Source organism: Tenrec ecaudatus, chromosome 3 (assembly GCF_050624435.1).
Source record: "Tenrec ecaudatus isolate mTenEca1 chromosome 3, mTenEca1.hap1, whole genome shotgun sequence".
NCBI lineage: Eukaryota > Metazoa > Chordata > Mammalia > Afrosoricida > Tenrecidae > Tenrec > Tenrec ecaudatus.
Window position 1 is genome coordinate 49,957,175 of NC_134532.1, and position 72,089 is coordinate 50,029,263.

The 72,089-nt window shown below is 42.5% G+C and overlaps 1 protein-coding gene across 1 annotated transcript; it reads right to left on the reverse strand.

The window, feature by feature from the left end:
• Positions 1-3,269: 3,269 nt before the first annotated feature.
• Positions 3,270-24,120, reverse strand: LOC142443396 (ninein-like protein). The gene is made up of 4 exons (XM_075544789.1): positions 24,057-24,120; positions 16,110-16,268; positions 12,254-12,367; positions 3,270-3,510 (listed from the first exon to the last, which is right to left on the reverse strand). The coding sequence occupies exons 1-4, from the start codon at positions 24,075-24,077 to the stop codon at positions 3,319-3,321; spliced, it is 486 nt and encodes a 161-aa protein (XP_075400904.1). The 5' UTR covers positions 24,078-24,120; the 3' UTR covers positions 3,270-3,318.
• Positions 24,121-72,089: the final 47,969 nt, after the last annotated feature.

A 72,089-nucleotide genomic window follows, 5' to 3' on the forward strand; every position in this document is an offset into this window, starting at 1 on the left:
GATGATGGAAATAAATGTACACATGTGCTTGACACAATGGGTGTAGATATGGATTGTGGTAAAATGATTAAAAAAGAGAGAAAGGAATATAGTCATTGTACAAAAAATAAGAAAAGAATATAAGCCAGGTGACATTCCACCATTTCCAGATCTAGCTCTTTCTTTTTTATTAAATCAGTTTTTGGGGGGCTCGTACAACTTAAAAAATAGTTTTATTGGGGGCTTGTATAACTCTTATCACAATCCACAAATATATCAATTTTCAAGCACATTTGTACATTTTTTCTCATCATTTTCCCTTTTGTGTTCAACTTTGAGTGACTTTCTAGTATCATTCCTTCACATTTCTCACGTTGGAGGACTGGCTTTAAGTTTTCTTGTATGGGAGTCTAATAGCTATGAACGCTCAGCTTTTATCTTGGAATACTTAACTTTTTTTTGAAGGACAATTTTTACAGTCCTTAATTTTTGAAGGACCGCTTTACAACTTGTACAGTGTGAGCATTTTTCATAAAACAAGTATGGATAGATATAATCATATTTATCATATGAGCAAGGGGAACACTGCGGAGCATGTTTGGGAACATGGCAGGGCTGAAAGAGACAGGTTTTGTGCTACATTTTATTCATTCCTAAACAGTGTTATATGAAAAAAGAAACTTTTAATTAAAAATATCTTTTGAAAGAAGGGCTTGGCTCCCCTCCTTGACCCCAGTGAAAAAGCCTATCACTCATACCTGGCCTGCCCTCAAAAGATCAGGTGATATTTTTACATCATTTACCACAATTCATATGCATTCTGATTCAACCCATTAATTGCAGCAATACCGTCAATGTACCATTTGAGTTCAGTTCCCGATCTGCAGGGGAAGAGTGCAAATCTTGGAGGTCCTGCCTATCTCTGTTCGATCAGTAAACCTGGCATCCTTTAGGCTTATGTTCTTAACTCCTCCCCCACTCTAGACAGAACCTTCTATTGTGATCCTTTTCATAACACTTGGTCATGGTAGCTGGGTGCCGAACAATGTTTTCAATTTCTAGGTTGTGAAGACTGACGTTTTCCTGGTCCTTCAGTCTGGGCACTTAATTCGGAGACCTGGGTTTGCTGACCTGGGTTTGACCAGAGCCTGAGCTGAATGTCTTTGGGTTGAGGCTCATAGCAGAGTTGTATGCCACTTCGGGTGTTTATTAGCATACCTGAAACTCTGTAATGTGTCCTGTTAAACACCTACCCTGAGCATTTCTCTTGGCACTATAACTTATTGAGTTATTAAATTCTTTCATCACGCATTTTGTCTGTGAGTTTCTGTGTAGCCGTTGCAATGGATACATGCAAAAGTAAAAGAGTGGACACTAATCAAGACTATATAATGCATATATAATAAATGTACAAAGAGACCAGGAGACTTACTTACCATCTTTGGGATAGTGCGTGCCTTTAGGACGAGTAAAAGGTTGCAATCAATAGAATACGACCTTCACCTCTATCTAAAATATTTTATATCTTTTAAAAAGAAAAATTTCAAAATATTATATTAAATGTATCTAGTTGATGGGTATATGGGTTTTCTCCTAAAACTGTATTTTCTAATTATTTGAGATATTTTATAATTGAAGAACAAAGGACAAAATTGAAATATAGATACTTTTTAATTGAAAAACTGCAAATACAGTGACTCATTTCACATTACAGTAGTACATTCAGATAAACAAATGACCATCAATTTTGGTATAAAACTATATTTTTATCTTTTTTTAACATATAGTTCAATTCCCAGTGCAAAAACACTCCAATGAAAAAAAGATTCATGTACAATAAATACAAGCCTACAGGTGTAACCACAGTACCAATATTTACATGTGGTAAAGTGGTTCCAAACGAACAAGAGTCCTCTCCTTTATTGTCTAGAGGACACTCTGCTTACAGAGGGAAGCCCTTCTGGAAAGTCTGCACTCAGCAGCCATTGGGAAGTGTAACAGAGGACAGAGCTGAGTAACCAGACAGTAAAGCTCTTAGGTTCAGGGTAATGGTTTCATGGGACATACCATTATTTGGCTTATTAACATGTTTGGTGCTTCTGTTCTACCTCCTCCTTCAGTTGTCAGGCACAGTTGGTGTCGATTCATGTGGAACAACAGAATCCAATAGAGTAGGATTCTGGAATGCATGGCTAATTAGCTGCCTCCATAAACAATGCCCTCCTTTGTCACGAGTCCAAATGAACTGCATGGTGCCTGGCTACCACTGCTGAGCATTTTGATCAAAGAGTTCAGAGAAGGATCCTGAACAAAATGGGGCAAAAATACAGACAAGAATAGAAAATTCTCATAATTCCCAACTTTCTGGAGCCATGGAGGGTGGCTGAACTCCTAAAACTATTGCCTTAAACCAGAAATGTACCATAATGTCTTCTTGAAACCAAGTAATAGTTTGGCTTAACTAGTAAAAAAAAAGTCTGCTTTGAGCTTGATGATCTTTTAACAACTATGTATGTGGAATAAAATGGAAAACAACTTGAAGTATTTGCCTGGGACTTTAAACAAAAAACAAAGCCAACCACACTGCCATGAAATCAATTCTGATTCACAATGACCTTACAGGACCGAGTAGACCTGCCCCTGTGCGTTTCTGAGACCGCAACTCTTCATGGGAGCAGACAGCCATGTCTTTCTCCCAAGTCTGTTGGATTTAAAGTGCTGCTTTTGTGGCTAGCAGCCCAGCGCTGTCATCACCATGCCACCTGGACTCCCCGGGAACTCTAAGGGGAGTGAATTTATGCTAACAGATGAGCAACAACTCAAAAAAGCTGAAAATGGCTACAGACCGGAGGAATATAATCCGTATCAGCAAACTGTATACATTAAAAACTGCTGAAGTGATGTATGTTTTGTTGTGTGTCTGCTTAAGAAAACATAAATGAAATTTAAAAGGAAAAATATGATAAAGCTGTCTAGAGCCCTACTTTACATTTTAATCTTTGAAGCCAAAGTCACTACGAATTGTAATTGACTCGATGGCAATGAGAGCTTAAGTCGAAAATGCAGTATTGGAACTGCATTATCTTAACCCACTTTCTCTGTCAGGCCTGACCAAGTGTTTCCATCATGTTTTCCCAGTGGTAAAATTGGGAGTTTTATAAAAATGTGCTCTTGTCCAACACGTGTATGTTCCCAGGATCTGGCACAGAGCAGATGCTGCTGGAACGAGCCAGACACCACAGTCGCCCTGTTTCTGAGGACCCTGGCCAATAAGGCATCACAGTGGCTCAGGTTTTAAGATTTTCTTTTCAGAATGAATTCCAAGAAAGCAAGCAGTCTTTACACACAGAGGGATGCCGGAGAAATCTTACTGATTAATTTGTTGAGAGCTCTGAGTTTTTCTTCCAAGATGAGGCTGTTTTTCTCAGCTCCTCTTTGTTTCTCTTCAGTAACCTGGAGGGCTTTTAGCAGGTGTGCGTTCTCCACATAAAGCTCCTTGAGCAGCAAATTGGACTTCACGCTGTTTTCAAACTGGAGAGGGAAGAGAGCCACCCATTACTGTGAGTGCAGGGAAGGGGTACATGTTCCCGACCCTGTTCATTCCACGGTCGTTGAAATGATAACTTTAGGTTCTTAAGGATATAACAAAAATATTGCGTGTATGACACTTCTTGTTACCCTGAAGTGAGACCTCCAACTGAGGGTGTGATGAATTATGTACTGGAGAAAATTTAAGGGAAATTGTGGGAATCAGTTTAACCGGAAGACCCAAGAGTCACAAATCAACAGTTCTCAGAAAGGCTATTGTACGATACAATAATGAATTGCAAAGAATGACAACAATTTTTGGTTCTTTACTGCCCCTTGCCCTAGGAATCACTGTGGCCCTGACCCCCACTGCTGTTTCCTGGGTCTGAGCTTTCTGCCAAACCCATACGGTTTCACAGATGTGAATGACAGGAAACACTAGCAATGACCTCATTCAAAATACAAGGGCACAAGAATCCCAGCATGGGGTTCAGTCAACACCAAATTTCACTTGTAGAACATAGTAAGCGCCCACATGCCAGGTCTTGCTCTAGCACTAGCGAAGCAGTGGTGAACGTAGTCTCTGGGCTGTGCACCACATATGCTAATGAGAACCAAACTTAGTATGCCATATGGGGGAAGTGCTGAGAAAACCAAGCAAGGAGCAAGAGGGGGGCAGCTAGTTGGTTGAGGGAACTGTAACGACTAATGTAAACCTCAATTTGACTAGACTATGATTCTCATCAGTCTGACAGGTGCTTTTTCATAATGGAATCAACTTTCATTTTTGTGATCTGATATGAACAGCCAATCAGTTGAAAGGGAAATTGCCTCGGGAGTGTGGCCAGCTTCCTTTATCGAAGTGGAAGTTGTGGCAAAGTTTGCTCTCTTTCTTGACCTGCACTCTAGTTGCCTGATCTGCAGTTCCTGTGTTATAAACCTGAAGAAGTCTCCATCCTAACCAGCAGGTCGTGGATTCACCAGTCCTACAACCCCACAAGTCATCAGAAATCCTTAGCTTCCACTGGACACATACGGTAGGTTTGGGACTTGCCAACCTCTACAACTGCATAAACCCCTACCATGCAGCAAATCTCTTTATATGTATGTATGTGTGCATCTCACTGATGCACCCCTCTCGAGAACTCAGACTTAGCTATTTGGCACCAAGAGTGATTCTAGAAGAACAAAACTCAAAGAATAAGTGGTAGTTACATCATTTCATGTCAACTTGAAGATATATGAAAGTGTAAGGGTAGAGTTTAGGCTGTCAATCAGGTCACACCCTGATGGTGACTCTCTGTGGGCGAGACTTTCTCATAAGCAGGGTCCTGGGCACCTCCCCCACTCTCTGTGCCTTCACTTTCCTGGCTGCTGCAAGCACTACGATACGGTCAGTTGGATCCACATAACTACACCCACTGGCCTGTGATTGTCCTGCATTCTGCATCATTGCATGTGACTTAATGAGTCTGAAGAGCAACTTATAGACTGAAGAGCTGGACTGGGATGGAATGTTTTATTGATCCATAATTACTTCTTGAGATAAAACTTTTTCTTATACATATATGAGTGTCTCTGGATTTGTTTCTCTAGTCAACCCGGCCCAACACAGAATGCTTTCTTTCTTTTTTAGTTATATACTTTCCTTGGGAACTCTTACATCTCTTATCACAATCCACACAATCATCCATTGTGTCAAGCACATTTGTACATCTGTTGCCATCATCATTCTCAAACATTTGCTTTCTACTTGAGCCCTTGGCATCAGTTCCTTGTTTCCCCCCTCTCCCCAGTCCCCCTCTCTTATGAACCTTTGATAATTTATAAATTGTTATTTTGTCATGTCTTACACTGTCCGACATCTTCCTTCACCCACTTTTCTGTTGTCAGTCCCCCAGGGAGGGGGTTTTATGTAAATCCTTGTGACTGGTTCCCCCTTTCTATTCTACATTCCCTTGACACTCCCGGTATCACCACTCGTCCTGAGGAGTTCATCCATCCTGGATTCCCTGTGTTTCCATTTCCTATCTGTATCAGTCTACATCCTCTGGCCAGATTTGTAAGGTAGCATTGGGATCATGATGGCGGGGGAGGGAGAGGAAGCATTTAAGAACTAGAGGAAAGTTGTATGTTTCATCATTGCTACACTGCACCCTGACTGGCTTGTCTCCTCCCCATGATCCTTCTGTGAGGGGATCTCCAGTTGCCTAAAGATGGGCTTTGTGTCCCTACTCTGCACTTCCCCTCATTCACCATGATAGGATTTTTTGTTCTTTGATGCCTGATATCTGATCCCTTCGACACCTCATGATCACACAGGTTGTTGTGCTTTTTCTATGTGGGTTTTGTTGCTTCTGAGCTAGATGGCCAATTGTTTACCTTCAAGCCTTTAAGACCCCAGATGCTATATCTTTTGATAGCTGGGCACCATCAGCTTTCTTCACCACATTTGCTTATGTACCCATTTGTCTTCAGCGATCATGTCAGGAAGGTGAGCTTCATGGAATACCAGCTTAATAGAACAAAGTGTTCTGACATTGAGGGAGTACTTGAGTGGAGGCCCAATGTCCATCTGCTACCTTAATACTAAATCTATAACTATATGCACATAGATCTATTTCCCCATCATCATATATAAATATATTTACATATGTACACACCTGTACTTAGACCTCTATAAATGCCCTTTGCCTTGTAGTTCTTTCCTCTATTTCCATTTACTTTTCTCTTGTCCCACTATCATGCTCAGCCTTCATTTGAGTTTCAGTAATTCCTCTCAGTTACATTGTCCTTGATCAAGCCCTACTAGGCCTCTTACACCATCCTCGTCACTGATTTTGGAGCACTTGTTGTTCTCTTGTCCCTGGGTTTGTTAACTCCACTACAGCATGCTTTCTGAACTTATTCTCAAGTCTGGCTGGATTTAAAAGTACTAATTGCTCGACTTCCAATAGTAAAGAGGCTTAGTAATCCATGGCATGAGGTGGCAATGAAGACAAGCATAATATCCCCACCATTAGATCAAACATCTGTGAGAGACAATGCTGTGAGTGACTACTATTTCATTATTATCTTTCAACATTTTTGTTACACCCACAAGCATAGTGAAGCTGGCAGGTTCAGCTTTCAGATACACAACGCGGAAAGAGAAAATGATGAGTCCACAGCTTCAAAGTCCTGGCTCAAGCAGTACATAAAGGACCTGAAAGTTGCTATTTGGGTCTTGAGATAAAGTCTTATTTCTTGTAGCAGTGTTGAGATTGCTGAAAACCCATCCAGAGTCTTATCCTCACTACCACTGAGTTGGCTGCAATGCACAGTGACTGCATAAGCCAAAATCGAATGTCCTCGAGGGCTCTGGGGGCTATAAATATTTATCGGAGCACAAACTTCATCTTTTACCTGGGGCGTGGCTGGTGCTTTTAAAATCGCTGACCTTTAGCTAACAGTGCAGTTTGTAACCCACACACCACCATCATTCCTGAGTCCTAGCTGAAGAATAGCTAATTACACCATCAACTGAATCCCTTATGTTGAAAGGTTTGACGGGGAAGATGTGAGATATTGAAAATTGAGATGGGAAAATGTGGACAATAAAAGGATCAAGCTAGGGACATGGAGCCCTTATTGTTGAATTACCTTTTTTTATTTTCAGAAGGACCAGCCTCCTGCCCCCATCTGAAGGGATTAACCCACCTTCTTTGCCTGAATCACCTTCGATAGTAAAATCAGCCCTCTTATCCTCATCTGACCATAGTCCCACAGCTGTGTCCCAGGAATCTTTGTATGAGGCAAATGCTTTGCAAGATGCACTTTTTGCTTTTAGAACAATAACTAGTGTGAAGTCCACTGTCCCGTGACACGACTTCTTTGAGGCATAAAGTGTGGCCCAGGAGGAGGGATGGCATACTCCAGACAGAGACTGCTTGCTTTTCCTACTGAACACAAGGAGAAACAAAGGCCTCGGGATTAGGTGTGGGAACTGTGTCAGTCTGAGTGTAGTGCTATGAGCCTGCCAAGTGGCAAGTCTTCATTCGATGTTTCAGCTCACGGCGTCAGAAAAGTACCTAGTAGTTACATTGTTGCGGGACGACAATGAGGACTATGAAGTGGCCTATACTGAATGAAGTTGAATTGCTTTTATATACTGGAAAAGGGATCTAAAAGCTGAAGTAAATTGGAATGTTAGAGTAGATTTATCAAGATGGACATACCACACATGCAGGGGATGCTTAGAGGGCTCTATCAATTCCAAGATGAGCAAGTGTATAGGCCCACAACTCCTATGAATCCTCTGAGGTAGAAATCCACTACACTGTCAGAATATAGATAGTTAATATTTCTCAAAGGATCCCTATGGCACTAAACTGACACTCATTCTAGGCGGCCCAAAATGTCAGCTCATGCCTATCCAACAGTGGGTACAGTGGTCTCTGAAATAATCCTGTAATAATCTCTCCAGGTCCAGAATATGCAATTGGCAGAATTTTGGATCCCTGACACATGGAGAAAGGGTTATTACAGTAAGAAAGGCCAAGTGGAAGCCATTAGAACTTTCCTCAAAGAAATATTAGACCAAAAGCAGTATTACATTGCTGGAGAACCTGCAGAGATTAATGTCACCATAAAGACTTGAAGAATGGAGGGGGATGATTTCCACCACAATCTCATTCAACTTACCTATCTGTCTTGTGCAAAAAAAAAAAAAAAGGATCTTAAGAGAGTGACAGTGAATTGATATAAACTTAACCAGTGGTGGCTCTGATTGTAACTGCTAATCCAGATGTGGTTTCACTGCTTGAGCACATTAGTACATTTCCTGGAAGACAGCACATAGCTATTGCTTTAATCAATGTCTTTTTCTTGATACCTGTCAGAAGCAGTGTACCTTTAGCTATCAAGGTCAAGAATACAAGGGGGCTTCAAAAAGTTCTTGAATGAGATCAGGTCCCTTAAGGGTAGCATTGGTGAAGAAATTAGATGGTGCCCCACTAATCAGACAGAACAGCATCTGGGATCTTATAGGCTTGTTTCCAAACAAGCAGCCATCTAAGTGAGATGTCAACTAATCCACATGGAAGAAGCACACCAACATCTGTTATCCATGGATTGTAAATTATATAATCCAAATCGGAAGAAGGGAATAGTATCAAAGCTTAGCAGGCGAGATTCTGGTTTTCAGAAGGGAATGGGTGAGAGCGGAAGGCCAAAATACATTTGCAGGAGCTACTCAGCGAATAAGTCTCCAGTGATTTTCCGATGAAACTGAGGAATGGGAAGAACCTGGTTACCAGATGAGAGTACTGAAGATGACTATAGGAAATTAAAATGATAACTCTGACTTGAATAGCTAAAATCTCGAACAGTTAAAACTATGGGGGTTTATTTCTGTTGTATTTTGTCATCGTGGTTAGCCGTCTCGATTCTTTGTTATGTTTTTGCTTAACGCCTGGCCTGCAGTTCTAGTTCATAAACCTGCAGACATCTGTTCCTCTGCTACCCCATGAACCAGCAGAGGTCTCCAAGTTGCCACTGGACCCACGGATATGGGACGTGCTAACCCCCCTTGTGTGTGAGTCACGAAGTACAATTTTCTCTATATATTTACATACATGTTTTACTGGTTTTGCTTGTCTACAGAAACCCCGAGGCTGTTCCTGTAAGATGACATGTGAACGGAGTTCTGAGTAAAATGAGAGTCCAGAGACTATCCCAGTTTTTCCCGAAGGGGGCGGTACTGCCCGTTGGGTAGCAGTGAAACAGTCCAGTGACGATGTCTGGGCCTCAAAGCATCCAGGGGCGCTACACAAGCAGACACCCAAACCGTATCCTGAATTAGGGGCAATAGTACAAAAGATTTTAATGGTCAGGTGGACAATGAGTGATTTTTTTTTCCTGCACAAAGGGGTGGTAGGCCAAGTAAGTTTAGGAATCTAGGGGCTATGTGAACACCAGGTAGCAAGAAGAGAGATTACAAAGACCTTGCAGCTGGTCAGGGCCTCGGGTGACTAGGTAGCAGCAGGCAGCCACCATAGCTGAAGGTGTGTGCTCCTGAGGAAACATAGACAGGAAGTCAGGGCAGGAGTGGACACTAAATCTAAGAGAGCCTTAAAGGACACCGTGACAAGGTTGACTTTTACTTTGAAGAAGATGGGAAGGTGTGAGGCGCGGCGAGCTGAGATCTCAGAGGTATTGCAGCGCCTGTGCTAAGAAGAAATCTAGGCCGGTATGCAAGGCAGAACCAGGAAGGCCAGAGAGAGGGCATAAAGTGAGGGGGTGTGGACCAGAGTGAGATCAGTGGGGTACGAGTGCTTGGAGTCTATATCCATTCTGAAAGCTGAGCTGCGAATTAGGTGTAGACCCAGGCAGGGGGGACGAACAGTGGCTGAGCCATGAGAGGAGCATGGAAGGGAGAGAAGCAGGGTTGTGAGCACAGAGTCTTTGAAGGGCATTTAAAGAGCAGAGAGGAGGGCTGAGGGCTAGGCCAGAGGGCCAGGCTTCTTTACAATGGGCTTACATACTTATGGCAAGGAGGGCTCCCAGTGAGTGGGGGAATAAAAAAGAGCAAGGCAGGATGGAAAGAAGAGGAGAAAGGGGACTTAAGAGGAGTAGGGGACGGACAGGAGGAAGTAAAGGAACAGTAGAACAGTGACAGGCATGGTGCCTGGCACTCGGTAGAGCAAAACCTTTTACAGGGCCGAGTCTATTTTCCCACAACCACGAACAGGGAAGTGTAAGTGTGTGGGTGCCTATTTATGGCTGTCTGGTGATCAGGAAATGTTACCGGTATTTAGCACCTGTCAGGAAGGATTCTCAAGTACAACACATGTGATATTCCACCAGTGAGCAACATGCTTCCCCCAATGCTAATCTGTTTTCTACTTGAGGTATACGATGGGGTACCCCCAAAACCTGGAATTTTGTTTCAAAGCTTTGTATTTAAATTTTTTTACAAAACAACCTTATCACCTTCAAAGTACTCTCCATTACACCTAATACATTTGTCAATTCTGCGCTTCCATTCTTGGAAACATTGTTTTTTTTTTTTTCAAATTCAGCTGTTTGGACGGCTGACAGCACCTCTCTCATTTTTTTGCTTCATCTCTTCTATATCATCAACTAGCTGTCCTTTCATGTTCCTCTGCATTGGTGGAAACACAAAGAAGTTGCATGGAGTGAAGTCAGGTAAGGTGCATGGGACAAGAGAGGCATGCTGTTTCTTGTCAAAAATTGGCACACTGAGATGGCATGTGAGCAGTTGCATTGTCATGATGGTAAAACCAGTCCCCCATCTGCCACAAATCAGGTCTTTTTTGTTGCACATTGTTACACAATATTTTCAAAACCTCTACATAGAAAGTTTGATTAACAGTCTGACCTAGTGGAAGGAACTCTAAATGCACTATATTATGGACATCAAAAAAATCAAATGAGCATAATCTTGATCTTTAATTTCACTTGACGAGTTTTTCTTGGGCAAGGTGATGATGGTGTCTTCCCCTGGCTTGATTGAGGTTTGCTTGTCACCAGTAATGACCTTGAGAAAAGTCTGGATCACTTCAGAGTTGTTCTTTCCAAGAATGACTTGTTTCCAATTGACACTCCTTCTTGGTGGCCTGTCACAAATCTTCTGTTAAACTTCACTGAACTAAGCTCCAAGATAGTCCAGATAACTTCCCCATCTTTTTAATGGTCCATCATTGGTCTTCAAGCAAAAGTGGATGAATTTTTTGGACATTTTTGTCTGTTTGGAAAGTTGATGGACATCCAGAATAAGGTTTGTTATCGATCGACATTTTGCCTTTTTGGAAATAAGAAAACTACTGGTACACTTGAGTTTTTTTCAGAGTGCTATCCTTGTAAGTTGTATTCAACATCACAACAGTTTCTGTGACATTTTTCTGGAGCAGAAAGCAAACTTTCACAGCCACACGCAGTTCTCTTAAATGAGCCATCACAAAAAAACAAGGTGTGAGCAAAACTGCTTTTATGAAAAAATTCACTGTGACCAGAGAACCTTCCCAGGTGACGCCGCTGGGTGCACTAACTCAGAACAAGTTGCTCGATGCTCAGCTAGTAGGAACAATGCATCCTATGAAAGCTCCACAGAGTGGAGTTTTCCTGTTTTTCTTTTTTACCCACTCATATATGTTAGGTCATGATTAAGGGGCTGCTCAGATACCTTATCTGTGCAGTATAGTCTCCCCTAACACCCTGACTCTACAGTCCAGGAAAATGTGTTTTCTTCAAAGCCCTTGGCCAACTACAATCTTATTATTAGCTCTCATCCGCTCTAGAATTTAAGTTCCATGAGGGCTTATTTATCTCAGGTCTACCTAGAAAAATGCTTTCCTACACAGTAGGTGCTCAGTAGGCAATGTGCTGAATGATGGATGCATGAATAAATCCATAACCTTCCTGAGGTTATGTGGCCATCTCAAAAAAGAAACCTTATAATGATACCCAAAAGAAAATAAGTACAATAAACAAGCTAGTTATATATATATATATATAATAGAATCTTTTATTGACTGCTATTAATTATGAATCCTGTGGAAAATTACTTTTATGTTCAAGTATAAGGTGTTGACAGAGGCTCAGTCTGAGGGGTAACTAATGAACATGGCCTCTCGGAGTCTGTGACCAGACAGTCTCTTACTACACCAGCTGTGTGAATACCCAGGAGGTAGAAGTGTGCAGATATAAGATGTTTGTGAGGAAATGACAAGAACTTATCACTCACCTGGTCCTTCTGCTCATCTACTTTTTCTTGTAGAAGCATTTCCATATTCTTTAAGATCATTTCCACTTTATCCACTTGCTTTTCTGTGGTATTAAGTTGTTTTTCATGTATTTCCTGACAAAAGGAGGTTACCAATCAAAAAATTATGTTTTAAAAGAACTAACTTCAAGACATTTAAAATGGTATTTGGGCGAAATGTACACACCTACAAGTTACTAGCTACGAGCCTCTGTCTGAACATGGGATGCTAACAAGCTCTGTCAGGAGTATAGGTGTGGCGCAGGGCGTAGTGTTTTGCATAGGAATCTGACAGTGGCAGTTTCTTACATAGGCTTACAAAAAAACAAAAACAATGCCATCAAGCCAATTTGACTCACAGCGTCCCTCTATAGAGTTTCTGACAGGATTTCTTTATGGGAATAGATAGGCTTATCTTTTTCCCTCGGATCATCTGGTGGATTTGAACTGTCAATCTCGCTGTCAGCAGTCCAATACTTATCTGGTAATGTAACCACTATTCCAAAGGCCTGTCATATGTTTTAGCAGTTGTGTTCCTAGGTATTTACTCAAATGAGTTGAAAATCTGTATCCACATAAAAGCCTGCATACAAATATTTATCATAATTTTATTCATTATTGCCCCAAACTGGAAGTAATCAAGAGGTCCTTCAACAGCTCAATGGCTAAACAAATGAGCATATCTGTATCATGGAAATATTATCTAGCAAAAAAAATAAATGAGCCATCAAGCCATGAACAAAATATGGAGGAAACTTAAGTACTTATTAAGTACAAGAAACCAGTCTGAAAAAGCTACATAATGCATGATTCCAATTATAAAGCAAAATTAAAGAGACAGAAACAAGGTCAGCGACTAGCAGGAGTTCAAGGAACAATAGAGGAACAAACAGGTGGAGCAGAGAATTTTAAGGGCAGTGAAATTATTCTGCATGAAACTTTAATCTTGGGTACAGGGCATGCCTACGGGCAACCCTAAGCGTCATCCTGAATGGGAACAAGAGACAGCAGTTAATAACGAAAACTGATGCTGTGGAGTTAGTTCTAACTCACGGCAACACATGTATTTGTCAGAGTCGAAGTGCTCCATGGGGCTTTCTTGGTCATGATCTGACTCTGTAATTCTAACATCCCAGAAAACCTGATCTGATCTGTAACCACATGGAGTTTCTTTCTATCTCGTTATTTATTTTTCAGTATGAAAACCGTTTGCAGTAGTGGTCTCATACAATATCTGTCTCTTGTGATTGACTAATTTCACTCAGCATCATGTTCTCCCGAATAATCCATATTATTGTTTTGCATCACATCTTTTAAAACAGTTGTATTAGCACTTCACCCACGTCATACAATTCAATCAGATCAAGAAAAGTTGTCCAATTGTTACAATATTTAATTCAAAACCTTTTTCTTCTCCCTTGTACTCATTGTAATTCATGTACTTATTTTTTTCTAACTGTGGCACAAATATACAGAAATATTTTCCAATTGCACAACTTCTAGTTGTATAATTCAGAGCGAGAAGAGGCTCAATAATATTCTTCATGTTGTACAACTATCATTGTTATCCTTTTTCAAACTATCGACCACAGTGACAGAAACTCAATGCTCCCAAAGCAACAGATCTTTCCCCTTCACCCATGGTAACTGTTGGTCAAGTTTGGTTTTTTTTTTTTTACAGTGTTTTAAAAAATCATTTTATTAGGGGCTCATACAACTTTAAAAAAATGTATTATTATTTTTTAAACAATTTATTAGGGGCTCATACAACTCTTATCACAATCCATACATATACATACATCAATTGTATAAAGCACATCCATACATTCTTTGCCCTAATCACTCTCAAAGCATTTGCTCTCCACTTAACCCCTCTGCATCAGGTCCTCCCAAGAGCAACCTCACTGGACACCCCTCCCCCCACAATGTCAGCCCTCCCTCTTCTCCCCTCAACAGGCATGCACCTATGTTCCCCCAAATTTGACCATTGCCTTTCTTCTTTCCTGTGCTGCCCCTCGCATCAGTAAGCCCCATTCCTCTGACAGGGCTGATTCCCTCTCTGGGAGACCTCACCCCAAATCCACATGGCTACCTCTCAGGGACCAGCATCAACCCCACCCCATCCATCTGATTCCAGCTCTCATGAGGTGACCTTCGGCCAAGTGACCTACATGATACTTACTTTGAGCAGATGATGTGTGGCTCTTTAGCGGCCTGCCTGGTCCCCAGCCAGACGACTGGATGGCCTGCACACTTGAACTTGTGCCCGTTCTGCTGCATGTTCCTATTATCGTGGACTCACACAGTGTTTATCCTTCTGTGCTTGACTAGCTTCACTCAGCATAATATCTTCCAGATGCCTCTACAACTTGAGGTGTTTCATTGCTGTTTTTAGGGATGTATTCCATTGTATGTATGTACCGGAGTTTTTATCCACTCTTGTACTGATGGTAATGTAGGCTGTTTCCAGCTTCTTCCTGCCCACCCACCAGCTTTTTGCTACTATGAACTCTGCTGTGATGACCATAGGGGAGGGAAACATCTGTCCGTGATCTGCTTCTTATTTCTTTGGGGTACATACCAGCAATGGTATTGCTGGATCATATGGTAGTTCAGTTGCCATCTGTTTTAGGTATCGCCATACTGCCTTCCAGAGTGCCTGTACATATTTACCAGTCCACCAGCAGGGGATAAGAGTTCCTATCTCACCACACACTCTCCAACATTTGTTGTTCTGTTTCTTTTGAAAAATCATTTTATTGGGGACTTGTACAACTTATTGTAATCCTTCCATTGTGTCAAGCACATTTGTTCATTTGTTGCCATCATCATTTTCAAAATATTTTCTTTCTACTTGAGCCCTTGGCATCAGCTCCTCATTCCTCCCCCTACCTCCGCCCTATCCTCCCTTTCACATTCTGTTTTTTTTTAATTGGGCTAGTTATGGGCATTAGGTGGGATCTTATGGTCATTTTGACTCGCATTTCCTGGGTGGCTAGTGACAGGGAGCATGTATCAGTATACCAGTATCAGACTGTTTTGACAACTGTGGCTGTATAAGTAGGTTTTGGGGTCAAGTAATGTGAGATCACCTGCTTTGTTCTTTTTCTTGGGGAGTTCTTTGCTTATCCTGGGTTTCTTCCCTTTTTATATGGAGTTAATAATCAGTGTTTCCATTTCTTTGAAGAATGATGTTAGAATTTGGATCGGCAATGCATTTTATTTGTAGATTGTTTTAGATAGTATCAACATTCTCACAATACTGAGTCTTCTGATCCACAAACACGGAATATGCTTCCATTTGTGTAGATCCCGGTTGGCTTCTTATAGTAATGTTCTATAGTTTTCTTCGTACAAGTCTTGGTTTTTGGTTAAGTTTATTCCCAGGTATTTCAGCTTTTGCAAAGGCTGCTGATTCCTTGGTATCTTTTTCTGTACCCCCATCCCTGGTATAGAAGAAGTCAATTGTTACTCTTGTATACTGCTACTCTACTAAACTCCTCTATGACTTCCAGCTAGTCTCTTGTGGACCCTTTAGGATTCTCAATATATAAAATCATATTATTTGCAAACAGTGAAGTTTCACTTCTTATAATGAGATTCTTGAGGCTCTTGCTATCTATATTTTCAACTTGTCTTTTCAGAAAGGTTGTAGGAATTTACTCTCTTTTTAAGATTTAATTCCTTTATGCTACTCTTCTAAATAAAGCAGATTTATAAAAAACTATGATATTCCATGTTCTTTTCCCCCAGGCTTCCTGGCTATGTGTGGGGCAGTGTATGTCTCCATATCTTTAAGTTGTTGCTCTCATATTCCCACTCTGCACTGCCCACTCACCTGCTCTTTCACCTGGTGACCAGCCCGATCCATCTTCAGTGTCAGCAACTGAACGGGTACTTGATTTTTCTCATTTTGAGCCTTGTGGACAAAGGCCTCCTCACCCAGGTGAAGGATCCTATGGTTGAGCTGAGATAACTGATCCTTGTATTTCTGACTCTAGAGCAAAAAAGGGTAAAACAATGATTGAAAACAAAAACGAAGCCCCAGCAGATCCTTGCAGTGGTTAATGAGGGGTAATTTTGTCTCACTGTGGGACGTGGCAACATCTGGAGTCATTTTTCATTGTCATAATTGGGGTAGGTAGGGGTGGCTACTGACATGGAGAAATGCTACTAAATATCCTACAGTGTATAGGACAGCCCCTATACAGACTTATCCAGTCTCACACAGCAATGATGCTGAAGTTGAGAACTCTGCTTTATTCCTGAGAAGAAGTGAGAATACATCTAGACCATTAAGAACATTCAAACCACTGTTCTGAAGGCCTCCCACTTTTATCTAAGTTATTTAAAACATCGTGTTAAGGGGGGGGGGAGGAAGAAACTTAAAGCATATGAATCTCTTCAAAAGGACCTCTGACCTGTCCCTGATATCCAAATCTATCTGGCAGTAAGTTGTTGATATTCTCATTACCACTGGGCCAGGAAATTAGAGTGTCTGACAGATGTCCTCTTGGTGTATACACAAATGGCCGTGTGTTCCAACAGTTGCTAGAAAATTTCTCAGTTTTTCACCATAGAGATTTCAGTTACTGTCAACCACTGGTCAGGAGCATCTTTCAATAGATTACAATTTAAAAGAATCAAATTACATTTTTGTTGGATTGCCTTTCTTTTTTTCTCACAACAATTAGTTTTCAGGGAGAGATCAACCACAGTTCCAAGGTATTCCCACGTTGGTGTGAATACCTATGGTTCAGCAATGAGCAGAATCATATCATTTTTATCTTGTAGGTTTAATACGCACACACAAGGGTAAGTATAAAAGCATTGTATAATAGAAACTTGTTAAAAATGATTATGGAAACATATGTATGAATGTGCTTGACACAATGAATGTATGTATGGAATGTGATAAGTTGTATGAGCCCCCAATAAAATGATTAAAAAAAGAAACCTTAATTAAACAAAACTATCAAAATATGAAGCTACTGTTTCATGTCATATCTTTATCTATGCCTATATGCTTCTGAAGTGTTTTCATCTTTCTATTCATTTCCCAAAGAATTCTCACTCTTCAATTTATGTCATGTCAAATGGGAGTTTTGTCATGTTCAAGGGATGCAAATCATGTTCGTTTTAAATGTCCTCTGAGCTTGGGAACACAGAGCAGTGTGGAAGGCAGATAAGGCTGCGTCAGGTGGATGGGTCGTTCCCAATGAGGAGCTCGTCAGACAGTCCTTGCTACCCTCCAGGAGGAGCTGGTATGGCGCCGTAACAGAACACACGCCGTGGTACATTTTCCTGTCCTTCCTCCTTCCCAGCGCAGCTTTCCATTCTCTTCAGATGTCTTCCTGAGAAGTCTCTGTGATCATCCTTGAGAAAATATAAAGAGGATTCCTTTGAAACCCAGAAAGAGAGTTTCCAAAGCCTTCTGAGGTGACTTGCCTTGAATTCATCTTTGAGGTCTTCCTGACCTTCATTAAAACGCTAAAAAGTATTGTGTTATGTGGAGCAGCAGCATTCCTGTAAACTTGTGGGAAAACTTAATTAATTTGGGAATATTCACTTGAGTTTTGTTAAAAATGTGATAGCCCTGATGTAAATGAAAATTGATTTTTTTAAAATTTCTGTTTTTCCCAGATCATTTTATTAGGGCATAATCCAGACATCATACCAATAGCTCTATCAGATCGAGCAGCGTTGTGCAATTACTGCATATAATCAATTTCTTCCTTTTCATACTACGTGATATCAGCTCCCCATTACCTCTTTCCTCCCCATCAATACACCCCAAGAACTCTTACTCCAGTTATTACCTCTACAGATTCACCCAATCTGGGTTTGATAAACCCCCAAACACAGAAAGATACATAACAGAGAATCAAGAAAGGTACCAAAATAACAAAATACAGCAGAGATAAGACCTAATCTAGAAAACAACAGCAAAACCCAGAAAATATTAAAAACTAGATAAAAGTCAAAGTGTATCTAAAGGGAGCTCAAATAACAAGATTTTAACCATTCAAGCCCTATTTATCATTTTAATTTACTATAATCGTCTTTCCAATACCAGCTGCCTGATAACCAGGTTATTCCTATCTCTCAGTGATAGTCAGAGGGGGGCCACTGGAGGCTTATTCCCTGTGGAGAACCTGAACATGTATTTTGGGCTCCCACTGTCAGCCATAGCTTTGTGAACACCAGAATTTCACAAATTTCAGCTCTGACAGCACTCCCTTCTTCAGATCTGGTTTATATAATTGATAATCCTTGGATCATCGATGATCGTGTGCTTCTTCCAGGTGAGTTTACTGACATCTCACTTAGATGGGTGCTTATTTGAAACAAGCTCCAATTATTTCCAACAGGGTTTTGTGGAGACCTTGGGTTTTTCTCTCTCTATAAAATCATACCATCTGCAAATAACTAGAGCTTAATTTCTCTTTGCCCAATTGCACTCCCTTAATCTCTTGTTGCCTTTTGATTCTGGCTAGGATCTAGCACAATGCTGAATAAAAGTGGGGATAATGGGCATCTTTGGTTCCCATTTTCAATTGCAATGATTTCAGCTTTTCTCCATCCAGTATGATACTGGCTGTTGGATATTAAGATATGGACTTTAGTATATTGAAGAATTTCCTTATATTTAATTATTGTTTTTATTAGGAATGGGTGTTGGATATTGTCAAATGCTTTTTCTACATCCATCAATATGATCATCTGGTTCTTCTATATTTTGTTTATATGGTGGTATGAATCCCATTTGGGCATGAAGTATTATTATTATTTTGATATGTTGTTGAATTCTACTGGCCAGGATTTTGTTGAGAATCTATGTTCATGAGAGATATTGGCTTGTAGTTTTCTATTTGTGTGAGGTCTTCCTTTCATTGTCATTGGTTTAGTAAATTTTTCTCCATCTTTTGACTCTCAGTCTGTTTTTGTCTGTGAGTTTGAGGTGTGTTTCTTGAAGGCAGCAGATTGATGGATCTTGTTTCCTAATCCAGTCTGCTACTCTGTCTTTTGACTGGGGTATTTAGCCCATTGATTTTCATTGGTATTAATTCCAAATGCAGGTGAGTTACTATCATATTGTATTATCTGTGTTTTGGAGGGAGGAATCTATTCATGTCCTTGTTTCCCATCTAGATCTACTGTTTTGGGTGTTGTTTTAGTGTGTTGACTTCTGGATAGTAGCACGGACTGTGGCGATCTCATAATGTTTTTGTGTTGTTGATTTTCTGACCATAGAGATATGGTTAGTGTTTTCGGCAATGCTGGTTTTGTTTTTATGAATTCTCTAACTATTTCCTTGTTTGGGAATACCTTTATCTCTTCTTTATATGTGATATATCGCTTTGCTGGATACAGGATTTTGGTTGGCAGGTTTTTACTTTGAAAGTTTGATCTATGTTGCTCCATTTTCTTATTTCCTGCATATTTTCTGCTGAGAGCTCTGAGCTTATTCCAATCTGATTACCTCTGAAGGTGACTTTTTCCCTCTCTAGTTGCTCTCAAGATTCTCTCCTTTTCCTTGAAGTTGAATATTTTGACTATCGTATGTCCTGATGCCCTCCTATACATGTCCCCTACCCCCACCCCCGGGTCTAACCTCCTTGGAGTTCTCTCTGTCTCCTGAATGGTTATTATCTCCTCCTTTATAGTACTGGGGAAAATTTCCTCCACAAATTCTCTTACTAATTTATATGTAGATTTGTTTGTTTCTTCCTGTTCCAGTATTCCAAACAAGACATTCATTACTTCTGTTCATGGTTTCTCACATCATCCTCAGGTTTACTTCAGATTATTTTACTTTTTTGTTTGTTTCTCTCATTTGCTGAAGTCTGCATGGTTGTCTTCAAGTTCATAGATTCAATTTTCATTTTCTTCCATTCTATTGTTCAGTTCTTTTTTGGGGGTAATTATTTTATTGGGGGCTCATACTACTTTTATCACAATCCATTCATACATCCATTGTGTCAGCACATTTGTACATTTGTTGCCCTCATCATTCTCAAAACATTGCTTTCTACTTGAGTCCTTGGTATGAGCTCATTTTTTACCCTCCCTCCCTGCCCCCCTTTCTCATGAACACTTAATAATTTATAAATTATTATTAGTCATGTCTTACACTGTTCAACGTCTCTCTTCACCCACTTTTCAGTTGTACATCCCCCAGGGAGGCGGTTATATGTAGATCATTGTAATTGGTTCTCTCTTTCTACCCCCACCTTCCCTCCACCCTCCCAGTATTGCCATTCCCACCACTGGTCCTGAAGGGTTCATCTATCCTGGATTCCCTGTGTTTTCAGTTCCTATCTGTACCAGTGTACATCCTCCGGTCTAGCCAGATTTGTAAGATAGAATTGGGATCATGATAGTGGTGGGGAGGAAACATTTAAGAAATAGAGGAAAGTTGTATGTTCATCATTGCTACACTGCACACTGACTGGCCCATCTCCTCCCCGTGACCCTTCTGTAAGGGGGTGTCCAGTTGCCTACAGATGGGCTTTGGGTCCCCAATCTGCACTCCCCTCATTCACAATGATATTATTTTTTGTTCTTTGATGCCTGATACCTGATCCCTTTGACACTTCATGATCACACAGGCTGGTGTGCTTCTTCCATGTGGGCTTTGGTTGGCCTAGAAGGCCACTTGTTTACCTTCAAACCTTTAAGACTCTAGATGCTATATCTTTTGATAGCCGACACCATTGACTTTCTTCACCACATTTGCCTTCAGTGATTGTGTCTGGAAGGTGAGCATCATGGAATGCCAGTTTAATAGAACAAGTGTTCTTACATTGAGAGAGTACTTGAGTAGGGGCCAAATGTCCATCTGCTACTTTAATACTAAACCTAGAAATATATGCATAGTTCTATTTCTCCATCATCATATATAAATATATTTACATATGTACATGCCTATATTTAGAGCTCTATAAATGCTATGTGCCTTGCAGTTCTTTCCTCTATTTCCTTTTACTTTGCTCTTGTTCATGTTCAGCCTTCATTAGGGTTTCAGTAATTCCTCTCGGTTACATTACCCATGATCAAGCCCTACCAGGCCTCTTACACGCTCCTCACCACTGATTTTGGATCACTTGTTGTTCTCTTGTCCCTTGGTTTGTTAACCACTTCTTTTCCCCAACCTTCCCCTCTCTCATGTCCCCCTGGAACTGTCAGTCCCATTGTTTTCTCCTCCAGATTGTTTATCCCACCTATTTTATCTAGATAGACCTGCAGAGATAATAATATACACAAAAACAAGACAGAACAAAACAAAGCAACAAAAGAAAACAAAACAACACCACCAAAAAACAAATGACAAAAAAAAGAAAAGCCTGTCAATAGTTCAAGGTCTGTTTGTTGACATTTGCGAGTGTTTGCTGATTGAGCCTGATGGGGTGCCATGCTCTGAACCCAAAGTCTATTTTTGATAATGCCTCGGGACTTCCTTGCTCTGCTCCCCTTGCTGTTCTGTTGCATGCCCTTCATGTTTTGCCTCAGTGTGGTGGGGTCAGATCAGTCTAATTCCCACACTGTGTCTCCAGTGTTGTCCCCTATAGGGCTATGGGTCAGTGGGGGATGTCCTGTCTCATAGTGGGACCAGCCATATGGTCCTCTCTGTGCATTGGCTGTTCTTAGTGGGGATATTGTCCTTAAGGCTTGGTGGGCCAGGATGTGCTCCAGTCTCTCTTCCTCCCCCTTCATTTGCTTCGATTTGCTCTGATCAGACATGTCCCTCTCTCGGAGCTGTAGCTTCAATGCTATCCTCTGAAGTACTTTCTTCTGGGGGCAAGGGCTGCTGTCCATGTAGTTGGGATTGGGGCCAACCCCTCAGACCTCTCTACTGGTTCCTTGCTTCATGCCAGTATGTTGCATTCACATCTTGGAGCATGGGGTAGAAGTCTGGTCCTTCTTTCCCGGCGACGATATGAACAAGACCCTCCCCTTGGATGGGTTAGTTCCCTGTTCCCCAGCTACCCATTTATTTCATTTCCTTCCCCCCCCCCAACCTTTTTAATTGTCTACCATATGTATCCCTGGATTTGGTCTGGCCCCTGCCATACTACCTGGACCTCACCCCAGGAATGTTTGTATACAGTAGCTTTTTCCTTATGTCCCTTTTGCATTTTTTTTTAAGTTTACCTCAGCGGACTCATGTTGTATTTGTGTTTTGTGCTTGGCTTACTTTGTTTAGCATCATTTTCTCCAGTTTTTCCCATGTGGCAAGGTGCTTCATGCATTCATCACTGCTTTTTAGTGATGTGTAGTACTCCAGTGTATGTCTGTACCATAGTTTTTATTTAAATCATTTTATTAGAGGCTCATACAACTCTTAGCACAATCCATACATACATCAATTATGTAAAGCACATCTGTACCATAGGTTTTTAATCCATTCATCTGTTGATGGAAATTTGGGTTGTTTCCAACTCCTTGCAATTGTAAACTGTGCTGCGATGAACACCGGTATTGCTCAGTTCTCACACAATGTTTTTTTAATTCTGTTATCTCATTGTTTTGTTTCTCGGTTTCTTTGGGGTGTGAGGTTTTTAGTATCACACTTTCTTCCTTTTTTCAGAATTGATCCCCAAATCTCTTGTATGGTCACAAACATCATTCACCTGTATTCTCTTTCTGGTAATTTAAAGTCTTCACTTTCTGTGTATTCCAATGAAGTTGCGTAATCTTCAGTTGTTGACTTTTGTTTATCTTCATTTTTTGTGGTTACTACTGCTGACTGTTGTTTGCATGGCTTAGTGATCCAACTGTAGATGGTATGTAAGGTTCTGGATTGTGTGTGAGTAGGTGGAGGAGGGAGGGACAGGACTTGCTCTTTGGGTTAGTGGAGAAAGTTCACATAGGGGCTGGAAATTGTATTCTGTTGAGATGAGGAAGAAATGATAGAGCTGACTGGGTAGAAGGAATAGGAGATAGGAATACATGAGTAGGATTTAGGTGACAGAAATAATCATAAGTGGTGTTCTGGTTATAGTGGTTTTCTGATAAATTAAAAAAGGGGATTTTAAGGGGTCTGCTAGTACTTGTTAGTTTATGTGAAAGTGTGTCTCACTGTTAAGATTCTGGCTGAGACTGGCTGAATTCCCAAGGAGGTTCTAACTGGTGGCAGTTTCTAACATTTTATATTTTCTTTTGGCTGAGGTTTTTCTCTGTTTTGCTTTGTCATTGTTTGTGCTTTGTGTGGTTTTCTGTGTATGAAATCCAGGCTATGTAAATCTCTAGAGACAGTAACTGGAGTGATAGTTGGCTAGGGGCATGGCAGGGAGGATGCGGGAAGTGGGAAGCTAACAATGAGTGGAAGAAGGAAGAGTTCTGACATTGATGGTGCTGATGACTGCACAACTCTTACTCTTGTACTTCTGCCAAAGAAGCCTCATCTCAATCTAATTATTATCAATGACTAGACAAACCCAAACTTCAAGACACGGAACAAAACAATTGCATGTAATATTCAAAAGTGCCATGGTCTCCAAAATAAAGAATAGACCGAGAGAAAGAGACAAGAAGACATGATATAAATGCCACATGTGATTCTAAGAATTATCAGGATGGCTGGCAGCACCAAAATGGGGTGTCCCTGACGGCAGTAATGTATCCACACGAACTTTCTGATTTTTGACAAGGGAGGTAGTTACTGCATTCTGAAATCGTTGAGGAACAAAGTCCTCTATAGTATTCAAAAATAGTTTTTAAAGAAAGAAAGAAAGAGAGAAAGAAAAGTTCATTAGCTTCACATCAGGTGGTAATACTAAACCTGACTGTTGATCATTTCCATTTCAAGGCAGGCCTGATATTTCTCTTTCTTTAAAATATCAATTTCTTTCCTGTTGAAAAAGCAAAATTAACAATATCATTGCCAATTAATGAGTTTTCTTCTTCTAGTAACAGTCCACCATGGCTTGGACAAAAAGGCCCACCTCTACCTCCCCTCATATTCTACGGCCCAGATCCCTCTACACTACTGCTACTGCTATGATTGATAATAGTGGTGATGGTTCAATCTTGATCCCAAGCTCCTAAAGCCAGAAGAATTTAGGAAAGTTTACCCTTAGGACTTCAAACCGATTCATTCCAGTTCCAACCCCTGTTGATAATTTGAATTTTTGACCTAAATATACTGAATCACAATCAATATTTTAGCAAAGTTCTCAGGCGATTCTTTAATTTTAAAAAAAGTTCTATTGATACATAATTCACATATATACAATTCAATAGTTCAATCATATCAAGATTGTATAATCATCACCACAATCAGTTTTGGAACATTTTCTTCATTCTTGTACTCGTCGTTATTAGCTTCCCATTTCCTTCTAACCAACTGTGTGAAACTCCCAAAGAACCATTAATCCAGTTAGGGTCTGTATAGATGCACCTATTCTGGACTTCATCTATAGGAAAACATACTTTAAAAACAACAGAAACAACTAACAATAACAAAGTAAAACAGACAAGAACCTTTAGAAAAGAAAGCAGAAAGTATTAAAAACTGGAACAAATTAAAAATGGAACTTAAGAGAGATCAAAAGACAAGGTGCCAAATTTTAAACTAACTGCATCTCCAATAATCCCCTTTCCAATGCATTTTACATGAGAACAAGGCTGGTCCCATCCTTGGTCTAGGGTCAGATGGGATTCATCAGGTGACTCTTTTTGAGGCGGAAATGAAAATTTTCAGCAGGGAGGGTGAAACCAAAGCCAGGTGTCACCTTGGTTTGTGCTGGTAACTGCCAAGGTCAATGGTATAGCCTCCCACACCCCTTAACGATTCAGTCTTAGAAACCCTCTACAGACTCAATGAGAGTGGGTTAAGTTTTCGCTTGCAAGATTTTGCCAGATTGTACAAAAGGAGCATTCTCCGTGGCAATCCTTAGTCAAGCAAATTACTACGGATTTAGCAAAGTATGGAACTAGCCACCCAGCAACACAAACACAAACCATCTTACCCTCACTGCGATCTGCTGGGAATGGAGTCTGGTAGTAAACTTAGGAGAAAATGGTTTCAAGGGAAGACCTCCTGGATTTCAGAACTGTAATGATGCAAATCCCCGCTGGTCCCTTCCCCTGCCATCCATATTCTGACCATCATGGCTACTCCATCAACTATGCTCCATGTTCACAGCAGGTCAGAGTTGACTTTATCTTGAACTTCTTATTTGGAAGAAAAATCAAAAGGCAGACTGCCCTTGGATATGGCTACAGCAGTGAAAACTCACTGACCAGTGTTAGCACTCCACTCCCTGTCCCTTGTTCCTGCCTCAGTGTCCTAGGGCCCAGACCTACCCCTAATGCCGATATCTACATACAAATATAAACCGTGGTGAAAAGTCCACCTGAAATTATTACTGAGTCATGAACATAGATATTGTATTTGTCTAGGAAGGCCCTAGGATCATTTCACTGTACTAAACTATGTCCACCTATCCTCACCATCAGGTGTGATGCGGAGTACTTTCGTACAGGTAATAAGGTGGTATGCCACGATGGCAGAGGTAAGAAGGATGGGTGTAGCAGCTGCTCACTGTGGGGTGGGCAATGCTGCCACATACATACGTGTTCTACCTTTTACGTCTGAGACCAGGCATTCAGGTATGAGAGGGGCTGCCTGCATGTGGAGGTAGGCCAGGGCCCTTTACATATGTGTCATGTCATGGTCAGAGACCAATTAGGTTCATCCACTCTTGGCTTTCTGGAAAGTGAGGTTGATTTGAGAATACGCCCCACTTTCTATCTCAGTAACTTCTACACTCACTTTACTGAGAGGAAACCACTCATTCTGCTATGTGAAAACTGGGTCACAAGCTCAAAGGTCCTAAGTTGAACCTGGACAAGCCTTTACCTCTGTACATCATTTGTTCTTTCTGCAACTTTAAGTTCTTGCTGAATCCTTCCCAATTCATTTGTCAACGATGTGTTTTCTTCAGAAAGCCTCTGTAGCTCGGCTCTGCAAGCACAATTGACAATCAGAAGTAAGTTGGGAACCATGTGCCCATGGTTGGTATCAATGCGTAATACTGAATGTGAGACCTTGGGGCATTCCAAAAGCTATTCCCTGCTATTGAATCCCGGCAGGGATCTAAGAAACAAGAATGACCAGAGCTTAAAATATATGCACACATTTTCCTCTTTAGTGAGACTGTCACCTGCTATACTCCAAGGTCATCACTGGAAGGAAAAACTGAGGAAGAAACACATATTGATTTATGGAGCGGCCTGATGCACAGTGAATACCTCAGCAGAGAAAGGCAGGTGTCACTATCTACTCCATGACCAAGGCTACCCTGGGCCACATTATTTCCTGACAAACAATTCTTAAAGAATCTCTGCCAAGACAACACAAGTGATTTATGGCAGGCAAGTATTTTTACCAACAAAAAAATCCCTAATGAGCTTTGAACCCATACTTTCTGTCCTGAACACATGTCGATATTTATCCCCCCAACTACGTCTTTGTCTGGCATCTTGTTAGATTCTAATTTTCCCAATCTAAGTAATCAAGGTACTATATAACCTTGCCATGCTTATCTTATGCATTATGTTCTAGTATCAAGCACAAGTATGTCTCATCTGACTTCATTTGATCTCATGGGGCACTAAGGGAAAAATAGAGAAAAAGAAGTCATGGGAACTTTAAAAGCAGCAAAGGGTTTAGAGTAGGGCTGTCAAATAAATGGGACATGAAATTTGAAATGGTCACTCTGGCTCTAGTATGGGAAACAGACTGATTCTAGGTGTGTACACTGTGTTAGGTGGAGGTGGAATTCTACTTTTGGCTGCTTGGAGCGCAGATACACTGAAGATTGCTCATCCTATCTGCTGAACAATTAAGAGACTATGTGAAGCCAAGTATGTAACTGCCCTCACAGAAGTAATGGAGAACACACTCAGAGCAGAAGACAATGGATGACTAGGGGCTCCGAAAACGTAGACAATTGTGTGTGTCAAGAGATTCCACCAAGAGTCAAAAGAGAAGCCAAAGGCTGTGGAATTTCATATTGGACAATGACATACTGGACAAGAGACTCATCTCTAAAATTTACAGAAAATTGAGTATCTCAACAGAAAGAGATAGGCAATCTAATTTAAAAAATGGTCAAAGGATGTGAACAGATCCTTCACCAAAGAAGACATTCAGGGGGGCAAAAATATATGAAGAAATGCTCTTAATCATTAGCCATTAGAGAAATACACATCAAAATGAGATACGACCTCACCCCCAAATTAACTGGAAGGTTAAAAAAACAACAACAGATAACAACAAATGATGGTGAGGGTGTGGAAAGACTGGCACTTTCATACACTGCCGGAGGAACTGGGAAATGGTGCAGCCACTGTGGCAGGCAGTATGGTGCACCCTGAGAAACTTGGGAAGAGAAATACCATGACACATCAATCCCTCTACTTGGTATGTGTCTTCGAGAAATAAAAACTATGACACAAATAAATAGATACAGACCCATGTTCATCATAGCATTATTCACAATAGCAAAAAACAGGAACAATCTAAATGCCCTGCAGTGGAAGAATGGATGAACAAACTTGGGTGCAATAAACACACAATGAAATGCTATGCAACGTCGAAGAATAACGATGCACCTGCAAAGCCCTCACAGAGGGATGGACACGGAGGACAGTACGCCGAGTGGAATTAGTCAAAAACGAAAAGGACAGATATCGTATGAGACCACCACTATAAAAATCAACAGTAAGTTTTCTTATGGAACTAAAAACATTCTTTGATGGTTGCAGAGGATGGAAAGGAGGGGAGGGAGGTGCGGCTAGAACACAGGCAAGTGATAGCCTGGGCAGAGGGGAATGCAACACACAGGAGAAACGATGGAGGCAGGCAGGCGAGTACACCGGTAGTTTGCAAGAGTGAGAAACTACAGACGCAAACACTGTTAGATTCAAAGTCCTACAACAGTGGGGGATTGGGGAATCTACAAGTGAGTACTTGGACATACACACAGGCTGAACAGATAGGAGACTTTTACAAACATATATATATGTTTAAAAGAGAGTATTTGTATATTTACTTTTACTGCAAATATATCCATGAATGTGGTGGGGCGAACAGAGGACAAAATTATGACAACTTCTTAAATATAAGCAGATACTCTGAAGGAATAAGGTACTGGGCTTTGGGGGAGTGGTATCACAATAGTTGCAGGGGACAAAATGATCCATTAGCATATCATAGTTCACAAAGACAGTGCTCTACATTCTAATCTGGTAAGTAGCAGCGGTCTTAAAGGTCTCTGAGCAGCCGTCTAGGGTGCAAGGACTGATCTCTCCCTGTCCAGAGCAGAGCAGCGGGGTGGCAGTTAAACAGACACAGGGAAAACACTTAGTCGAAGGGACAGTGAGAACACCGGTCTCCACAATCCTGGGCCCAGAAGAACGGGGTGATACCTGGCGCCACCACCACCAGCTCTGCATAAAATCACACTAGAGAGTCCTGGAAAGAGAAGAAGAACCTGTCAATCAAAATCCTAAAAGAAACCAGGCTTACTGGTCAGACAGCGTCTGGTAGGGCCCCTAAGACCGTGCTCCTTTGGGTCTGGACTTCAACTCACTACTGTGTTAGAAAAGTCAACCGTTAAAATGAGATGGGGAGCATTCACCCAAAGACAGAAGGCTAGGAAAGGAGGAGAAAAGGACATAGAAAACAGGGAAGTCGTGGACTAAGGGAGGGCATATTAAGGGGACTGGAATGAATGAATGGCATCAAAATATGTATGAATTGCAGAGTGTTAAAGTATGACCTGCTCTGTAAACCTTAATTCACAATAAAAACTTCATTAAAAAAAGAGTTGTAGTTGAGTTTTGCACAAGACACATTGTTTCTTATGTCAATAAAAAGGTAAACATTATTATATCTTAAAATCTAAAAAATTCCATTCCATACAAACATATTGCATTGACCCAGAACTTTCATAGCAGTAGAAAAATGCAGGCAAGAGAATGAAAAATAAAGTGCAAATGAAATAACTATAGCTCTAAGCAACAATATGGAAGAATCTCACAAACAACATATGGTAAGAAAGGACGGATGGTATGCTTCTTTTATATAAAGTGCAAAAACAGGCAAAATTAAGGAGTTAGCAGTCAGGATACTGGCTATGTGTGGGGAATCCAGGAGGGTTCTATTTCTTGTTTTGGGTGCTGGTAAAACGATCTGATCAATTTCTTATATAATCATAGCAGTACACTTTTTTATTGCATATAACATTAGAATATTTTTAAAAATACACCAAAGATATGTGATCATGAATGTATCAGAGATAAAAAACATCCAGATCACTACTGTGGTTGGCAGATTAATGACCTCCTAAAGACTGTTCTGGGAAGCCATGGTGGTGCAGTTGGTATTGTATTCATCTGCATTTCACTCTAGGTTGCTAACTGGAAAGCCAGCAGCTAAAAGACCCACCCACTCACTGCTCTAAAGGAGAACGATGGGGCTTTCTGCTTCTATCAAGATTTATAGCCTCACAAACCCTAGGGATCAGTTTTACTCTGCCCTTTGGGGTGGATATGAGTCAGAATTAACTCGATGGCAGTTGGTAAAACATTATTCATGTTCTAATTCCCGATTGTGAATATTATGTTACATGGCTAAGGGGAATTACAGTTGAAGATGAAATTAAGTCTGCTGATCAGCTGACTGTGAGATAATGAGATTATTCTGGACTATTCTAGTGGGCCTATTGTACAGACTAGGGTCCTTTTAAATGAAAGAGGCAGAAGAGGCACAGCCTTAGATTCAGCCAGCCATTGGACGCTTTGAAAAGTGGAAGAGGCCACGAGTCAAGAAATGTGAGTGGCTTCTAGAAGGAGGAGAAAGTAAGTACATGGGTTCTCCTTAGAACCCCTTGGAAGGGGCACAACCCTGATGACACCTCGATTAGAGTACAATTTAGCTCTCAGTTCTAGCTAACATGCAACTAACTGTCAAGAAATTAGCTAAATTTTAACCTATTTCTGACCTGTAGCGTCTAGAACTGTAAGATATTAAATCTGTGTTGTTTTAAGACACTCAGGGACAGGGGTCCATCTATGGAAAATATTGGGAACGGCCTTCCTAGATCCCAGGCTTTTGAGATAGAGCATTTGCCAGCCAAAGTCCTCAAGCGAGAAGGCCAGTTCCACCTGTGGCCTTTCAAGCAGCCTGCCCAGCTGGTGGAATTAAGAACTCCCTCTCAGCTCAGCTTTCTCTAGAAGGCATTGGCTTCTGCGGCCAACATCCGAGTGTCCCAGTCAGTTCTTGGGGCTCTCACAGAATTCACGAAGCAGTAGATCTGCGCCAAGGACACTTTCAATAAAAACACACAGTGGGACTAAAGGAAGGTGCTTGGAGCTGGCAGGCAGAGACCTTCAGAGACCCCAAAGGAATGAAATGGGGTTCAGGGCAGTCTTTCGTGGGCCCCGTGAGACAAGCACAGATTTCCTGCCGACAGAGATAGTGAAAACCTGAGTCTAAGCCACAGCAGTCCTCTTGGTGAAGTTCTGGGGGTTTCTGTATGGAAAATTTCTCTTTTCGCATTCACACAGCACCTAGCAACACCACGGCCCGAGTACAGGCCAGACTGGGCTTGTAAGCTTGGGCACACCTGGGCTACATGGTATTCTCCTGGTGCCGAGTCTACCAGCCTGCTAGGAGGAAAGGGGGTTATGCAATCAAGTCATCAGGGACTGAGATGACTCAGTTCCACTTGTTTAAGAATGGATAGAGGGCAAACCTGTTATTCTCTCTCGAGTCTGCTTCTTTCTCCCTAGCCAGAAGCTTATCTTCCAGCTGTAGGAGCCTGGTTTTCATGTCATTCTTTTCTCTCTCCAGCACAGTTTCTACCTTCTGTTATCGGTACAGCATCTTCTAATTTCTGCTGTCCTGTCCTAGTGGTCCCTACCCCATGCTCACCTTCCAAGACACAGAGGCTCCTAGAGGGGCAGCTTGTGTCCAGCCATGTCCAGTAAGGGCTGCTCTGTGGCTTTGGACTCCTGCTGCTCAGATGATCTTTGCTTCTGACCAGCAAGGCTGCTAGCCAAAGGTACGGGTTTCTCCAGGAACATGGGCCTTGCCCCTCTAGGGGATAGCATAGATCACCCATGTCTCTAAAGGAGCAGGAGCCACCTCTATATCATTCACCAAGATGGGATGGCCCTGATAGTGAGCTATGCAGAGGGTCCTCTGGGGTGTGGGGCTGCTCTCAGGACCGGGCTCTGGACAGGATCCGCAGTGAGATGCCTCCCTTGCATACGCAGGAACTCAGCCTCTCCACGTTCTGACCCTGCTGGTCCCGTCTCCTTTCTGACTTCTGTGGACCTCAGCAGGCCTGGAGGCAGTTGCCTTTCCCTCCTTCAAGAAGGCTTTCAGCCCCTCTGCCTCCAGGGAAAGCCCTTTTAATTGCTTCCTATATGTGGTTTCTAACTTTTCAAGTGCAAACACTTTGCAAATTTTAGCTTGCTCTTTACTCATCAGCCCTCCCTGCCACCCTCCACCCTCCACCCCCCACCCAACTTGCATTGCAGCTTCTTGCACTGGGCTAGCATCTCCTTCTGCCTCTCTTCTCTATCCCTTGTCCAAGTCCAGCTGGGCTCCCATGTCTGTCACTAGCTGCAGTTGCCTCTGAAGCATCTTTTTCTTTTTACAGTCCCATTGCTGTAACAAGTGCGCTGCTTCCATCCACAGGAGTTTCTGGCTCAGTTCAGCCTTTGCCCCCTTTCTACAGAAACTTTCACACGGACCTGGCTCAGAAACACGAATGTCACATGTATCACAGGGTTAGAAAGGCCTGCCCGAGCGCACGTTCTAAGTGCACAACTCCTCGCTACTCGTGCCAGCTGCGCTCAGAGAGTGCATGCACAGGATCTAGTTGATAATGCAGCAGGCACGACTTGTCAAATGGGACTAAATTTACATTTAGACGGATTAAAATGGAATAAAATCAAAGCTCAGATTCTTGGTCACATCAGTCACTTTCAGTGACCTCATGTGGCCAGTGGCTCCTGTAATGGGCAGGCAAACACAAGATATGTCTATCACTACAGAAAGCTGTATTGGGCAGTACTGGCCTAATGTTTAGTGGAAAAAAAAAGTACCTTTAGTCGAAATTACTCTAAAAAGTATTTTAAACATCTAGGAAAGAGGCCTTTAGAAGCCCCAGGAAAATAACACTGAGGTGGAGTGAGGCCCAGCTGAGAGCAGTCAGCCTGGGAGAACAAGAGTAACTCAGCTCATCAGAGTCATGCAATATGGCTCGACTCACAATCATGACATGGGGTGGGAATGGGGGTGGGAGCAGCCTTCCAGCCAGTTAAGGAAACTCCTGGGACCAGACATGTCCCTTTGCTGCTTCTTAGAGCCTGAGAGGGCTTGGGAATAGTGGCATTGGTCTATAAGGTGTTCTGGACAGTAGCCCGCCCTTTACCAGACAGTTCACAGGTTCAGATACTATGAAGCAAAATTCTCAGGAGGAAGCTCTGGATCATCCTAGCGGGCAGTATGTGTTATTGCAACGCCCAGGTCTGAGGCCACTGTGTGGTCATCTTTTGGGGAACAGAAAGGCAGGGTACAGAAGAGGGTACAATTCAGGAGTCCAGGATTTTCTTTACCGCCCATACTCAAGCTGCCTCAATTTCCTTGCACCATGACAGAAAGGCAGACTGGCTCTGGGATCATCAACCTCCCCAGGTCACAGGACACGGGAGATGGCTTGGTCCACTGTGGTCATCGTAGTGCCACTTCTAACCCGAGCCATGTTCCCAGCTAAGAATGCTTCCCAAGGAGGCTTTGCAGGTCTGGTCAGCAGGGCTCTAGCCCGCTTGGTGTCCAAGTTGGCGAGGGCCAAGATTCTCTGTGGCAGAGTGAGGTCATGATAAATAGGCATGGGCTGGCAGCAACCAGTTATCATTCCACTAAGTGAAACCTACTTGATACGCTCAGTTTTCCAAAGAAATCTTTCATTGCTTTTCTTTGTGATGACACAGCAACTCGCTGCCATGAAACCGATTCTAACTCTTATGCTCTGCAGGATGGAGCAAACTGCTGCCGAGGCTCTCAGATGGTCCCTCTTCTTGGAGGAGCAAGTCTGTTTTTCTCTCACAAAGCAGTTGGGAGGTTGGAATCACCAATCTTGTAGTTAGCAGCCTGATGCTAACCCAAAGCCCCAGCAGGGCTCCTTTCGCTTAGGACAGCTTTGAAAAGCTACCTTCGCAGATAACTGGCCTCCCTATTGCAAAGGAGCTTTTAGCCTTTTTCTCCATTTGCCCACATGCTACCGCATGCACTGGAAAATTAGAACATGACATTAAATAAGGAAGATGCTTTGCTACTTTGTTCCTTTGCTACAGAGAAGTCTGAGGCAGAAAATATATATGAATGTGTTAAAAGTAGTCTACAAACTAAATTACTTCATAACTTAAGTTTTAATATATATATATTTCTAATTTAAGTTAAAACAACTCATACAAAGCCCTATTTTTTCCTACCTTCCTCTCTGTGGCCAGAGAAAAACTACCCACTTAGCATGCACTGCAGTTGAGTCATTTCCTGAATTAAATATCTAATGTGGGTTTTTGGGAAGAACTTCAGACTGAAGGAGGACCCAGAAGAAAACAGGGCAGCAGACCTGATTTGTGGTAGTCCGTGCTGGTGTCTCAGGCGTAGCTTCTCGTCTGGCCACTGAGCTAAGGTGGCCAACTCCTTGGGGCAATGTGGGCCCCCACTCCTTATCTCCCACAGCTGCCCCTGCAGGCTGCAAAGGGCATCCTGAGACTGTGCGTGGAGCGCCTCCAGGTCTGCTCTCTGGCTCTCTAGCATGCTGACTTCACTTTTGAACATAAGCTCCATTTCCCTTTTCTCCTTCTCAAAGTTTTTCTTCATTAGTTCAATTTCCTGCTTGTAGTTTACCTGGAAAGAGAAACATTAGCCCCTGACAATATGACATGGAAACAGCAAGGTTGTCGGGCATGCCAAGGAGCTGAGGCCTGCAGAAGTCAGGGATGAAAAGGCAGCGGTGACATCCCCAAGACTCAGTGCTCAAGATGTAGGCACAGCCTTGTCTGGACCAGTTGGATAACCTCCCGTGGGAGAAGATATTGTCTGGCCGTTGGCTGGCAAGCTCCGTTTAGGTAAGTAACTTGCACCCAGGAGCTCAGAGGTCCCGGTGGAAACAGGGTGGCTGGCTCTCTGAGTCCTGAAAGTAGAAAGAACGCGGCACATGGCAACTGTGTGCGGACATTCTCTTAGTCACCATCTAAGGAGAGGCAGGAGCTAACTTCATCTGAGAAGACCTTGTCAGCCAGGGTAATCCTGGCTGAGAAACTATGCAGCATCCCACGAGAGGCAAAGCCAAGGATAAGTTATGCTAAGAATGAGGTAGGTGGTGTGAATTCCCGCACAGCAGTTGGCAGGGCTGCACTCAGCATGCCAGCCCCCAGCGACTTTGGGCCAGGCACTGACAGTAATTTCTGCTTGTATTTCCCTCAAACTGTCTTCTTAGTGCCCGCTCACCAACCAGAGAAATCCAAGGCAGCTGCCTGGAGAAGGGTCAGCACTAAGCACGGCTCTCTGTGCACAAAAGGAAGCCCCAGGCTCCCCCTCGGGCACCCCTCACACCTACCTTCGTCTCCAGCTGGCTCTTGACGTCTTGGTAATGTTCTTTCACCTGCTCCATCATGAGTTCCATTTCGAGGCTCACTGGAGTAGGAGCTGTAACGCATGTGAAAAAGCCTGCGAAGAAGAGGAAATCTCAGCTTAGCTCAGTGAGGACATTACAGGTTTCTTACAGCTTTCCTATTCCCAAGGGACAACAAAGCACAGATTCTACATGTGCTTTTTCAAGGGAAAGGCAGTGATGGTGGAGTCCTGCCGCACTGGCGTACAACAGCACGCATCACTGGTGATCTGCTATGTTGTATCCATGTAGAATAAAGGATCTCAAACTTATTTGGTCAGCTGCCCAATTTTCAGAAAAATAGTTACCCAGCAACCCTCTGGCAATTAACTTTTATACAATAGCCCATCCCTAATCCAGGATAGGGTGTAGGTTATTTGCTTTGGCAGCTCCCACGGATTATTCCAGTGCCCCCCAGGGGGCAGCATTGCCCACGTTAGGAAACACTCATTTAGAACCATTTCACACTTTCACCAGAACAGATTGCTCAGGAGGCTCCTGCAGCCCATCACACCCTTCAAGTTCCTACAAAGTGGCAGTGATATCATGTGAAGGGACTTCAAAAAACCTCCAGAACACGGAAGAAAAAGATAATGGAATTGTCCATGAATGTAAGGCCCCCTTGTACTTCACTTCAAGTTTATTCCCTGGTGATGCCAGGGTCATAGAGGAGGTGGGGAGATGGAAGAAGTGGGGTGACCTGGTGACACATGCCTCTGGGCAGTGTGATGCCTGGGAATGAGCCTCACTGTGTGTGAAGGTGGCCAGACACACCTCATGGCCTGTTTATTAGCTAAAGACTTCAAATTGGCCTCCTCCTCCTCCACATTATTATATCACACAAATAATGCTGGGTTTCAGGATATGTAGGAGCTCTGGTGGCATGGTGTTTATGCATTGGACTGTGATCTGAAATGTCAGCAGTTTGAAACCACCATCAAGAGTTACAGTCTCAGAAACCCACAGGGGCAGGTCTCCCATGTCCTATAGGGTCATTATGAGTTGGCATCAACTTGATGGCAGTAAGTCTGTGTGTTGCTCGATAAACTGGTCAGATGATTGCTGAAGCCAAAATGGGTGCATAAGCAAATGTGGTTGAAAAAAGCTGATGGTGCCTGGTTATTAATAGCATATGGGGTCTTAGATGCTTTGCAGTTAAATAAGTGCCCAACTAGCAGGTAAGAAACAGCCCACAAGGAAGCACACCAGCCTGTGTGATCATGAGGTGTTGAGGAGAAATGGTATCAGAAGTTTAAAAGATAAGCAACCAAATTGATGTGAAGGGGCATGGATGTAGTAGAGACCCAGAAATCACAGCCCCTCTGGTAATTGGACAGTCACGCTCAGAAGGGACACAGGAAGGGATGATAAATCCAGGGTGTGGTATAGCACTGATGAACTACATAATTATCCTCTAGTTCCTTAATATTCCCTCCCCTTATGATTATGGTTTTTATTTGTTTTGCCTCTTTAATCATATCAGATTTGATGTAGGTTCATCGTATATTTAATATCATTTGATACATGAAAGCTAAGATAGATAACCCTTCAGAAACAATAAATGGAGTAACGGTTCCCTGAGTGTACGGGAAGGGGGGAGGAGATAACAGGGAGCTGAGAGCACTGATGACTGAATAACCCCACTCAATGGGATCGAACCACAGAATTGTATGTGAATGGATATATTGGATGGGCAAGATATGGAAAAAAATAAAGTAAGGTTTCCTGGGGCGGGGTATGGTGGGCAAAGGAGGGAATAAATGGGGAGCGGATATCAAGGAGTTCAAGAAAAAGAAAATGTTTTGAAACGGATTGTGGTAGCAACTGTACAACACTGTTTGATGTGATTTAACTATGGAATGTTATACTTGTAAGATCTCCCAACAAAATGATTTTAAAATACAATAATAATAATAATAATTAATAAATAAATAAAGCAGTCAGGCACATTCCATACGTGTGGAATGAGGAATGGTGCTTGAGAGCAGTGCAAGGACTCGCTTTCTGACCTGAATCACCACTCCGCACACCAGGCACACAAGGCACATCTTTGAACTACGTGTGTTGCTAGGGCTTGGAAGAGAGCTGGTCTGAGACTCAGAATTGCATTTATGCCATGACTCAGTCTTCATTTTGCAGTGTGAAGGATGGGACGTGGCAAAGTCATCCTCTACTCTCATTGTCACCCTGAAAATGGTGACAAACTTTGACATAAGGGACAAGACAAAAACCTGAATGAGAACCTCTGGAAAGAATTACTTTGCCTTGGAAACTGAGAACTGTCAACTTGCGCAGTCACCTGGGCTGATAGGAGGTCCGTGAGGCTGGACAGTCCATATCACTAGGCTTACTGCAACCCAGCTTCTTACTATTCTCTCAGCAGCAGACAAACATCGGAAGGGTCAACTGAGCCTTGGTGCTGCTTCTAAAATGGTTTCCATCAGAGGGATGGGAGGACAGTACATAAAAAGGCCACATTGTGAAACTGCTAGGTTTCATTAGCGATGGCATGAAGCCTAGGTCTGTGATCTGGTGCCGCAGTCCCCAGTCTCGAGCAGACCCAAGACTTCAGGGCCTTGTCTCCCAGGTTTTGGGTCAGTGGTTCGTGCTGAGGGCCATAAATTCTGTGTAGTTGAGGGGACACAGTGTCCATTTCCCTGGGGATGGCTGACCTGTCTGTTGTGTGGAAGAATACGTAGGATGCCTTAAATGGATGTCACAGCAGCCTTGGCATCTCTGGATGTGGTGCAGCTGGCTGTGTCAGGCTCCATCCCACATTTCCCAAATGAGTCTAATGGCCTTTGGCTGTTGACTCACAGGATTTCAAGACACCAATCTGCCATTTGCAGGTGAGCAGGTTATGTTGGGGTCCAAAGACGCTGTACCCACATTCAGAGAAAACTTAAGGTTCCCAGGTTGGCTCTTTTAGCTATAATTCATTTACATTTTATTAAATAAATAGCTTTAGAGCACTACAAAACTGGGAGGGAGGAGGATGCAAAATGCTCAACTGCCAAAGATCCACAGGTCAGTGTCCACAGATCTCCCTGGGGTGAGGGAGTGGCCTGTCAGTGTCCACAGATCTCCCTGGGGTGAGGGAGTGGCCTGTCAGTGTCCACAGATCTCCCTGGGGTGAGGGAGTGGCCAAAACTTAGCACACAAAACCACTGTGTATCAGAGCTTTGGCAGCAGGGCTGAGAGACTTGCCACGGTGTCTGCTGATGCACAGTTGGGGGCACTGATCCAAGAACCAACCCCTGGCTATACAGGACTATGACAAAACTCTAGGGCAGCTGTGTTACCTCCTTGTTCTTGTCTTTTGAAGGAGCTGAGATTAATCAAACACAGTCTACACTGTAGGTGGAATTTGTCGTAAACCTCAGCACTAAGAGGATCCTGAAGCCAGAGATATCTACTTTTAAGCAGATATGCACGCCTATGCACACAGGTCCCAACTGCTTCCAGTGCTTGACCTGTGTCCTGCGCAGGCGCCGCTGGCACAGGTCTATTCTGACGAATTCTGACACTCAAGGGGACAAATCTCAAGCTCTCTCTGAACATCAGGGAGTCATTAATATGTTTTAGATATAATTTATCTCTTTTATTAAAAGAGTTTTCACATCAACCAGCTTACAGCTCAGAGGACAATCTGTATAGAGACTGGTCTGTGACCTGGGCAAAGGAAATATAGCTCCTTTATTTACTGTCACATACCCTCACTCTCTCTGTCTCTAGCCTATGCTGAAACCTCACCACCAAGTCCCTTCATCTTAATCACAACTCTGGAGGTGGCTTTGGAACATCTACGAGTGATGGACATGCCTCTCATGAGGTCATTGTGAGATCACATAACTGCTGCCATTGCATTACAGTTGATAAAGCCCCCATCCCCTTCCATAAATTCCCAGCTACAAGGAACTCAGCCGGGTGGTGCCAGTGTGTCTGGGGCAGGTGTTTGTGTCTCAATATACCCTATGATGCTTGGAAGTGGCCCATGACACAAACTACGGGTAGGTCTGAGAGATAGCCCAGTTTGCTGGAACAAGGACTCCACCCTTTCCCCAAGAAGATCCTCTACCTTCGGAGCAATCTGCTGGGGGCAGGCATCCATCTGGCCGGAAACTAGATGGGCTACTCTGTGTCTTGTGCATCCATGTCTGTAGGCCTTCCAGCGCAGCCTGCAACTCATCATTGCGGTCCTGCAGGTCCTATAAGCAGAGTAGAGATGGCCCTGCAATCCCCATGCTACCCAGCAAGGCCCAAGGAGCAATGCAGCACCGCAGGGTCTGCAGGATGCCCAGTGGAAAGGAAATTCAATTCCTGACAGCAAACATGTAACATTCAAATTATAAGTTTCCAACTATGCAGTGAGTTGAACATGACAGGGATAATTCAGCTTTCTTAAATCCTACATCGCCTTCTATCACTAGAATCATAGCAGGGGCTAAATTTTTTTTTAAAGTGAAGTGAATGTGGAGGAGAAATGCAGATCACCAACATCTGACTCAACAGGAATGTGTGCAAGTCCACCACAGTGATGGGGTATGGGCAAGAAAAGCAACTCACTGGTGTCCTTTCTCCAGAGGGTTCTGCAGCTTTGACTGTCAAGGCGTTGCCATCATCTTAAAACAAAATGCCACCCAGCAGAGCAGAAAGGCCACATGGATGGCTGAGGCCCAATGAGGCACATAGAGTGGGGGCTGCAGGACAGACAGGCAATGCTGGGAGGCTGCCCTGAATCTGCACCTGGCTGCAGTGGTCTGTCTGCACAGGAGTTGAGGAAATGCACTGTAAAAAGCACACTTGGTTGCGAGGGTTTAGAGGTGAATCTCCCAAGACACAGCTCTCACTTGTAGATTTAAGGGTAAGAAGGCAAGAAGCGCCTGTCTGTGGGACTATCGTGGTGTGAAGTCTCTTGGCATGGCTCTTCTGTCTAGGTCTTTGTGATTCCCATTGATGATTAGGTGGGACTTTGCAAATAGGGCATGTCTAACACAAAACAGAGTGGACTGGTTCATTTTCGTTGCCACTTCCCTGGCCATAGGGATGTGTTATCTTAGAACAGGAACAGAGAGGAATCCCATGAACTTAAGGGATAAAGAACTACCAGTGGAGAACAAATGAGATCTCTGTCTAAAGACAAGAGGAACCAGAGGCTGTGAAACAGAAATTACTGGACAGACTGAAAGAACAAGGCAAAGTCAGAGGCTGAGGCAAGGAGACACGAGACAGAATTGAAGAGCAACACAGAGACTAAGGACTAGAGAAAGACTTGATTGAGGCGAGATGATACTGTGGACCAATGACTGTATCCTTAGTGTTTTCTGATCTTGGCTTGTAGTAACCCATTAAGTTCTCTAAAAAGCTCCCTTAATTGTGAGTATTGCCTGTGAGCTCTGTGCGACCAGTGCAATGGATTATAGAACACAGCACAAAAGTAGAATGCTGTGGAAGAAACAGTTACTATCAGAAAAGGGTAAAGAATGATGGAGGGTGGAGGCATGCCTGATCTCTATTTTGTGGCAATCGGCCTTGATTGATGGAGCTACGTAGGATTCTTCTCCTTGATGTAGCCAGAGGTCAGCTATGCACTCCATGCGGTTTACTCAGGGACCCTAGATCCCTTCGTGAAGGAATGTGAGGTGTGTGGTCACTTTCCCTTTTGTGCACCTGGGGATGGGGGACTTGGGACTCTTCAGACCTAATGAATACGGCAGCAGTGCTCCCAGGGACTCTAGGAGTATGATTCTACCTGGTTTCTCCTTTAGGAAACGTACTCTGGAGGGACACTAGACATTGAACTGTGAAGAAGCCCAAACTGGCCCATCGGGCAGCCACATGGTAAGCGAGCTTTCAGACATTTCTGGTCTAGCCAGTAAGGTGTGTAGCAGAGGCCCCGGCATCATAGGGCAAAGAAGAAACATGTTTGTTATGCTATGTCTGAGTTCCTTCCCACAAAATATAAAATCTATGAGCATATTTAATTGCTATTTTAGGCCATTAAGTGTTGGCGATAATTTCTTATGGAGCCATAGTAACTGGAATAACATGTATGAGTGAGCCACAAATAGCTTATGGAAATAGGATTAAAAGGTAAAGGAATTTTCCATGAATTTTTGAAGCCATTTTTCTGTAATTTACAAAGGTAAATTACAGTCTCTTGAGGGGAAAAGTATATTAATTTTAAGTGGGAGAGAAAAAAAAGTTCTCACAAAAGTCTGTTAAGAAATGGATGGTAGAGACTTCCAGGAAGATGGCGAGTGAGTAACACATAGCAGAGGAACTCCACAGAAATCTGTGCAGGAGAGTCACTAAGAGGGAAATTCCACACCGCCAGGTCGCAGAAGGAGCATCAGAAAGATAAGTAGGCAGAGATCCAATAGGTTTTAAGGAGCTGGGTCTTTTGGCTTACCACAATGGAGGCCAGCTAGGGTTTGACCTTAGCCTAAGGTGACCAGACGTACCGCTTTTTAAACATTTTTTCTCGTGTCTATGGTGTTTTTCAAAAGTCCCAATTTTTTGAAAGAATGCACAACAAGTGAGGGTATATACGGTTTTCGGCTGCCATGTGGCAATTTCACCAGGATATGAGTTTTATCAATGGTGTCCCGCTATACCAATATTAAAATCTGGTCACCTTACCTTGGCCCGGCCACTGTCTTGGCTGGAGCCAGGATCATTTGTAGCCAACACAGGGGCTTTATCTCAACACAGCCACAGTTTGACACCATCTCAGGGCAGGGATTAAACCCCTCCAGCCCCATGATCAAGGATCAGGTTCATTTATATTAATGCTTCAGTTTCCCTCTCTTCTCTCTATTCCCCCCTATCCCCCTGTCTCAGTGGGCTGTTTTTTTCCTTCTCTTTTTCTCTTCCCCTTTCTCTCACACAGCACTGCCAACATCCTGACCACTACCCTTAGCCTAGGGCATTAATGCCTGCACTCAACCCTGCTGGGCGAGCTCCTCCCTCTGCAGCATAACCGGAAGCTGGGAAAGCCCACCCACACTCCAACAGGGGATATCCTGCCCAACTTCTTCCCTGGAAAAGCCCACCTGCCGGTCCTCTGTAGTGCTTAAGACATGGCTGGAGAAATTCGGCACCCCTTCTTTGGGGGAAATCCTGCCTGTGTGCCTTGGGGAGCTCCTATCCATCCTCTGTGGTCCCACGTTACTGAGGGAGCTTCCTCCCGCCTGCTGTAGTGCCTCACAGACTAAGAAAGCTTATCAAACACTCACCAGCTTTCCACGGAGCAGTGGGAACCTCTGCCTAACCTATGCAGTGATCTACCTGATCAGGGAAATTCCGCCCACCATTCACGGTGCTCTATACCAAAGCAGGCAACCAACCAGATTTCTGTGACACTCCTGTTGCAGCGGGCACCTTTGCATGCCACCTGTGGCAACCCAAGCCGTCATGGGCCACACCATCATGGATTCTTGTGAGATCACCCAGTAAAGCACCATCCTCGTGGATCCACAACAACCCAACCAGCATCTCCGGAGAGGCCCATCCAACTTGTTGACTAGGGAAAGAGTGAAGCCACAGGAGGATAAAGTGGTTGGCTAATTCCATAGTGAAATTAGCTGTAGCAGTTCGAAGAAGCTTTCCTACGAGTCTCCCAGAGAGAGCCAGTGCTCTTTGACTCCCTGAAAAATGGCACCTGGCTCCTCTAAAACAAACAGCAATCAGGCCCAATGACCTCAACAAAAAAACATGAGAAACAAACTTCAATGGCAGAGATGTCCTGAGCCGAACGACATGCATATAAGAAGCAGATATTTATCTGCCACATAAAGAATTTTTCAGAATACTTCTTGCAGTAATACAGGATATGAGAAAAACAATACAGAAAAAAGATGAAATGAAAGAGGAGATTAAGTCCATACACCAAAGGGAAATACAAGAGATCAGGGAAGAGATAACAAAAACTAGTAGCAGACACACAGACCTCGAGAATCGACTGGAGGAGGCAGATAATTGCACCAGTGACCTAGAGGACAGCCAAGGAGACTTTAAATGCGAACAAAAATCTAATAAGATCATTAGTGAAGCTGAAGAGAACCTAAAAGCTAGGTCTGATGCTATGAAGTGGAACAACATTAGAATTATTGGATTACCAGAGGAAGACACCACAAAGAAGTCAACTGCAACAGAGAGGAAATTCTTGGAGGAAAACTTCCCGAGCTTAATGAATGAAAACCTGGCAACCATTCAGGAGGCTGAAAGAACACCAGTCAGATTGAAACCCAAGAAGAAATCAAGGCACATCATACTTACTATCCAACTTTGAGGAAAAGGAGAAAATCATGAGAAGAGCTAGGGAAAAACAAGCAATCACATAGTTTCCCAAAGAAGAATATGCTCAGACCTATCAAGTTTCCCCAAAACTCAGACATCCCCCCAAAATAAGACCTACTTACAGTTTTGCCTCGGGCTGAAATATAAGGCATCTCCCAAAAATAAGACCTCCCCAAAAATCAGCACCCCCGAAGCTACCGTAACTCTGGACTCTGGATCATAGTGGTGGGCACCACCACGCAGCTCACTATTGGCTGCAGCGCAGTCAGAGCAGACAGGTCGTACGAGGTCTCTTTTAATAAAACAATAAACAATAAACGTGTACCACATTCTTCTCCATGGAAAAATAAGATATCCCCTGAAAATAAGACCTAGTGCATCTTTGGGAGCAAAAATTAATATAAGACACTGTCTTATTTTCAGGGAAACAGGGTATCAGAGAACACTATGAAGAAGAGGAGAGAGTTGTTGAGTAACATTGCAAAAATTGAAGGAAAATAATGCAAACCCAAGAATACTCTACACAGCCAAATTACTGATCAAGATAGATGAAGAAGTAATTGTCTTGTTAGAGAAGGAAAAACTCAAAGAATACATTAGAAGAAACCCAGCCTGGATCCTTGTCGATCCAGTATAGGCAGAAGAACAGCACTCACCAAGCATAAGTAAGAGACTGCCACAGAGAACAACCTCACCCAGAGGGAAACAAAGAGAAAACAGCCCCCAAGATAGCATTGGATTAAGGGTGAAAAGAAGTCAAGAATGAAACACACACACACACACACACACACACACACACTACATTAAAAAGAAAGGGAGGTGGGAAAACACCCAATACAAAAGGTGTAAGATGACATCACAGAGTCCACGGATGGAAATAATACCCCTGAATATCTATGAACTAAACTCAGGCATTAAAAGACTGAGGCTAGCAGACTAGTTTAGACTAGTTTAGAAATACAACTAATCAATCTGCTGCCAACAGGAGACACATGTCAAGACTACAAACAAAACTAGGCTGAGAATCAAATGCTGGAGAAAAACATACCAAAGAAACAGCAATTAAAAAAAAACCAAGGGTTGCAATCGTAATCTTGGATAAAACTGACCTCAAAGTGCAAACCATAAAAAGAGATGAGGAACACTATATAATGCTCAAGGGAACAGTAGGCAAAGAACCACTAAGCATTGTAAACTTATTCCCCAAATGACAGACCTGCTGAATACGTCAAACAAATGCTTCAAAATATGAAAAAGGAAGTCACAGCCTCAACAAGTATACTAGGTGACTTCAATACACCACTCTCTGAGAAAGAAATATCACAGGGAAAGAAACTCAACAAGGAGGCCAGAGATCTAAACACTACAATTAGTCAATTGGACCTGATATATATTTACAGAGCTTTTCATGAAAATACAAAATATCTCACATTCTTTTCAAGCCCACATAGCACATATTCGAAGATAGACCACATGCTGGGGCATAAGTCAAATCTGCATAAATTTAAGCACATTGATATCATATAGACTTCTCTCACTGACCACTGTGCCATAAGGCTGGAAATCAGCAAAAGGAAGATGAATAAAACAAGGCAAACAATTGGAGGATGAATAACTCTCTACTGAAAAAGGAGTGTGTACTGGCTCAGATCATAGATGAAATTAGGAAATTTCTAGAAACCAATGAGAATGAGAATAAGACGTACCAAAACTTATGGGACACAGCAAAGGCAGTTATCAGAGGAAGTTTCATAGCAATACATGCACACCTGAGAAAGGAAGAAAGCCATATGATTGATATGCTGGCACAAAATTTACAGCAACTAGGGCTGAGTCAACAGCACAATCGTGCTAATAGCAAAAGAAAAGAAATAATAAAAATCAGGGCTGAGATTTAGGAGAGGGAAAATAAGAAAACTATGGAAAAAATTAATGCTGCTAAAAGTTGGTTCTTTGAAAAGATAAACAGAATCAACATATCGTGGGTAAACCTAACCAAAGAAAGACGGGAACAAATTTCAATAGCAAGAATGAGGGATGAAAGAGGGGACATTACAACAGACTCTAATGAATTCAAAATGATAATTAAAGAGTATTACGAAGGACTGTACTCCAATGAATTCAACAACTTGGAAGACATGGTCAAATTTTGAAAAACAATCCCTCCCTCGAATTTCCCAGAGGAACATCAAGAATGTCAATAGACCCATAGCAATAGAAGAAATAGACAAGGATATCAAGGGATTACCTACCCCAAATTCCCTGGACCAGATGGCTTCACAGGGCAATTCTACCAAGCATTTAGGGAAGAAATGACACCAATCCTACACAAAATCTTCCAGAACCTAGAAAAGACGGCAACCTCTTGAAGCAAGTATAAATATGATACCCAAACAGGGCAGGAATCCTACAAGAATTGAGAACTACAGACCAATATTCTTAATGAACACAGATGCAATAATTGTTAACAAAATACTTGCCAATAGAATACAAATGTATATAAAACGAATACCATATATACTTGAATATAAGCCGACCTGAGTATAAGCCTAGGTACCTAGTTATTACCTGGGAAACTAGAAAAACTGATGACTTGAGTATAAGCCTAGGGTGGGAAATGCAGGATGTGAATTAACACAGAGACCAGAGGGGAGAGACGGAGCGCAGCCACGGACACATCCTGACCAGTTCAGCTGCCAGCGTAAGTGAATCACTATGGGTGCTTCTGCAAATTGGAGCCTTCCACGTCATAGGATGGCTCTGATTGGTTACATGTGAGTAACAAACATTCAAAGCCCTGCAGTATCAGTGGGGCTTTGAATGAACAGCGGAGGAACGACAATCGCCTGTGAGATATTACACCTCGTATAAGTTAAACCCCAGTTTTTCAGCACATTTTTTGTGCTGAATAATTCAGCTTCTACACGAGTATATATGGTAATTCACCATGACCAAGCAAGATTCATACCAGGGATAGTTCAACATACGAAAGACCATTAGTATCATGTGCCACATTGACATGAAAAACTCTAAGAACCACATGATAATATTGATAGATGTGGAAAAAGCATTTGACAACATCCAACACCAATTCCTTTTTAAGACACGTCAGGAGATAGGAATGGAAGGACAATTCCTCAAGACAATACAAGCTATATATGAAGAACCAACAGCCAACATGGTAGTCAATGCAGAAAAGAGGAACACAATTCCACAGAAAAAGGGTCCAGACAAGGATGCCCCTTGTCCCCACTCTTATTTAACATCGTACTGGAGGTTTTAGCTCGCAGCATAAGGCAAAGGAGAGACATCAAAGGTATTCGTCTGGGGAAGGAAGAGGTAAAACTATCGTAATATGTAGATGACATGATTTTATAAATGGAAAATCCCAAAAGATCCAAAAGGGGCAGAGTGGCAGGATACAAGATCAACAATCAGAAGTCCACTGGACTGCTATACATATCAGCTAAAATAACAGAAGAGGAGGTCAAAAAGGTGGTACCCATCACAATAGCCAAGCACAAATTAAAATATCTAGGGAAATAGCAGACTCAAAGAACAAAAGATTTATATGAGGAAAACTATGGAACACTATTACAAGAAACCAAGAGTGATTCAACAAATGGGAGAATATCCCATTTTTGTCGATCAGAAGACTCAATATAGTAAAGATGTCAGTTCTCTCCTAGGCACTATATAACTTTAATGCAATCCTGAGAGAATTACCCTCATCCTTCTTGAAAGAAATGGAAAAACTGATTACCAAATTCATATGGAGAGGGAAGAAGCCCAGAATTAGCAGAGACTCCCTAAGAAGGACACAGTGGGAGGGCTTGCTTTACCTGACTTTAGCACATATTATAATGCCATCATGGTCAAAACTGGGAGGTATTGGTATAATGACAGATACTTAGACTACTGGAAAAGAACTGAAAACCCAGAAATAAAATCATCAGCATACAGACAACTCACTTTTGATAAAGCCCCCAAAATATCAAAAGCAGGTACCCTCTTTAACAAGCGGTGTTGGAAAAAATGGATATCTACCTGCAGAAAAATGAAGCATGACCCTTATCTGACTCCATGCACAAGAATAAACTCAAGGTAAATCACAGACCTTGAGGTAAAACTCCAAACTATTAGGTCCATCAATAAGGGAACTGGGACCAATCTGAGAATTTTGGCACTGGGAATACATGGGATAGCAGAAACAGGGAAGGACACAAATGCACATGAGTCACAATTTGACATGTGGGATACACTGAAGATAAAACATCTGTGTACATCAAAATAATTCACCAAGAGAGTAATAAGAGAGCCCACGGACTGGGAAAACATCTTTAGCCTGACACATCAGACAAAGGCCTTATTACTAAAATCTACAATACTCTGCTAGTTTCCAAAGAGAAAAAAAACTAATTGCCCACCGAGGAGGTGGGCAAAGGACCTGAACAGCAGTTCCACAAGGGTACAAATCCGAATGCAAGGAGTTGGAAACAACCCAAATTTCCACCAACAAATGATTGGATTAAAAAACAGTGGTATATACATACAATGGAGTACTACACATCACTAAAAAGCAGTGATGACAAATACTAAGAGGACGCCTGGCCCTCCCACCAGAAGAACTTATTTCAAAAGACGGCATTGAATCTGCAGCTCCAGGAGAGGGACATATCTGATGGGAGCGCATGGGTGATGATGAAGGGGGAGGAGGAGAAAGTGGAGCACATCCTGGCCCACCAGGTCTTGAGGACGATTATCCCGATTAGAGCAGCCAGTCCACAGAGAGGACCACATGGCCAGCCCCACTATGAGACATGACGCCCCTCACTGACCCATAGCTCTACCGGGGACAACACTGGAGACACAGTGTCGGAACTACGCCTGATCTGATCCCGCCACACCGAGGCAAAACACTAAGGGGGTGCAACAGAATAGCAAGGGAATGGAACGGCGGAGGTCCTCAGGGAATGCTGAAGGTGAACTTTGGGGCTAGGGTGTGGTACCCCAATTGATTGAACTGGAAAACCCTCCTAAAGGCCAACACACAGTCCTTGAACTAACTACAAACTTTTCTTTCTTGTGTTTTTTTTTGTCATTGATTTATTGTTGTTGGTTGGTTGTATATTGTTCCTTGGTATTTTTATGTCTTGTTTTTGTGCATGTTATTATCTCCGCTGGTCTTTCTAAATAAGATAGGCTGGATGAACAATCTGGAGGATAAAACAACAGGACCGACAGTTCAGGAGGGACATAGGAGAGGTGGGGGAAAAGGTAGTGGTGTTAACAAACCCAGGGACAAGGGAACAAGTGATCTAAATCAGTGGTGAGGAGGGGCTGGGAGGCCTGGTAGGGCATGATCAAGGGTAATGTAACAAAGAGGATTTGCTGAAACCCTGGTCGGGACTGAGCATGATAGTGGGACAGAAGGAAAGTCAAGGGAAATAGAGGAAAGAGCTAGGAGACAAAGGGCATTTATAGAGGTTTAGATAAAGACATGTATATATGCAAATATATTTATATATGAGGATGGGTAAATAGATCTATGTGCATATATTTATACGTTTAGTATTAAGGTAGCAGCAGGACATTGGGCCTCCACTCAAGTACTCCCTTAATGCAAGAATACTTTCTTCTATTAAATTGACATTCTGTGATGCTGACCTTTTCAACGCAACTGCTGAAGACAAAGCGGGTGCATAAGCAAATGTGGTGAATAAAGCTGATGGTGCCCGGCTATCAAAAGATATAACGTCTGGGGTCTTAAAGGATTGAAGATAAACAAGTGGTCATCTAGCTCTGAAGCAACAAAGCCCACATGGAAGACGCACACCAGCTTGTGTGATCACAAGGTGCCAAAGGGATCAGTTATCAGGCATCAAAGAACAAAAAATCATAACATTTTGTGCTTGCCTCCATGATATGATCGCTGAAGACAAATGGGTGCATAAGCAAATGTGGCAAAGAAAGCTGATGGTGCCCGGATATCAAAAGGTATAGCGTCTGGTGTCTTAAAGGCAAACAAGCAGCCACTTAGCTCAGAAGCAACAAAGCCCACATGGAAGAACCACACCATCCTGTGCGATCACAAGGTGTTGAAGGGATCAGGTATCAGGCATCATCAGAACAAAAAATCTTACCATAGTGAATGAGGTAGGGGGGCGGGGTGCAGATTGGAGATCCAAAGCCCATTTGTCAGTCACCGGAATCCCCTTGCAGAGGGGTGTAGGGGAGGAGGCGAGCCAGTCAAGGTGTGATGTAGCAACAATGAAAAATACAACTTTCCTCTAGTTCCTAAATGCTTCATCCTCCTGCACTATCATGATCTGATTTCTACCTTGCAAGTCTGGCTAGACCAGAGGATGTACACTGGTGCAGATAGGAACCAGAAACATAGGGAATCCAGGGTGGATGATCTCTTCAGGACCAGTGGTGAGAGTGGCACTACTAGAAGCGTAGAGGGAGAGTAGGTTGGAAAGGAGGAATCGATTTCAAGGATCTGCATTTGACCTTGTTACTAGGGGGTGGACAACAGAAAAGTGGGTGAAGGGAGATGTCGGACAAGGCAAGATATGACAAAATAATAATTTATAAATTATCCAGGGTTCATGAGGGAGGGGGAAGCGGGGATGGAGGGGACAAAATGAGGACCTGATGCCAAGGGCTTAAGTGGAGAGGAAATGTTTTGAGAATGATGAGGGCAATGAATGTACAAATGTGCTCTACACAACTGATGTATGTATGAATTGTGATAAGAGTTGTGTGAACTCCTAATAAAACAATTAGGCCTCCACTTACTCAATGCAAGAACACTTTGTTCTATTAAATTGGCATTCCAGGATGCATACATTCCCGACATGATTGCTGAAGAAAAATGTGTGCATAAGCAAATGTGGTGAAGAAGGCTGATGGTACGTGGCTATCAAAGTGTCTGGGATCTTAAAGCGTTGAAGATAAACAAGCGGCCATCTAGCTGAGAAGCATCAAAGCCAACATGGAAGAAGCACACAGCCTGTCTGACCACAAGGTGCAGAAGGGACTGGTTATCAGACATGAAAGAACTAAAAATCATATCAATGGGTGCCCACCTCCCTGATACGATCAATGAAGACAAACGTGTGTGTAAGCAAATGTAGTGAAGAAAAGTGATGGTGCCCAGCTATCAAAAGATATAGCGTCTGTGTTCTTAAAGGTTCTAAGATAAACAAGTGGCCATCTAGCTCAAAAGCAATAAAGCCCACATGGAAGAAACACACCAGCCTGTGTGACCACGAGCTGTCGAAGGGATCAGGTTTCAAGCATCAAGGAACAAAAGATCATATCATTGAAAATGTGGGTGAGTGCAGAGTGGAGACTCAAAGCCCATTGGTAGCCAATCGGACACCCCTTAGTGAAGGGTTGTGGGGAAGAGATGAACCAGTCAGAGTGCAGGGTAGCAGCGATGAAACATATAACTTTCCTCTAGTTCTTAAATACTTCCTCTCCTCCACTATCATGATCCCAATTCTACCTTACAAATCTGGCTAGACCAGAGGATGTACATTGGTACAGATAGCAACTGGAAACACAGGGAATCCAGGACAGATGACTCATTCAGGACCAGTGGTGAGAGTGGCGATGCCTGGAGGGTGGAGAGAATGTGGGGTGGATAGGGGGAACTGATTACAAGAATCTACATATAGTCTCCTCCCTGGGGGAGGGACAGTTGAGAAGAAGGCGGTGGGAGACATCGGACAGTGTAGTATATGACAAAGTAATCATAATTTATTAATGATGAAGGGTTCATGAGGTAGGGGACAGTGGGGAGGGAGGGGGAAAATAAGCAGCAGATATTAAGGGCTCAAATAGAAGGCAAATGTTTTGAGGATGATGATGGCAACAAATGTACATATGTTCTTGACACAATGGATCAAGAACATATTGTGATAAGAATTCTATGAGCCCCCAATAAAATGATTAAAAAAATAAGAAAAAAATTAGTGATGAATGCATGAAGCACATTGGAAAGAATCGGAGGAAATTATACTAAGCGAAGTAAGCCAAGCAGAAAATGAGAAGTACTATATGAGTCTGATGAGGAAAGCTTAAAAAAAAAAAGTGCAAAACGGGCTTAGGGAAAAAACTATTGTATATAAACATTCCTGGGTTCAGGTTCAGGGAGTATGGCAGGGACCAGACCAAATCCAGGAATACATATGGTAGACAACTAAAAAGGAAGGGGAAAGAGAGAAAAAACAAAAACAAATGAGTAGTTGGGGAACAGGGCACTAACTCCCCCAAGGGGAGTGTATTATTCATATCTTCTCAGGGAAAGAGGGACCAGACTACAAAGCGGTGCTCTAAGATGTGAATGCAACATACTGGCATGAAGCAGGGAACCAGTAGAGGGGTCTGAGAGACAGGCCCCAATCCCAACTATGTGGACAACCACCCCTGCCCCCTGAAGAATTTACCTTAGGGGCAGCACTGAAGCTACAGCTCAGGGAGAGGGACATGTCTGATCAGAGCACACAGGAGCAAATGAGGGGGGAGGAAGAGAGAGTGGAGCACATCCTGGCCCACCAAGACTTGAAGATGATATCCCTGCTCAGAGCAGCCAATAGCTAGAGAGGGCCATATGGTCAACCCCACTATGAGACATGACATCCCTCACTGGCCCATAGCCCTATAGGGGACAACACTGGATACACAGTGAGGGAATTATGCCTGATCAGACCCCACCACACCGAGGCAAAACACTAAAGGCGTGCAACAGAACAGCAAGGGGAGCAGAGCAAGGACGTCTCGAGGGAATACCAAAAATAGACTTTGGGGCCATGGTGTGGCACTCCATCAGACTCCACCGGAAAACACTCCTAAATGTCAATAGACCTTGAACTGTTTTCTTTTTTGTTGCTTTGTTTTGCTCTGTCTTGGTTTGTGCATAGTATTATCTGTGCAGGTCTGTCTAGATAAAAGAGTCTGGATAAACAATCTGGAGGAGAAAACAACAGGACCGAAGTTTCCAGGGGACATAGTAGAGGGAGAGGTGGGGGAAAGGAAGTGGTGTTAATAAATCCCAGGGACAATGGAATAACAAGTGATCCAAAATCAGTGATGAGGAGGGTGTAAAAGGCCTGGTAGGGCTTGTTCAAGGGTAATGTAACTGAGAGGAATTACTGAAACCCAAATGAAGGCTGAGCATGATAGTGGGACAAGATAAAAGTAAAAGGAAATAGAGGAAAGAACTAGAAGGCAAAGGACATTTATAGAGGTCTAAATACAGGCATGTACATATGCAAACATATTTATATATGACAATGGGGAAATAATCGATCTATGTGCATATATTTATAGTATTAACGCAGCAGATGGACATTGGGCCTCTACTTAAGTACTCCCTCAATGCAAGAACACTTGTTCTATTAAACTGGCATTCCATAAGGCTCACCTTCCCAACACGATCGCTGAAGACAACACAGGTGCGTAAGCAAATGTGGTGAAGAAAGCTGGTAGTGCCCGGCTATCAAAAGATATAGCACCTAGGGTCTTAATGGCTTAAAAATAAAGAGGCCATTTAGCTGAGAAGCAATAAATCCCACATGGAAGAAGCACACTACCCTGTGTGATCATGAGATGTTGATGGGTTCAGGTATCAGGCATCAAAGAACAAAAATATTATTATCACTGTGAATGAGGGGCAGTGCAGAGTGGGGATCCAAAGCCCATCTGTAGGCAAGTGGAGATCCCCTCACAGAAGGGTCGCAGGGAGGAGATGAGCAAGTCAAGGTGCTGTGTAGCAATGATGAAACATACAACTTTACTCTAGTTTCAATGCTTCCTCCTCCCCACTATCATCATCCCAATTCTACCTTACAAATCCAGCTAGACCAAAGGATGTATACTGGTACACACAGGAACTGGAAACAGAGGCAATCCAGGACAGATGACCCTCTCAGGACCAGTGGTGAGAGCGGCGAAACAGGGAGGGTGGAGGGACGGAGGGGTAGAAAGCAGGAACTGATCACAAGGATCTACATATAACCACCCCCTGGGGGACAGACAACAGAAATGTGGGTGAAGGAAGATGCTGGACAGTGTAAGACATGGCAAAATAATAATAATTTATAAATTTATCAAGGATTCATGAGGGAGAAGGGTTAGGAGGGAGGGGAAAAATGAGGAGCTGATACCAAGGGCTCAAGCAGAAAGAAATATTTTGAGAATGATGATGGCAAGAAATGTACAAATGTGCTTGACACAATGGATGTACGTATGGATTGTGATAAATGTTGTACGAGCCCTCAGTAAAATGATTAAAAAAATAAAAAGCAATGGATGGTAATTAAAATAGGAAAAATCCCACAAAGAATGGTGTCTTGCTAGGCACCCGGTTGAGTAGTACTGCCAATCCCATGGGTGTCAGGGTAGAACTGTGCTTCACAGGGTTTTCGATGGTGATTTTTCAGAAGTAGATCACCAGGTCTTTCTTTCAATATCCCTTTCAATGTGGGTGGACTCAAACTGCCAGCCTCGCAGTCGGCAGTGGGATGCGTCAACTGTGTGCACTTGCAGCTCATTTCCCTTTCCACTGGGCAGCACGGATCTTGGAAGCAGCATCCACAGTCATATTTATCTGGTGGCCTGCTTCTTGTGTGGTTCTTCTTATATTCCAAATAGGTATTCTGAAAATGTCCACTGCTGATAACAAGTTGATTCTGACTCACAACGACCATATAGGGCAGAGAACTACTTCTTTCGGTTTTTGAGGTGGAAAATCTTTACAGGAACAGACGGCTTCATCTCGCTCCCACAGACTGGCTGATGGGTTTGAACGACTGACCTAGATTTTAACAGCACCCAAACATAGCCACTAAGTACCACTAGGACTCCTTTAGACACATCCCTACCACTCAGCAGTGTGAGAAAGCTGATGCCTGATATACAACGAGTCGAAGTCTCTCTGTCTTGAGATTTAGTAACACAAAACCTAGGAGCATAGTCCATTACAACTGGTAGAGATGTGTGGAGCCTGAGCTGGAGCAGCAGGGCCTTAGCACGTCTACTTGGTGGCTCTCTGGAAGGATGGAAGTCAGACTACTGTTTTTAAGTTATCACTTGCTTAAGTGGGTGGCTGTGGATGTTGAAGGTGATAAGGAATCTGGGGAAAGTCTTGTGAAGGAGCAAGTCCACTAAGGTCTATCACAGCATTAAGAACAAAGGACTCTGGGTTTCTTACAGAGGCCACAGAAAGCCATTATGGTGTCCAGCAAAATACACAACAGAAAAAAGTATCAAACCAAAGATAGCGGGTTACCATCTTATATTTCCTTTTATCAAAGGCAGCCTCACCAGGAAAATCAAGATGGACAGTTGGGAAAAAAAAGAAAAAGCTGAAATGATGCTTAAAGAGAAAGAACATTTGATAAATCCATTTAGTGTCCACAATAGCAGTAAAAACTGCCACTGAAAGCGATCTGACTAAAATCTTATATTTGCCAAGGGCAGCCTCATCGAGAAAACAAAGATTACCAGCTGAGAGAAAGAGAAAGAAAGTTAAAATGATAGCTAAATTGGAGGAAAATTCAGCGACAAAGGGAAGAAGCATGGTTGTTGTGCTTTGCAATATGCATTGTAAATTACAGTGAAACTTTACGCTAAAATTTGGAAAAGAATGGGCGCTACGCAGGGGGAAAGGTCATGCTATTTCTCCTTCTGTAGAATGAGTGTAAGACACTGAGTTCAGCCAACAAGCAAGGATATCCCTGTAGCAATGAGCCCATCTGGTAACCTAATCGACCTCAAGAATCATTCTCTTGTCAAATGAACCGGCAGTCAAGGGAGAAATGGCTGATTCTGGGGTAAATGGCAGCAATGTACAAGGTAAATCTGGAGTATCTCAGGAACCACGTAATAAAACAACCAAAACAATGATGGTGCAGTGCAAAAACTTAGCAGATAGGTTGACCTGTCTGGCACAATTTGAACACCAGAAATCTAAGCACAGTAATGAATTATAAACCTTTGGTAATAAATCGGAAATTCTTTAATTCCATAACAACAGGTAAAAACCCACTGCCTTCAAGTTGATTCTGACTGTTCGTGTCCCTATGGGAAGAGTAAAACTGCTCCCCATGGTTTCTTGGTTTCTTTTTTTACCCTAGAGTTCTGAGAGCGTACATGTTTATGGGAGCAATAGCTTGATCTTTCCCCTACAGAGAAAGATGGATGTGAATTGCTGACTTGTGCTTAGCAGTATCACACCAATCTGCACCACCAGGGCTCCTTATACCAATATGTGACACACGCCAACCGATAGATGGCATCGCCCTACTTTAATTAAAAAGGAAACAACAGAAAAGCACTAAGTCAAGGCATTTCTTTGAAACAGGGAAGAAGAGTCCCAAATAACCAGAAGCCTTGGGAATTTGGCAATACCAGACTAGCCCTACATGTACTTAAGAAAGTTTTCTAAATGGAAAGGAAAGAACATTAATCAAACACTCAAATGTACACAAAGGGTGAGGAAGGAGTCAGACAGAGATCTCAGAAAATAAGTACATATTACGACTACTGGATGTAGGGTGTACATTACTGTCACTGGAGGTTCACCAACAGAAAAAGGAGAGGGAACAGTAAACCAGGAATACTTAATATTTCACATTCATTGTTGATTGCATGCTAAATGTTACTGTAATTGCATGTTGTATAGTATAATATTTGTAGTAACCACTAAGAGAATATGTAAAGAGGAATTAAAGCTCATAACAAAAGATGCTAAATACAAAAAATAACAGGAAAATTGATAAAAAAAAAGAAACCAGATAAAAGAAACTCAAAACCCAATTAGCTAAAAGAATGAAGAAAATGTAAATAGCCAAAATATTTACACAAAAGGCAGAGTGATAGACTGGATAAAAAACATGATTCATCTTTTGTTACCTACACAAAACACACATTCACATTAGGACACAAACTGACTGAAAATAAAGATGGAAAAAATGTTCCGTGCAACCAGCACCCAAAAAAAGGAGTGTGGTCATACTGATAAAGGCTATTACATAATAAAAGGGCTAATACTTCAAGAAGATACAACAATTATTAGCATATATTCACCTAACCTGTCCAAAAACATGACACAAACACTAATATCAAAGAAAAAAATTACAGTGCCGCTATTAATATTTGTAGATTTGAAACCTTCAATTTCAGTTCTCGACAGAACATTTAAAAAGTGAATCAATAAGGACATTAAGAACATAAAGAAAATCATAAGCCAATTTAACTTAGAACACTCCATCCATCATCAGCAGACATTTTCACAGGATAATTTTTCCAGAACCAACTACAGATTAGGCCACAAATCTCAAGTTTTAAAACATTAAAATCATACAAAGCATACTTTCTGACCATAATGGTATGAAGTTAGAAATCAATCACAGGAAGAATAAAAATGAATAATTATTATTATACCAAAATTAAATATTGTACGACTAGAAAACAATTTCTCTATGTAAGAAATTAAAAGTGAAATAAAAATGTACTTGGTATCAAATATAAAGGAAAGCACAACATACCAAATCCTTTGGGACACAGCACAAACCATTCTCAGAGGGAAATTCATAGAAATACATGCCCATATTTAAAAAGATGGATGAAAATCAATTGTTTAAATGAAAACTTGAACAAAAAGGAAAGGAAGAGCAAGAGGCCAAAGATACTAGCTGAAATGAATAATAAATACCAGTGAGAAAGAAATGAAATAGAATACAGTTAAACAACAGAAAAAAATCAATCAAACCAGAAGTTGGTTCTTTGAAAAGAATCACTGAAACAAACTACTGGATATACTGGGGGGGGGGGAAGGGCAAATAATCAAAAGAAATGAATCTGGAGACAACACAACATATTCATTGAATAAAGAATCATAACACTATGAAAAAGAACTGCAACAGATTTGAAAGTGCAGATGAATGGGACAAATTCCTGAAAATATACGACATACCTAAACTAATATGAATAGAAATAGGTTTAAGCAGAGTAATTATGAAATAAGCAATTCAGAATGTGATTAACGCCCTGCTCCACCCCTTCAAAAAAGACCAAAAATATATATAAAAAGAAAAGTCCATGGCAAGATGGCTTCACTGGGATATTTCATAAAAAATTCAGAAGTGCTGACACCAGTTCTATAGAAACTTTTAAAAACATTAAAGAAAGGGGACTAGAACATGTCCAACTGAACACATACACACAGGTAGATCCTTATGTAACAACCAGGATAGACTAGGCCCTAAGAAAAGACAGGTGGCCTGTGATCTCAGACAATGGCTTGAAAGTGAAGTAAAAGGAGGCTTCCATATATCAGAGACTGTGGGAGCAAGCAGAGAAGGGAAGGAAAGAGCAGGTCCACTGAAGAGGCGCCCAGTGGTCTCCTGCTACCCATCTGTAGCTCCATTCTGCACTGCTGGCTACAGCAACCCAGCTCCACTCCTCAAAGACTATCATTGTGAGCAGGGTCCAAAGCTTCACGTGTAATAAGCACGCAGGTCCCATGTGGCTTCCAGCTCTCCAAGCAAGCTGGCCTGCACAGTTCCCGGAGCATAGGTCCCAAAGGACCAGCCTAGGCTATCCCAAGGACAAACTTGGCACCATGATGGTTCTCCTGAAGATTGCCTGTGCTTTGACGGACTATGTTAAGAAGCTCTTGGCCTTAGGGAAGAATACACTCAAGTACAGTGTTCCTCCCCCTCCCAACTTTTCTTAGTACAGCCTTTTACTGCCCAAAGCCTTTTTTCCCTCCCCCGTCCCTCTTCTATTATTCATTTCTGGCACTACTCAACAAAGTCATCGACTCCCACAAAATCTAGCAGCCCTCCCAACCGTAATACCCGGCCACGATGCTGCAGTGGCAGCAGTCACTCCTGATTCATCAGAAGAAGGATTAACAAATGAACAACACTCAGATCTCAAGGAATTTTCTTAAAAAGAACAGGCTCTGAAACTATCATAAATTGAATTCAGAAAAATGTTGTCATGTACTTTCAACAAAGAGTTTGCGAGAACAATGGTCAGAATAGAAAAGCTAGATATCTTCAACAAAAACCTCTAAAAAGAAATGCAGAAAATATTAAGATAAGAGAATTAGGCAACAATTTAGAAGAACAGAGTAAGAGAATTGAAGAAATGGAAAGCTGAATTGGTGAGTTTGAAGGCATATCTCTTAACTCCAATTTATGAGTGATACAATCAGCTAAAAGAACAAAAGAATCTGAAGAAAACATAAGAATGAAGTGGGATTCTATCCATATAAGAAATTCCGGAATAATACTTCCTTAACAGAACAGAGGAGGAGAAAATAATTCTCCAGGAAGCAGAGAGAACCCAAAACACCACAGATCCCAAAAGAAAACACTGGAACATATTGTCGTTGAAATTTCCAAGACAGAAACAATTAGCAGGCTGAGAACAGCTTGGAAAAATTGTTTTAATTCATTTACAAAAACACTTTTATTGGCATATGACTCACATGTCATACAATAGCTCAATTATATTAAGATAAATTGTAATAATCATTATCACCACAATCAATTTTAGAACATTTTTCTTTATTGTATTCATGTTATTTCCCCCAACCTCCCCTGCCATAGCCCCCAAAACCATTGTCTATATAGATTTAGTTATCCTGCATTTCATATACAGAAAAATGTATTTTTAAAAGCCTAACAACAATAACAAAGAAAACAGATTTTAAAAAGCTCTAGAAAAGAAAGCAGAGGTTAAAAGAACTGGAATATATTTAAAATGAGTCAAAAGGGAAATGTATAAATTTTAACTTAAATACATCTGCAATAACCAATTTTACAATGCTATCTGTCTGATAACAGGGCTGTTCACATCCCATGGCTCTGGTCAGAGAGGATTCCCCAGAGCTTGCAAATGTTATCCACAACCTTAAAACCAGGTGTTCATAATTGAAGCTGATATCATTCCCTCCTTCAGATTTGAATTTCATGAGTTAAAATCCTAGGATCTTACAGGCTGGTGTGCTTCTTCCACGTGGACTTAGTTGATCCCTCACTTAGATGGCTGTTTAAGACCAGCTTTTAAGACCCCAGAGGCTATTTTTTTCTGATAGGTGGGCACCATCTAGTTTCTTCATTACACTTTCCTATAGCATTCATGTCTTGAGTGATTTCTTCATGAGGACGAGCATCAAATAGGGCCATTTCATAAGAACTAATTGTACTTAGATTGAGGCTAGAATTAAGTGCAAGCTCAAAATCCATTCACATATTTATGGTTCATCTGGCTCTGGTTCACCTCAGAGATATAATTGTTATTTTCTGTTAGAGAACATTATCAATCATCCCCTTGGGCATAAGGCAATTTTATTGATAGTGTAATTAATTTAGCCAATGGTATAGAATTTAAAACAAAAATATGTCTTGTAAATTTAAATTTTATGTTTTCTTCCCATTGTCTCTCTTTTGTTGCCTTTAATAGATATTTTTATTAATTTATTTCTATTACCATCCTTTTTGTCTTTTTTCTCATATTTTTCTGTGTTACCAATGTTCTTAGGAACCAAGACACCGCTCCTCTATCTGTCTCTAGGTGGGTCCGCCCACATGCAGATACACCCACATGTGAGTACCGTGAGTGAACACTGTCACCCATGCTGCACCATGCTTTAAGACAAAATTTCATTTATTTGTCAACAGAAATAAATATTTCAAACAAAACAAAACTGTAAACCAATATCCCTTATGAACATAGGGGCAAAATCTCAAAATCCTGGCCAACAGAATCCAACAATCTATCAAAAAGCTAAGCAAAAGAACCACAGCAGGTGAGATTGGTTCCAGGGATGCAAAGATGGTTTGAAATGAGAAAAATAATGAATGTGATCTACCATATAAAAAAGAAAAACAACCACATGAGCATTTCAATTGATTCAGAAAAGGTATTTGATAATATCTAACAGCCATTCTAGATACAAATACTAAAAAATAGGAATCGAAGGGAAATTCTCAATGAAATCAGGGACATATATGAAAAACCAACTGCCAGCATCTTACTCAATAGGGAGAAACTGAAATTTTTTTAAATCTGGATGAGAAAGGCCAATCAGCTGCAGACAGACATGGACAATGGCCAAAGCCACCAAAGGGAATGGCCCGATGGAAAAATGTCCTAGACAACAAATGGTATGGCCCGGACCCCATATTAATCAGGTCCAGGGGAGCAATTTGTGTTTTTCCACAGAAAGAAGAAAACCCCATCTGGGTGCCAGAGAGACTGGTGAGATTAATTAAGGAGGATGAAGATCGTGCGAGCAGGAAGAATGAAGAAGACGATGATCAACCTAATAATGTTGCTGATACTGATGGTAATATGGACCCCAATAGTTAAAGGAGTTCTTTTATGGGCCATAGCTAAAACTTGGCCTGTACCTATTCCCATACACTCGAATGCGTCAATATTACCCTTATTCTTATCAACGCAATGTGATTTGGGAATACCATGTATTACGCCTAGAGGGGAGCCTCCTAAAGTATATAATGCAAGCAATTTTACATTGGCATATAGTTTGTGTTTTACCACCATCAATACTAGTGCACCTTGTATATATGTAAGAAATGGATCTTTAGTCAATTGGGTGGATCCTTCTGGAGACTCTACATTTAATAATATTATATCCACCCTTATGAAAGTTGCACAAGGTGCTACAGGTGGAAGTGGCACCTCTGAAAAAGGAAAACGTGTAAATACAACAACACTTATGGTGATTCGTGAAGGATCCAGGCCCTCTGGGCCCATTAATGGATCAGTAGTGCCACCTAATGTGACCAGACGTGTCATATTACCTAGTTGCTCACCTGAAAAAAGTTTTCCGCCTACTTTTACTCAATGTCAGTCTCCAAATTATCGGAGCAACCCTATTATACCAGGTTTTGATGTGACTCCGACTTTAGGTAAAGCAAAATGGAATAGTAATACTAATACCCCTGGTCCTGATAATACCTGGCCATGGTATGAATGGATGGTATATAATCAACGTGGAGCATCTACGATAGTAACTCCTTTTGCAAAAATGTTTGGAATTAATGATACTTTATACAATGTCACTGGTGTATACAATACCACTACAAAGAGGCTGAAAGTAAATACTATGGTTAATATATCAAGAGTGCAATTTCAGCCATCACCTGTTTGTGTCCAGCCCCCATTTTTCTTTCTGTTAACATTCAACTTTAGTCATGCAAATGATACATTTTGGGAAGCTTCATGTAATAGCTTTAGCAGTCAGTGTTGGCTTGCTGAATGTTGGAATGGCTCTGAGCCATTTGCCTTGATAGTAAAGATTCCCACTATGATACCTGTACCGGTTGAAGCAGATCCCAATACTTTTCCTATTGCTACACTTTATAGATATAAAAGAGATTTTGGCATTACCGCAGCAATTATTACAGCTATTACTATCTCAGCTGCAGCAGCGGTTACAGCAGGATTGGCGATGTCTAATCAAGTAATGACAGCAAATGTCATTAGCAATATTACGCAATCTACATCAGAAGCTTTATCTACAGTCCATATGTTGGATGCTCGATTAATGTCTGGTTTACTGTTAGTGAACCAAAGAGTTGATTTATTACAACACCAAGTGGATACTCTTACGAGCATGGTGCAATTAAGTTGTGTTTCTTCAACACCTAATTTGTGCATAACACCTTTAAAATTCTTGAATGAGTCTTCTATTAGCAGCAAGAATATATCCCAGTATCTTACAGGACAATGGACAGCTGAGCTGGAAGAACTTCAAGAACAACTCCGGATGCAGATTACGACTCTTAATGGCACAAGAATGAAACCCATAACTGTTGGAGATTTTACTTCTTGGCTTTCTACTGCCTTTTCCTACTTTAAAGAGTGGGTGGGGGTGTTTACATTTACTGCAATAATGTGCTGTGGAGGAGTGTTGTTGCTATGGTTGCTCTGCAAGCTTAAAGCCCAGCAAAAACGTGACAAAGTCATCATCACGCAGGCGCTCTTAGCGATTGAGCGCGGTGGTTGCCATGATCTTTGGCTTTCTTTGTTAAGAGAAAATTAACCCCCATAAATTGTCAGCTCCTGCACCCCAAGGGAATTGTCCCATTGCACTGGGAAGAGTGACAGAAATTTGATCTTGGTCAGCCCTTGCACCATGTGGAGCTTTGCTCATTGCACACATTAGGGTGACCAGATTTGGGTTTTTATATCCATCTTGATCTCCTGGGGCTGCTGGAGGCTCCGGGATGGATCGATGGACTTTATATCCATCTTGATCTTTTGGAGCTGCTGGAGGCTCTGGAATTGATCGATGGATTAGGCTTAAAATAAAAAAGAAAGGAGATGTGGGAAGCCATAGCTCTCACGAGATGTGGGTAGCCGCAGCTCTCGCCTCCATTACTAGATGGCGCCGGGCAGTCAGGGCGGTGGTCCAATTAAGTGATAAACAACCACTTAGCGCATGCGCGATGCTGAGATGACGTAGTCATAACTCCACCCTGGAGTATGCAAACGAAGGTTCTGGCGAACTCACCAATCAATGCATGAGGTTTTGGCAAATGCGCCAATCATGGCACAGCACGTCCCCATAGAGCATATATAAGCAGCAGTAGTTTGGGGTTTCGGGGTCTTTTACCGCATTATGAAAAATTAAATGCTTGTGGAAGAATCCTGTTGTGGTGCGTCTTTTCTTGCTGGCGAGACCTGGCGCGCGACAATCATGATTTTGAGTTTTGCCCCACATTTCCCTTCTACTCTAATCAAGCCCTTCTAATGTGATCTCTTTCATAGCAGTCGATAGTGAGAGCTAGGCACCATCTAGTTCTTCTGGTCTCCAGTGGTGGAGGGTGATCGTTGCTTGAGTCACTAGTCATTGATTCATTGTGCCCAATCAGTTCTCCTCTTCTGCTGTCCTCTGGATGGGGAGAGACCAACTGTTGCCCCTTTCCTGATTGCTCAGGAACTTTGAAAATCCCAGAGATGATGGTCCTGATCCCCCAGCCTCAACAACTCATTCCCTCACAGTTTTTGCATGTCTCAGAGATTTTTTTCCACCCCCACCCCGTTTTATGACATTGGTCCCTGTATGCTCCACCATATACCTGGATCTATTTAACAACCTAGGTCAATACATTCTATAAACTTTTCAATGGCCGAGGATTCTGAAGAAGATTGCCAGGCTTCTCTTTCACAGCTCCTCTAAGTGGGTTGGGAATGACAACTTTTCCCTTAATAGCAGAGCTCATTAACTGTTTACACCCCTAGATACTTCTTACTCTTAGAAAACTCACTGCCATCGAATCCATGCTGACTCACAGCCAACTTATAGGGCAGCGTAGAACTGCCCCTGTGAGTGTCTGAGACTCGAACTCTTTATGGGAGCAGAATGCCTTATCTTTCTCCCACAAAGCAGCTGGTAGTTTCAAACTGCTGATATAGCAATTAGCAGCCCAACTTGTAGCCACTAGGCCACAAAGGCTCTTTTTCTTCTTAGCAAAGAGAGGGAAAATAAGCAAACGGAACATTCCCCTGGTGCTTCCCGTGGATGCTGCGATGGGAGCTGGATCCTGAAGGCCTGGATTGGCTAAAGCTCCATTTACACAGGAACATATGCCTCCCTTGTTAGTATTTGCATTGGGCAAGCCATTTCCTGCGCTGACATTTTGCATCTAGTTAAATGCCAGCAACTCCAGAGAGATGTAGCTTTTACCTGTGGCTCTGCCCTTCTGGACAAGCCTTTGGTGCTCGATGGAGCTACTTTCAGTCTATGATCTTACATGTCCTTTTGTATCCCTTCGTCTCTTGTTTTTGTTTTGATTAACACAAACTGGATGAACAGCTTCAGGCTTAATATAATCGCTGCTGAATATTTCATTGGGAAATGTTAAGAAGGCAGTTGGCATCCATGATCTAAGTGTATGCATAGAGATTTCTTTTCAGATGGTAAAGTGGCTTTGAATAATTATATTTATTATTAGTGAATTAAAGACAAATGTGCCTCAAAATGTGAACATTAGGTGTGTGTGTGTGTGTGTGTGTGTGTGTGCATGTTTTAAAGAGCACATGGCTTGGTGATAGAGAGGGCGAAGCACTGGTGAGGAGCACATGAAAGTGTTCAGAGAGATGATAAAGGGTAGTGATGAAACAAAACAGATTCCAACCTCAAATCCTCTGCTCCCTGCCTCAGAGGGAGGTCGCAACAAGGAGCAGAAAAGCCAAGGGCATTTCCTGCCCTCTCACAGCTGGCAAGCGCCACAGAAGGCACAGGGTTTTAATGCCGATGCTTTGCTGCTGTGAGGCAGGGAGGGGGCTTGCCATAGTTTCCACACGCTGACATCACAAACATACCGCAAGTGGGTGCCTTTAACACACCAAAGTCAATGTTCTCACAGCACCGGAGGCTGACAGCATCATGCCAGTGCACCAGCTTGATGGGCAGGCTCTCTTTGTCCATCCCTGGGGGCTGAGGGCTGGTGGGCAGTATTCTTGTTTTGGCTTCAATAACCTCCATGGTTGGTGTTCCTTGGAGCTCTCTGTATGGCAGCTGCCTTCTTCCTTTGGAGTTGGTTTGCTTCAGTGTTGAATTGAATCCTTTTGTATCAGCCAAGTCATTGGTGTAAGGTACAGCCTCTTTAAGTCACAAAGAAAATCTCTGCCCAGGTGGGATTACATCCACAGTAAAAAAATCCCACTCCTGTAGAGCTCACTCCAGCTCATCATGGCCCTCTCCAGGGGGGTTCCATGGCTGGGCATCTTTATGGAAGCACACAGCCACAGTTTTTCTCCAGAGAAACAGCTAGTGGGTTCTGAACTACTGACCTTGTTGTGAATAGCCCCCTTCTTAACGTGTGCGCCAGAAGCCCTGCTCTGCGGTTTGATGAGCAGCCCTTCTGGCCATTGCTAAGGGCTACATGGCAAAGCCATTTGGTACAAGCAACGTTGTCATCAGCAAAGAATGAGTTTAGCTGGCCTCAGTAGGATACTCAGCCGGGAAGTGATAAACTGCTTGGCTTGGGTTTTATGCAGGAGAACCATGGGAGTTGAGATGTGCAGTCTCTTGATTTGAACCCAGACACTCTATCTCCCAGCCTGAACTCTCACCATCATACTCAACTTTTGGGGGTCAAATGTTTGACTCACCTGAGAGATGTGCAGGTGAAAGCGAGCCCCAGGAACATCTCCCTCTCATCCCTGTCATCTCAGAGAATTCTCCAGATAAGGATTGGTGGTTCATGTGAAGGGACATATTGTAGCATTTCCCTTGCACTCCTCAAAGGCAAGAAAATGACCCACAGCACCTCGAGTTGCCAGCAGTGTCAAAGGGGATGTGCTCCTTGAGACTCAAGCTGAGTCCCCAGGAGACGAGCTCTCAACTGTGGAATTAGCGCTTTTGAACAGGGGCAAATCTTCCAGCAGTTCTCTCTTCAGAGGCCTGGCCGTACGCTCTGCAGACTTGTGGGCACGCTCACTCTGGTGAACCCAAATTCTTGGGAGAGGCTGATCTGTCCCTAGAAAACTGGCCACATGCAAAAGCATAGAGACCAATATCTGCCTCCTGCTGGAAGGATCTGGAAGGAGAAGGGTGGCTGGAGTCCTCTAGGAGGGAAGTTGAGAGCCAGGAGAGGCAGCAAAGCCACAGTTCCAGCAGGTGGTGTCCTAAGGCTAAGGGAGCTTGCCAAGGATCAAGTGAGTCCTGGAGGTGTCTGCAGCCCATCTTGCTGAGGGCCTCCATTTATTTCATATATCTATGGATAATGGGAAGGGCCCCCAAGGCCCGCTGGCTGACCTCATATGATACGCCGTGAACTATCCACCTTGGCATCCTCCAAAGTCTCTGAAAGCTGCAGCCCCTCCCACCCACTGGCAGCCTTCTTGGACAGGATCTCCTCCACACTGCTGCAACCATGGGCTCACACACAAGGACCATTGTGAGGACGGTGCAGGACCAGGTGGTGCTTCAATCTCTTGTGTGTACTTTTGCTATGAGTCAGGAGCTCACTCAATGGTATCTAACAAGTTATTGTGAGATGACATAAGAGGACTTCGTGGAGGCCCTTCCAAGAGAGGGTTGGAACATAGCATGGTAAGAGGCCTGGTCAGGAATGTGCTCATTGTGCTCATTGTTTCCATCCCCTTCTCCCGGAAGCCACTGCTCTAGGGAGGAAAGGCAGGCCCAGAGACAGGGAAGGGCTAGGGAAGAGGGAGCGATAGGAGAGCAATAGAAAAGACAGGTTACTCTCCCTCATTCCCAGTATAGCTCCTCAAACCTCAGGTAAAGCCTCTGATTCTGAGGCTGAGGCTTATAATAGGATCAGACTGAACATTTAATCCCTCAAGGTGCCTGGAAAGTGTGGGAGCTGATTAAGATGGCAAGAAATGAAGAAGGAAGGAATCTACTGGTTATAGATGTGAAAGCACCTGTTAGTGAAGCCTTCTCAGTTTCTTATTGCCTTATCAATGTCATCAGTCCACTTAATGTACTCACTTTCCAAATGCCTATTAACCAATTGTACATACCTTGAGTTCTTTCTAGGAGGCAATAATAATATTCTCATTTCCGAGTTGAGGCCACAGAAGTTTGGACAACTTCTGGTTGTTGTTGTTGCTGGCAGGTGCTCATCAAGTTGGTTCCAACTCATAGCAACCCCTGTGCATACCGGAAGGGAGCATGGCCCCGTCCTGTGTCCCCCTCTCTGAAGGGCACTTGCCTCAAATCTTTAAATTCAAAGCTTCTTTTTTTGTCAAATGAAATCATTTCTTCAGTCAATCTCAGAAATCTTTATGTAAAAACGTTGGAAACGCCTTTCACTCAAGGTCTAGGGAGGCTGAGTAAGGTGGGAGGAGCTCCAGGACAGATGGTGGGAATCACTCCTGCAGGTGGGTGGTAGGTTGGCGAGGCCAGCCTGACTTGCCTCCCTGGTGACTGACCTCAACCAGCAATGTGCAGCTGGACACATGGCATGAAGTGACCTCTGGTCTTCGTGGCGTTGGATGCCAGTAGACCGTCAGGTATGGGAGACCCATGAGAAAATAGGTTACTTTTCTCTTTCTCTCCAAGTTTCTCTGTGATCTCTTTATGCTGCCTGAGCCCGAATGCATACTGACAAAGGCAGACATGTGCACACACATGGCAAAGTAAATAGAGACACCCACATTCACAGACGTATTCATCCACGTGCAAATAGGTACATATGTGCACATGCATGCCAAAGCAGACACAGACATCCATGAATGCACATGTATTCGTGAAAGTTGATTTTCATGGGGAAAAAGATCAGATCTATCACTGTCAAGTCCACTCCAACTCAAAGCAACTGTAGAACACAGAGGAGAACTGCCCCATTGGGTTTCCAAAGCTGTCATCTTGTCAGACACAGTCAGCCACCACTTTCTCCTGCAGAGCAGCTGGGGTTTTCCAACTGCCGACCTTTCACTTAGCAGCCGAGCACTTGCTGATTTTCATAGGAGTCTGGAAATCAGTTTCATTTCCTGCTAGTCACACCTCCTCTGTGAGTTAGCACAGCCTGGTAAGCTTGGGAGGAGAAAAATCTTCCTTCCCGAGGTAGTTGAGTGGTTTTCCCCTGAGGAAGTGGTTCAGAAAAAGATTTCCTTCAAGAAATCAGAACACTCTTGAAGAGAAATTTCCTGCCAAAACATTTGTTTGCTTGACACTGAGACAAGTGGAGCAGCCCCCTGACTTCCCCCTTGGGTCCTCTTTCTCATCATGACTGCTCTGCTCAGCTACAAAGCTCCAGGTCCTGGGAGCAAGGGTGCCCTTCTATTTGGAACCTCACAGGGCTACACTGTGAGTCAGGGAAAGACCTGGAAACTTGAGCATTCTGAAACGTGGCCTGCATAGCAATATCATCTGTCATCAGGCTCATCATTTCTCTCATTTTTTGTAAGATCATTGAGCCCTTGGAGCCCTGAGAAGTTCTCTCAGAGGAAGCCATCCTCCTCCCATGAATCCAAGAGGGACTGCTTAAAGATTGTTGTCTTCTACTTACAGGAATACCAGCAACCAATTGCCATTGAGTCAACTCGGACTCATGGAGAGCCCAAGTGTGTTAGAGAAGTCCGGTCCCTAGAATTTTCCATGGCTGGGGTGGGTTTTTTTCCAGAGGCATATCACCAGGCCCTTCTTGGAAGGCACCTCTGGGTGAACTCAAACCTTTAACCCGTAGTTCGCAGCCTAGCTCATGAACAATACCATCCAAGGACGGTACAGTTACTTGCTAATGGTCACCTGCAGTAGATGAACCGAGGTCAAGTAACTGCCTGAGAAACATCAACCAGAGGAAAGCAGAGTGAACCCCAGGGTTCTTGGGAAGAGGGCCAGAGAGAGAAAAAGGAGAAAACAGCTTTCTCGGGACATCAGAAAGGAAAGGACTCCACTTTGTGGATGTCATAGAACAATCCCAAGCCAAGCATGGGTGAGAAACAGACCCCACCCAAACCCAGCGGGCTGGATTCTGTCGCCAAGTGTTGAACACCAGACATGGATATGACAGAGCCGCTAGTCGTCTGTGGAATGAAACTGTTTGCCCATTGTCTGGTAGTTTTGTAGCATTTGAACAACCAGGCCTCTTCTGCCTCTTCTGGCCTGAAATATAATTGCAGCCATAACCGCCCAGCGTTTCAATGGGTAGAACTCCCTGGGGAGGGCTAACTACCCAAATCATTTGGGAGATCCTTTTAGGATTGTCCAGGAGATTTTTCTTTGGCTGTGTCTATAATATGAACGATGGTGTCTTTGTTTTAAAAAAAGAAACTTTTTATTGTAAGGTGGGTTAAGGTTTACAGAGAAAATCAGCTTTGCACGTAACAATTTATACACGTTTTGTTATGTGACATTGATGACAATCTCCTGCAATGTAATATCACTCATGCCATTGAAACTCTGCTTCCTGTTTTCATTCACCCTTCTCCCCTAACCTTGCCTGCCTTTTGAATTTGGCCTTGGGCAAATACTGCCTATTTGCTTTTGAATGGTTGATGGTTCTGAGGAATGTGTGCTCCTCAGTGCTATGATTCATTTTGGTGTAGTTGTTCTTATCAGGTGCCATTGAGCCAGTTGCAACCCACATTGACCCTATGCCAAACAGACAGAATCACTACCTAGCCCTGAATAATTCTCCTAATTGTTCCCAAGCTTGAGCCCCTTGTTTCAGTCACTGTCAATCCATCTCCTTAAGGGGCTTCCTCTCTTTCACTGTCCCTTTACTTCACCTGGCATGATGTCCTTCTCCAGGGACTAGTCTCTCTTAATAACATGACCAAAGTATGTGAGAGGAAGTCTCACCATCCTTGCCTTTAAGGAGCCCTCTGACCATACTTCTTCTAAGACAGATCTGTTTGTTCCCTTGGCAGTCCATGTTACTTTCAATATTCTTCACCAGCACCACAATTCAGACATATCAATTCTTCTTCAGCCTTCCTTATTCAATGTCTGACTTTCACATACTTATGAGGCAATTTAAATTACTATGGCTTGGGTAAGGTGCACCTTAGTCCTCAAAGTAACATCCTTGCTTTTTAGCACTCTACAGACGTATTGTGCACCAAATGTATCCATATGGAATGCGTCATTTGATCTCATGATTGCAGCTTCCAAGAGCATTGATTATAGACCTCATCAAGACAAAAAATCTGTGACAACTTCAACAAATAACAACAAGTAAAAAAAACAACAAACTTCTCCATTTATCATGGTACCTATTGATCAAGTTGTGAGGTTGTGTGTCTTCTTGACATTGAGTTGTAAACCATACTGAGGGCTGCAATCTTTTCTCATAAGGTTCACTTTATAAACCTGTCTATTTTTCAGGGGGTTGAATTCAGTTCCAGACCTGAAGGGTGATGAAGGACCATAGTAGTGGGGATCTCACTAGTCTATCTAACCAATAAACCTCATCTTTCATCATTATTATTATTACTATTGGTAGTAGTAGTATGACTTTCAGTTTTCTTACACATTACTCCCCACTCTATCTAGGACCATGTACCATGATCCCTTTCAGAGCAGCTGTTTGTCATAGGCAGGCACCATTTAGTTCTTCTGACCTTAGCATCATAGAGGCTGAGGTACGCATAGTCCATTACTGATTTGGACTAATTGTTGCCAGGCATCTTGAGCTTCTTCAATGTTATTCGCTCCAGACAGGGTGCAATAGTTTATTGTGCCAGCCTGGCCGATAAACACAAGTAGGATGAATCGAAGGGCAGAGGGATAAATGGCTTCGTGAGGCTCGCCTTGCTTGTTCTATGCCTCAATTTAAAGGGGTACACTACCTGTGGGATGCCTAGCTTGTGGACTCTGTCGCTGTAAGTTGAGGTCCATTTAATCCCACAGGATTGGAATGTTCGTCTCTGGAGCTGGGGACCGACAGTTGGTGACAGTTGGTGACTTGCCTTGCTGTTAGCTGCCTGGGTATATATAGCCCAGCTCTCTCTACAGAAAGGGACTGGCAACTGGCGGCTCTCAAGCCTTAAAGGACTGCTAGTGTCTCACTGTTTTATAATTTAACTGTTAGTTTCTTGTGTTATCTATCTGTATATAATTTAGTGGCTCATTCCTTGTATTGCATATCTAACTTTATAAATATATTTATATATAATTACTGGCAATATGGTTTTGTCTCTCTAGAGAACCCTGTCCAACACATAGGGTGAGACCAAGAACTGACTTTTAGTTTGCTACTCACTAGCTTTTGAAGACCCCAGTCACTTCCCTGATGGATACAGAACATTGTCTTTGTGAGCTAGTTTGTACCAATTGATCTTGAGGTCTCTCAGAGCTATGTTCCTGATCCCCGATATTTAGGACACGCTCCCTCAAGGGGTTTTGTTCTAGCTAAGACATTTCCTAACTATGCCTCCTGGATGCACTATTATATTCATGGTCATATTTGTAGTATATGCTAATATGTATATAGAACTATTCTCTGGCAAACCTATATTTATTCATGGGGCTATTCCCATTCCCCTTCCCACAACTGCTCAGATTTTGTGGTTTTTCTATCTATCTATTTATCTCTCTAGCTATCCTTGTATGTTATTGTTATTATTGGAGTATTTATCTCTGTTGCCTTTAATGCTTGTAGTCTACTGAGAAAGGATAGTGTTTTGATGTTCCAAATGTTTCCCCATTTTCTGGGTTACATGACACAAACCAATAGAAGAAGAGAAAAGAAAAAAAATTTAACCCAAGTAATAACACCAACAATAAAACCAATTTAGTCTTTTGGTTAAGAATTAGTCAGACTTTCCCACTCCTAGGCTAACCCTTGAAAGAAAATGAATGAGATAAAAGACCATAGGGAGGAAGAAAGGAGAGTGGGAGGCAAGGGAATAAAGAAAGAAGGTGGCAGGGTTGTGTGAACAACTAATGTGGACCTTCTTTGATGTGTATTAAAAATAATATTGGACTGGTTTTTTCAATACTCACCAAAAATTATTTATCTCAATCAAGAAAACCTCACTACCCTGGAATCAATTCTGACATATAGCAACCCTTTGGACAGAGTATAGAACTGCTCCTGTGGGTTTCCAAGGCTGTAAATCTTTACAGGAGTAGAAAATCTCATCTTTCTCTTGTGGAGTGGGGGTGGGGGGAGTTTCGAACTTCTGATGTTGCAGTTAGAAGTCCAACTCATAATCTACCTCACCAACAGGGCTCCTCCTTTCATCATTAATCTAGACTGTTTGACCTTCTTGGCTTACTGGGTTTGGTTTTCTCGCTTTGGAAGACATGGTACCAAAATACACACCATTTCCTA

Excerpts from the sequence above, each read along its gene's own strand:
- LOC142443396 (XM_075544789.1), bottom strand. The coding sequence starts at position 24,077 with ATGGAAATGATCAACAGTCAG. Across the intron at positions 12,368-16,109 it reads GTCACCAGGTGAAAGAGCAG|GAAATACATGAAAAACAACT; the intron begins GTGAGTGGGCAG and ends TCCTTTTGTCAG. Across the intron at positions 3,511-12,253 it reads TAGATGAGCAGAAGGACCAG|TTTGAAAACAGCGTGAAGTC; the intron begins GTGAGTGATAAG and ends TTCCCTCTCCAG.